At 39.3% G+C, this 65,586-nt stretch overlaps 12 protein-coding genes across 21 annotated transcripts; 7 read left to right on the top strand and 5 right to left on the bottom strand.

Moving 5' to 3' along the window:
- The first annotated feature begins 12,458 nt into the window (after nt 1–12,458).
- LOC124349307 (FUN14 domain-containing protein 1A-like) lies at nt 12,459–14,013 on the top strand. 3 transcript variants are annotated; one of them, XM_046799790.1, is made up of 4 exons: nt 12,459–12,608; nt 12,786–12,997; nt 13,055–13,253; nt 13,712–14,013. In XM_046799790.1, exons 2-4 carry the CDS (start codon nt 12,822–12,824, stop codon nt 13,892–13,894), a joined length of 558 nt encoding a protein of 185 aa, XP_046655746.1. In that variant the 5' UTR covers nt 12,459–12,608; nt 12,786–12,821; the 3' UTR covers nt 13,895–14,013. The 3 variants fall into 3 exon arrangements, with proteins under 3 accessions (XP_046655746.1, XP_046655748.1, XP_046655747.1); XM_046799792.1 differs by lacking the exon at nt 13,712–14,013 and adding an exon at nt 13,348–13,643; XM_046799791.1 differs by having other exon boundaries at nt 12,504–12,660.
- Nucleotides 13,932–19,814, bottom strand: LOC124349286 (transcriptional coactivator YAP1-A-like). Of its 3 annotated transcripts, none has more exons than XM_046799766.1 (8): nt 19,173–19,814; nt 16,670–16,806; nt 16,451–16,609; nt 16,257–16,358; nt 16,075–16,175; nt 15,598–15,997; nt 15,346–15,464; nt 13,932–15,286 (listed from the first exon to the last, which is right to left on the bottom strand). In XM_046799766.1, the coding sequence occupies exons 1-8, from the start codon at nt 19,634–19,636 to the stop codon at nt 15,203–15,205; spliced, it is 1,566 nt and encodes a 521-aa protein (XP_046655722.1). In that variant the 5' UTR covers nt 19,637–19,814; the 3' UTR covers nt 13,932–15,202. The 3 variants fall into 3 exon arrangements, with proteins under 3 accessions (XP_046655722.1, XP_046655721.1, XP_046655723.1); XM_046799765.1 differs by having other exon boundaries at nt 16,060–16,175; nt 19,173–19,813; XM_046799767.1 differs by lacking the exon at nt 19,173–19,814 and adding an exon at nt 18,657–18,884 and having other exon boundaries at nt 16,060–16,175.
- Nucleotides 19,815–20,596: 782 nt separating this feature from the next.
- LOC124349293 (nucleolar protein dao-5-like) lies at nt 20,597–22,922 on the bottom strand. Its single transcript, XM_046799772.1, has 10 exons — nt 22,751–22,922; nt 22,521–22,611; nt 22,220–22,374; nt 21,983–22,161; nt 21,768–21,872; nt 21,583–21,693; nt 21,404–21,517; nt 20,996–21,337; nt 20,875–20,929; nt 20,597–20,803 (listed from the first exon to the last, which is right to left on the bottom strand). The coding sequence occupies exons 1-10, from the start codon at nt 22,797–22,799 to the stop codon at nt 20,742–20,744; spliced, it is 1,263 nt and encodes a 420-aa protein (XP_046655728.1). The 5' UTR covers nt 22,800–22,922; the 3' UTR covers nt 20,597–20,741.
- Nucleotides 22,923–23,461: 539 nt separating this feature from the next.
- On the top strand, nt 23,462–24,324 carry LOC124349309 (chromatin complexes subunit BAP18-like). Its single transcript, XM_046799795.1, has 4 exons — nt 23,462–23,658; nt 23,724–23,784; nt 23,848–23,949; nt 24,013–24,324. The coding sequence occupies exons 1-4, from the start codon at nt 23,610–23,612 to the stop codon at nt 24,284–24,286; spliced, it is 486 nt and encodes a 161-aa protein (XP_046655751.1). The 5' UTR covers nt 23,462–23,609; the 3' UTR covers nt 24,287–24,324.
- LOC124349285 (H/ACA ribonucleoprotein complex subunit 4-like) lies at nt 24,314–27,236 on the bottom strand. Of its 2 annotated transcripts, none has more exons than XM_046799762.1 (11): nt 27,148–27,236; nt 26,812–26,951; nt 26,326–26,542; nt 26,154–26,269; nt 25,716–25,965; nt 25,492–25,652; nt 25,186–25,425; nt 25,016–25,119; nt 24,811–24,955; nt 24,614–24,751; nt 24,314–24,439 (listed from the first exon to the last, which is right to left on the bottom strand). In XM_046799762.1, the coding sequence occupies exons 1-11, from the start codon at nt 27,158–27,160 to the stop codon at nt 24,383–24,385; spliced, it is 1,581 nt and encodes a 526-aa protein (XP_046655718.1). In that variant the 5' UTR covers nt 27,161–27,236; the 3' UTR covers nt 24,314–24,382. The 2 variants fall into 2 exon arrangements, with proteins under 2 accessions (XP_046655718.1, XP_046655720.1); XM_046799764.1 differs by having other exon boundaries at nt 26,812–26,948; nt 27,148–27,228.
- A 270-nt stretch (nt 27,237–27,506) lies between these two features.
- On the top strand, nt 27,507–28,902 carry LOC124349303 (eukaryotic translation initiation factor 4E type 2-like). 2 transcript variants are annotated; one of them, XM_046799785.1, is made up of 7 exons: nt 27,507–27,718; nt 27,783–27,858; nt 27,987–28,039; nt 28,106–28,310; nt 28,375–28,527; nt 28,585–28,721; nt 28,810–28,902. In XM_046799785.1, the coding sequence occupies exons 1-7, from the start codon at nt 27,690–27,692 to the stop codon at nt 28,850–28,852; spliced, it is 696 nt and encodes a 231-aa protein (XP_046655741.1). In that variant the 5' UTR covers nt 27,507–27,689; the 3' UTR covers nt 28,853–28,902. The 2 variants fall into 2 exon arrangements, with proteins under 2 accessions (XP_046655741.1, XP_046655742.1); XM_046799786.1 differs by having other exon boundaries at nt 27,509–27,718; nt 28,002–28,039.
- Nucleotides 28,903–29,140: 238 nt separating this feature from the next.
- On the bottom strand, nt 29,141–33,980 carry LOC124349284 (probable sodium/potassium/calcium exchanger CG1090). Its single transcript, XM_046799761.1, has 11 exons — nt 33,607–33,980; nt 32,199–32,379; nt 31,828–32,082; nt 31,661–31,761; nt 31,398–31,585; nt 31,001–31,230; nt 30,617–30,919; nt 30,441–30,542; nt 30,249–30,380; nt 30,034–30,174; nt 29,141–29,960 (listed from the first exon to the last, which is right to left on the bottom strand). Exons 1-11 carry the CDS (start codon nt 33,622–33,624, stop codon nt 29,902–29,904), a joined length of 1,710 nt encoding a protein of 569 aa, XP_046655717.1. The 5' UTR covers nt 33,625–33,980; the 3' UTR covers nt 29,141–29,901.
- Nucleotides 33,981–36,070: 2,090 nt separating this feature from the next.
- LOC124349271 (mediator of RNA polymerase II transcription subunit 12-like) lies at nt 36,071–44,965 on the bottom strand. 3 transcript variants are annotated; one of them, XM_046799741.1, is made up of 23 exons: nt 44,719–44,965; nt 44,458–44,565; nt 44,181–44,372; nt 43,958–44,117; nt 43,682–43,893; nt 43,461–43,625; nt 43,121–43,390; nt 42,914–43,030; nt 42,739–42,845; nt 42,369–42,672; nt 41,932–42,309; nt 41,681–41,800; nt 41,112–41,565; nt 40,784–41,046; nt 40,254–40,721; nt 39,761–40,181; nt 39,264–39,694; nt 38,760–39,146; nt 38,353–38,653; nt 37,931–38,283; nt 37,415–37,870; nt 36,582–37,353; nt 36,071–36,523 (listed from the first exon to the last, which is right to left on the bottom strand). In XM_046799741.1, the coding sequence occupies exons 1-23, from the start codon at nt 44,806–44,808 to the stop codon at nt 36,216–36,218; spliced, it is 6,837 nt and encodes a 2,278-aa protein (XP_046655697.1). In that variant the 5' UTR covers nt 44,809–44,965; the 3' UTR covers nt 36,071–36,215. The 3 variants fall into 3 exon arrangements, with proteins under 3 accessions (XP_046655697.1, XP_046655699.1, XP_046655698.1); XM_046799743.1 differs by having other exon boundaries at nt 36,071–36,520; XM_046799742.1 differs by having other exon boundaries at nt 42,739–42,842.
- Nucleotides 44,966–45,197: 232 nt separating this feature from the next.
- Nucleotides 45,198–45,883, top strand: LOC124349311 (chromatin accessibility complex protein 1-like). The gene is made up of 3 exons (XM_046799797.1): nt 45,198–45,447; nt 45,525–45,645; nt 45,706–45,883. The coding sequence occupies exons 1-3, from the start codon at nt 45,313–45,315 to the stop codon at nt 45,780–45,782; spliced, it is 333 nt and encodes a 110-aa protein (XP_046655753.1). The 5' UTR covers nt 45,198–45,312; the 3' UTR covers nt 45,783–45,883.
- Nucleotides 45,884–46,148: 265 nt separating this feature from the next.
- On the top strand, nt 46,149–47,496 carry LOC124349300 (metallo-beta-lactamase domain-containing protein 1-like). 2 transcript variants are annotated; one of them, XM_046799780.1, is made up of 5 exons: nt 46,149–46,328; nt 46,397–46,609; nt 46,706–46,819; nt 46,894–47,086; nt 47,239–47,496. In XM_046799780.1, exons 1-5 carry the CDS (start codon nt 46,190–46,192, stop codon nt 47,399–47,401), a joined length of 822 nt encoding a protein of 273 aa, XP_046655736.1. In that variant the 5' UTR covers nt 46,149–46,189; the 3' UTR covers nt 47,402–47,496. The 2 variants fall into 2 exon arrangements, with proteins under 2 accessions (XP_046655736.1, XP_046655737.1); XM_046799781.1 differs by lacking the exon at nt 47,239–47,496 and having other exon boundaries at nt 46,150–46,328; nt 46,894–47,133.
- A 166-nt stretch (nt 47,497–47,662) lies between these two features.
- LOC124349289 (ethanolamine-phosphate phospho-lyase-like) lies at nt 47,663–49,870 on the top strand. The gene is made up of 8 exons (XM_046799769.1): nt 47,663–47,872; nt 48,038–48,156; nt 48,226–48,460; nt 48,542–48,635; nt 48,718–48,926; nt 48,991–49,118; nt 49,181–49,278; nt 49,348–49,870. Exons 1-8 carry the CDS (start codon nt 47,811–47,813, stop codon nt 49,741–49,743), a joined length of 1,341 nt encoding a protein of 446 aa, XP_046655725.1. The 5' UTR covers nt 47,663–47,810; the 3' UTR covers nt 49,744–49,870.
- A 1,027-nt stretch (nt 49,871–50,897) lies between these two features.
- On the top strand, nt 50,898–57,064 carry LOC124349287 (beta-1,3-glucosyltransferase-like). Its single transcript, XM_046799768.1, has 11 exons — nt 50,898–50,997; nt 53,292–53,540; nt 53,684–53,915; nt 54,032–54,140; nt 54,471–54,607; nt 54,757–54,925; nt 55,015–55,150; nt 55,225–55,396; nt 55,488–55,600; nt 55,729–55,880; nt 55,960–57,064. Exons 2-11 carry the CDS (start codon nt 53,522–53,524, stop codon nt 56,266–56,268), a joined length of 1,548 nt encoding a protein of 515 aa, XP_046655724.1. The 5' UTR covers nt 50,898–50,997; nt 53,292–53,521; the 3' UTR covers nt 56,269–57,064.
- Nucleotides 57,065–65,586: the final 8,522 nt, after the last annotated feature.

Here is a 65,586-nt window from a genome sequence, read left to right as displayed (position 1 = left end):
CGTCGTCTTGTTCTGAACTGCCCGTTCTCGCCAAGGGCGCGAAGGGGCTCGACTACTTTAGAAAAAGGGGGGATGGAGAATTAGAACAGTGTTGACAAATTAGGGCAATAATTTTCGACATCGATTCAAGATTGCCGATTACCGCCAGACAGACAAGTTCAAACTTGCCTTTTTTCCTTTCGTTTTCGTCAGATCTTCATAGATGGCAGCACTATTTTTTTTTGTTTTTGCTTAGGACGTCTGGTGTTGCCTACCCCTCTCCCCCCTCGTCACATTAAAACCCCTCCAACCCCCCCCCCCCTACGACCGTGACGTATTTGAACGTCCCCATACATTTCTTGCACGTGACTCACTGTTACAGTCAAGTCACTGTCAAGTTACTAGAAAACAAAAAATTATTACTTGGATTACTTATTTTGCATTTTGAATTAATGTTTTTTTTTCATTAAATTATTTTTAAAATTTTAACAGTATCATTGAATTCTATAATTAGAAATGAAACGATTTCAATTTTGAATAGTTTTTAGCATGAATCTGTAGTTTCTTCTCGTCCGCGGTCCACCATTATTATTACTTGCTGCCAGTTTAGAGTGTTCGGATACCGACTAGTTAATTTTGATTAGTTAGCAGTGAAGATCGTATTAATAATTCCTGGAAGACCATGTCCTATTTTATCTTGATCAGTATCCCTTTTCAGTTTTCACAAATAGAAACCTTATTGTCTTCCTAAGATTCTTATGGAGTCAATCTAAAAAGACCACTCGGTGTCTGCCTTTGAGATTTGACGGCTCTTTAGTCAAATGCCTATATCTCCATGGTGAATTTTTAGAAGTTGGATTGATTGATCAATCCAGGGTAGAAAAACCATCAATCTTGGTAGAATGAAGGAAGCGGAATATCTATAAATATGCATTCAGGTATATAAACATCTCGCTCGTGGCGCAAAGCATCCATCGATTCACACAAACACTGCAGCTCACCTGTACAAAATAGAATTGACAGATTAGGTTTTTGAAAAATACTTGGAAGAATATAGGGTCTTACCTAGGTTCCACGTGTAACCAGGTCGTCAAACTGACCCTAAAAAAACACACGAGAAGAGAAGAGAGAGAAGAAGAAGACGATTCCTGGCAAAACCAAGGAATCGTGGAAGAGAAAAAGAAGACGATTCCCGGCAAAACCACGGAATCGTGGAAGAGAAAAAGAAGACGATTCCCGGCAAAACCATGGAATCGTGGAAGAGAAAAAGAAGACGATTCCCGGAAAAACCACGGAATCGTGGAAGAGGAAAAGAAGACGATTCCCGGCCAAACCACAGAATCGTCGAAGAAAAAAAGAAGTCGATTCCCAGCAAAACCACGGAATCGTGGAAGTGAAAAAAAGGATTGAAGAGTTTGGGTTGACAGAAGAGTGACAGAAGATTGACAGAAGATTGACAGAAGAGTTTCAGGTTTTGAATATCTCTCCTGATTTTGCCGACAACATCCTGAACGTCTGTTACTTGCGTTGTGTTGATCGTAGTTATTGAAATAAGGATTTTCGTTCCGTGTTGGTTGATTCCTAAATCTAGCCAATCACGATTTCTTTGAGTATTTATTTTCGTTGAGACTCGGGGCTTGAATAGATGTCACCTGCCGTTAAAGGTAGTATTTACAGACTCTAAAAGAAATAAACATGTTTATGGCTATATTAAATTAATAAATTGGGCTTATAACTTTCACCATCTCATCATAGCCTTCTTCTTCTACATCATGACTATCACCTGAAAGATGATAGGGCATGCGGGTTACCCAAGTTTGAGTTGCGGCGCTGGACAGGCTGACCTACAGGTCCTACAACCTACAGCGGCCGCTGCCGAAGTCATATAGCCTGCTTTCGAGATTCTGCAGTCGCTGCCATTTAAAAAAGTTTGTTTTTTTTTGTTTGTGTAAAAAGTTTTGGTTTGGTGGTGTGGATTTTCTGTTTTATCTCTTTTGTACTTTTTTATAAATTTTCTATTTGAAAGTATGGGATAATAAAATAAGGGGCTATCGTTTTTTGTTGCAGGGGGGCATTTGTTAGTATTAATTTTGGGGGCAACAGTCGAAGGGGCTATAATCAACCCCAAAGGAGGGCATTTGTTAAAGTGGACAACGCCCACCAACCCAGAGTCAACAATCTTACCTGAATGAGTTTCTGTAATTTAGAAATTATTATTTATCTGTTAAGGTATTAAACAAACGTATTTGTTACACTGGGGAATAGTCCGTGTCACAAGTTGACAGACTGTCAGTCTAAGGCTTGATAGACCTATTCGGTCTATTATCGTGGCTCTCACTGATTATATAATATAATCATATAATAAAATAATATGAAAGCCATTCAATCCATGGATAACAGTCTTCAGCTTTCCAACTAGAGCAATTCCAATCTGCGATTGCCCTGTAATTGCAATGATATGCTGTTCGTACCAAAGGTAAATAAAAAATCATGCTTATTGGCCAATATTGTTTCTGGAATAGGGCGATAAATGGGCGAAGACCAATGAACTGACAGTTAGTCAGATGTTGTAAAAAAACCGAGCCAATCACCATGTCACCCAACCACCGACCGCGGTGAGTTCAAGATTTATAATTTTTTTTTATAATTTTTTTTCTAAATCTTGTACGATTGATAATGATAGTGAGTTCCCCTGAAAAAAATGTGTTTGTTAACAATGTTTTATTGAATTGTTAAACAATCATACATACGTTTTTCTGCCCTTAAAGATATGGTTTAATTACAAAGTATACGATTAGCTTACTTAAGCGTAAAACAAGTGGAGAGAATAGCGAAAACAACTCAATTTGGAATCGAATCTTGTTCCTGTGGTATTGTAAGCAAAAAACGTGATCGCAGGAGACATAATTGAATATTAATTCATACCTGACTATTACGCTATGGCTAAGGAAGCAACTGCTTTAAACCTCTTAGAAATTCACATTATCGAATGTGGACATTCATAGACATTCAAAAGGTCCCATTAAAGTTATGGTCAGTATATAGTATTTATCGAAAATTTAGGATTTCATCAAATCTTAACAAATGAAAAGAATTTCCAATCAAAATAAATTCAAAATTCGAATATTCCAAAAAATTCCAGATGAAATAATGGAAAAGGAAAGTATGCTATCCTTTACAGAAAATTGAAGTTATTGACGAATATTATGGCCAAAATAACGGGAAAAATAACGAGAGTGAAAACTTTTGTTGTAAGAATATTCCTCACATTTCTGTGAAGAATAAGGAAGCATAATTACTCTTTGTCTAGGGTTTTTTCGACGTGGATTTCACGCTTTTTCTAATCAACTAGAGACAGAAATATAACAGATCAATCCAGCAATATAGGAATTGTGGAATAAGTGTGTATGAGCAATCGTCAGAGCCCTCGACTACAAAAATGTGACGAAAAACGGAATAGTATGCGTTGACAACTACAGGAGGCACTGCATATCATGTGGTTCATGCTCGAAATCAATCAAACGGTTGGCGGTATAGTGTGGGTAGACAGAGATTGTGCATCAAAGGAACAAGGTTTAAATCTCGTACAAGTCAAGGTAGAATGCTGACAGAAATTATTTTTGTCAACATGTTAGCAAGTCTTAAAATGGGTCCTTTCTTGATGGAAGTTGAGGATCAGTGGTAAATATTCGAGAAAATCATACGTTAGGATTAATGAAATTTTAATTTGTTTTCCATTGTATTGTTTTTTGTGCCAGTACGTCAGTCACTCATTCATGGAAGGGGGATTGTTGAATAAAAAAACATTATTTTTTCGTTTTATCAATTACTTTTCTGCTGCTAAGTTGCTGGATGCGGTTGAGACAGCTGGACGCGTAGAGACGAACTTGAAGGACTCCATCGGTAGTCTTCAAATACTTGAACGCTGGAACAGACAGACCAGAAATGTCAAAAGCGGCTTGGGCACGTTAAGGGAAATTTACTACCGTCCGGGCAGCACTTGACTACTAAAGGTGCCTGTCGACTCAGTTCTTCGGGCAGTGGACGCAAATCGAATTTGTTCAGGGAGAAACGATTGTCGTAGTTGAGATAGACATTGATAAGATTCCGAGAATCATTTCATCTACAGACTCTGAGAATCATTTCTTCAATAAATTTACGCCCTGATCGATAATTGAACAAATTATGTACGCTACCTAGTCTACCAAGCAAAGGATTTTCATCCTGACGGTTGGAGAAGACCTCACACACGTATGGAGTACGTGGAAACTGTAAAAAAAAGAATAGTTTTTGCCTTCCTATTTCTTGGACGGGAAGTTGTCCAAAAGAGGCAAAAGTATCCTTTTATCTTGTTATTCAGATGAACTACCGTAAACCAAAAACAAATGTAAAGAGAAATCTTGTTTTACATTTTCGCCATAAACCATGATAGTTTCTTAGAAGAGAATTTTGTCAGTAAATTATAGGAATCAATTTAAACTTTATTTTAGTTGCAATTTCGTTGATATTTCGGTCGTTTCTCCACAAGCACGTGTAAAATATGGAAGTGAAATCGGTCGGACAATAAATTAACAAAAATTCCTGTAAATACGACACATTTGTGTGTAGAAAAATGGAATTTGATTTAAAAAAATATTATTCAGCCAAAAATCCATACACGAACTGGTGTTCGACAAAAATACCAAATGATGCAACAATCAAAATCAATGGTGCTATAACAAACTTACCAGGTTTTACCAAATTACCTAAGTATCGCTAGGAATCCGGGTCGTCTCTATAGTCACTCATAGTGTACATAAGAGAAACATTTGGCTTTGGTCGTTTTAATACAAACGTCAGCAGAATTTTTTTGATATCGTAAATATAATCTTTCTCCATTTATGAAAGGACGGCAGAAAATACAAACATCACAAATTAAGAGACAACTCTGATCATAGATATAAATTTGAATTGCTAGACATTGGTGGCTTTATCTGCATAATCTTAACAAAAAGCGTAATTGCCATTATTGCAATGAAGCCAGATAATACGAACAACACAAATCAAGAAACATCAGCGAACATACTTATTTATTTAAACGTTTGATATTAATTGCTTTTTCAACATTAATTTGCATAATCATGAATGAAAGGTATAAATGAAAAATAAGGCCAACTAACATGAAACAAATGAGAGTCAGTCCCCATGGTGTGAAAAGGTTCCTCTGGTTAAATCAGCTATGGTTCTTGTTATGGCAGCTGCTGATTTTTGGAATGAACCGCATCCTAGCACTGTAACTGGCAAGTTTAATGGTACCTGTTGTGTTGTCTACATGAAAAAAGGTAAGAAAGTAAGAATATAATTAAAGAGGTAGAAAGATTGAATCAGAAGCCTATTACATCCTGTTCCATTTTGGAATTCAAGTCTGGGTGTTGTCTATATCCACCCAAAAGGTAAAAATAAGCATCGAAGCAGGATCAGGATATTATATTTAGTTATTTGATCTTTTTCCACTTTGGCATACATACTTAATAGAGTTTGTAGTTAATTCAAACTTCAAAGAACTGGTTGACATACTGTCTGCTTGATCAATTGAAAAAGGTAATAAAGTAATTGATAGTAGAAGTCTTAAAAAATTCCGTTTGAAACAAATTTGAAAGAATGTTTCATAGTTATGAATAAATTTCTCGAAAATGCAAAAGTAAGACCAATACTCAGGGATTCAACCTATGAAAGTAAAATTTTGTTCGGCGTGGTCTTTCTCCTTTACTGCAATGCAGACAGATAATACAAACAACACAAATCCAGAGACAAAAGTGAACATAAATACTAATTTCAATTGCTTAACATTGATGGCTTTATCTATATTAATGTTCATAATCACAACAGAAGGGGATATTAAAAAAATAAGGCCAATAAACATGATAGAATTGAGAGAAGGTCTCTATGATGTTGAGGTTCCTCTTGTGAAGTCAATGATGGATCTTGTCAAGGCATCTTCTAATTTTTTTTATCTCTAGCGAGGTAACTTGTAAGTTCAATGATATTTCGTCAAGTTATATACACGAAAAAGGTGAAAAAAGCTATAATATAATTAAAGAGATTGAAATATTCAATAATTGGTGGCTTATTACTGATTCACATCAGGACCACTTATTCTGGATATATTTACTGGCTTTACTGTGTTGGATGGTTTCAGACTTAACGCGATCATCAACGCCAAATCCCACTAAAAAGTAATGGAATCGGGATATTTATCTTTAATTACTTGAGACATTATCATTTTAGGGTCAGTAGTTTTTAGAGGATTATTCAATGAAGTGATTGACTCACTCGTACGTTTGCGGTCTGGGATCTACGGAAATAAGTGATTTTTTGGAAAAAAAATGCTGTTTACATTCCGATGACAACCGGATTGTAAAGATTCCTTTGTTGAAGTAAATGATATTTCTAGTCAAGACAACTCATGATTTTTTTAATGAACGGCACCCTATTAGACAATGTAACTGGTAAGTTCAATATGCTACTCTAAATCTCTCGCCACGACGGCGAGAGAAAATAACCTCACGTTGACAGCAACTCTATATGCCGTCACGAAACGAATTACGTTGGGAGATAAAAGCGAGATAAAAGCACATAATTACATGCTGTGCAATATTTTGACGAGGATGAAAGGTATCAACAATTCAGATTAATAGGGTTAGACACAGGAACTTTGGACTTTCATAAGCTGATATACAGTACCCACCAAACTATTAGGTACACCCCTCTTGTTTCAGTGCATTCTTATGGCACTACGTGTCTTAGAAAAAGGGCAAATACTACCCGAACGGCTATGGTTAGATTTGTTTTCTTTTTTCCTGAGTAGATCTAATGATGATCTACATTTTTTACACACACAAAATTGTTGTAGGATTAACCCCCATGGCGCTACGGTATCGTTCACTTTATACGGTACAGTATCGTCCAAAAAAATCCATGGTCTCTTTTTTATTTTTTAAAAATATTTCGAAATTTTTTTCTTAATAAAAAAAGAGGACTTTGTAAAACAATTAATTCTACACATAATATGAAGTCTTGAAAGTTAAAAACAAAAAATATACATTAAACTGGGCTTTTGAAAAAGAGGTGCGTTCGGATTTTTTTGGACGATACTGTACACCCGTTTTTCCCCATCGTGTTAAAAACGGCGTTTTCAAAAATTTACAAAAAATACTAAAATCAAGCTAAAATCTTTTTCTTTGTGCCAAAAGATGCAGAATTCTTCATTCTTTACAAATATACAGAATGATTTACAATAAAATCAACTCAGAGAATCCTTTCCTATACCCCAAAGTTTTCCACTTCAACATTTGTCGAAATTTCTAATGCCTATGGGGGCGACAGTGCAAATGTGTAGTAAAAAGTACAAATTTTTAAGTGGAAAACTTTAGGGTATAGGGAAGGGTTCTCTGAGTTGGTGTGCTTCTGGAGGCACTTGCTGAAGTGGCTTCGGGAAACAAGCAATTCTCGGTCCGATGGGTCTGGGTGTAAGTCAGCCGGGAGATGTCCTGGACGATGACGCGCCATTCAACGGCCGTGAACTTGACGCGCATGAGACGTGAGTAGGCCACCTCGCTGAGGCAGATGAAACCCTCACCACCGACCCAGTTACCCTGGTCGAACTGCTAGAAATTACTGTAGTGTACATATTCTTCCAAAAGTAATGTTGTTGTTTTTTGTTCTGTAGCAAGTTTTCGTTGTTTTAAAATCAATAACAAATTTTAAAATTTTAAAATAGTATCACTGGTATTAATTTGGTCGCGACTACTTATTGAAATTTTCTCTCCTCTCTTTCTCTTTCCTGCCATATGTCATGTAGTAATCCGTCTCTGACCAAAAATTCCTCCTCTTGCTCTATCTTCTTCCGTTTCTTTCTTCCGATGTCTCTTCTATTCTCTTGATCGTTCTCGATTCTGTGCATAATATCCTCGCAGTACTCGTCTCGTCTTTGCATGTGTCTAAAATACTTCTCTTGTGTTTGTGGGTGTTCCACCCCTTCCCCTTCTCTTACGTTATTTACCCAAAACTAGTCGGGACATCGCGTCCACGTTGGAGTGTCGTTTCCCATTTTTTTAGTAGATGTCAAAATCATAAGAGTTGATTTTCATTGACCACCTTATTAACTTCGGAGCGTTATCTTCCGCTGATTTCAACCATCTCAGGGCTTGGTGATCCGTAATAATTACTCTGAAATGTACGTTGTTTAGATAAGATTGAAAATGCTTAACCGCCCAAAAAATTGCTAACGTCTCTCTTACTGTTGTTGAATAATTTCTTTCTGCCTTATTTAATACTCGACTTGCGTAAGCTACGGGGTGTTTCCTACCCTCCTCATCCAGTTGACTTAGCACCGCTCCAATCGCCCTGTTGAATGCATATGTTGCTAAGATGAAATTCTCTATCGAAATCTGGGTATTTAAGGATAGGTTTTGTTCCTAATAATCGCTTTAATTTGTTAAAACTCTCTGTTTGTTCCTGTCCCCATTCGAATGGTTGTTTGTCGTGTGTTAGTTTTATCAGAGGGTGAGCCATCTCCGAATACCCTGGTATGAACTTTCTGTAATAACCAGTCATTCCTAGGAATGATTTGAGTGTCTTCTTGTCGGCTGGCTCTACAAACTGTAACACTTTGCTGATGTTGTCCTTTTCCGGCTCCAGTCCTGCCTCTGACACTACGCGACCCAGATACCGGAATTGTTTCCTCCGAATACTACATTTTTTTTGTTTTAATTTTAAATTGGCTTTTTTAAGTCGTTCGAAAACCTGTCTCAGATGAATCAGATGGTCCTCGAACGTCTCGCTATAAATAATTATGTCATCTAGATATACCAGGCAGTTCTTTTGTAGCAGTCTTCTCAGTGTTTGATCCATTATTCGTTGGAACGTGGATGGCGAATGCATAACCCAAATGGAAGGACTTTAAACTGAAATTGTCCTCTCGATGTTAAGAACGCTGTCTTGTCCCTGTCTTTTTTTTTTACCTCCACCTGCCAATATCCTGCTTTTAGATCCAATAATGTGAAGAATTTTCTTTCCATAATGCATCGAGTGTCTCGGAGATGTTCGGTATCGGGTATCTATCTTTCCTAGTCACTTTGTTCAACCTCCTGGAGTCTATCACCAATCTTTTTGTCCCATCTTTCTTGTCTATTAGGAGCAACGGCGCCGCCCAAGGTGAATTAGCTTCCTTTATAATGCCTTGCTCTATCATGACGTCCAGCTGTCTGTCCAACTCTCCCTGGCTCGCGTATGGAACTCGATATGTCCGTTTATACACTGGGTTTGCCCTTTCGGTATTGATCTCTTGTGATACGAGTCAAGTTCGCCCTAGATCGTTGTCTCCTTTTGAGAAGATCGTATCAAATTACTCACAAGTTCAGACACCGTTTTCTTTTTCCCTAGATCCTTTATTTCCTCTAGGTTACATAGCATTACTGCTGTAGCCTGCTCTTGATTCTTTTCCGCATTCTCCTTCACCCTTAAATTTTTTATCATTGCGCACGTCTCCCTCGTGCTCCTTGATTTGATTTCCTCTACTGCCCCCAATCTCCCTATTCTGATATTTGCTACCAACTTACACGGTTGGTCTGTGTCGTTCACCATGATTACTGGGAATTTCCGCCGATTTATTCTCTTGTTCAACAGCGCCGGTTCCACGTAACACCACTCTTCATCTTGCTCTAAGTTCTCTATTACTGTTTCCTTTCCTGCCTCGAATATCTCGTCCGTCCACGCGAATACTATCTTTCTGCTTTGTGGGGGAATCGTCGTATTGCACGCTAGTCGAACGTCACCTCCTTGAGGTGACTGCTCTTCTCTCCCTGCTATTAGCATGATATACTGCCCCCTACTATACCCTACCATTTCCCCGTTAATCGTAACTTCCCGTTGACCGAGGTCAACGATCGCCTTATTTTTCTCGAGAAAATCTGTCCATAATATGATGTCATATGGCATGCTTTTCACTACGTAATATTGGTGTCTAATTACTTGAGTTTTCCCTAATTGGATGTCTTCTTCGCTTCGTCCTAGTACTTCCAGCTCGCTACTGTCTACTCCTACTAATGACAGGCTCCCTTCTAACTTCTTCTCTCGTTCTCTCATCCACAACCTATCTGACATTAAAGTGGCTTCCGAACCCGAGTCTACTAATGCCTCCACATATTATTCTTGAAAAATATTCTTACAATTGGTAATTTCCTACATATTGCGTTATTTGGTATGCTATTGATCTGGAGAGGGCTGTTACCTATCTTCCCACTTTCCCGTAGGCCTCTGTCTATGGGTGCTCGGCGTTTTTTTTCCTCCCTTTCCGCTTGTATCTTTCTTAAATAACAATCGTCTTCCGAGTGTCCCATTCTTCCGCATTTTTCCCATCCGCACTTCACCTCCGGCTTCGGAGTTGTTCTCCCAAACTTCTTAACAAAACAAGACTCCTCTGTATTTCGACTATCCCCGCATGCCTTACATTTCAGTTTTCTTGTATTCGGGCATTCCCGCGCTCTGTGGCCTAGCTCCACGCATCCGAAACATTTCCAGTTCTCACCTTGTGTTGCATAATTTTTTTTTTACCTAGGTTTCTCTGCGTATGCTGCTAGTAGACTGTCTCCTTCCTCTTCTCCTGTATACTCTCTCTCTCTCCTCGTCAACAGTTCTAGTCTTGCGATCGCTTCTTCTATATGCTTTGGTATTTTTTCGTTATCTCCTCCCTCCAAGTTCTTCCCTTGTCGTCTACTCATCAATACATTTTCCTCTTCCCTTCTGGCCTCCGCAAATGCTTCGTCGAAATTCCCCGGATTCTTGCTGCACACCCAGCGTTGGATTTCCCCGTTCAATCCACTTAAAATTGCCTCAACACTGTCATCTGCACCGGTTTCACCTGCATGTAGTCTCCGTACAATCTCATTGCGAAAACTTTTAATATTTGTGCGTAGTCCACAACTAGTTCCCCTGGTGCCTGCTGACATTGCTGGAACTTGCTCTCTAACACTCCTTCATTCTCCCCCTGGAATCTTTGGAGGAACATTTCTTTGAAACCTTCAAAATCCTCCACGTTCTCCCCTTCCACTCTAAAAAAACTGCGCCGCCTTCCCCGCCAATCTGTAGTGAATTGTTTCCAACAGTTCCTCCTGCCCATCAAAAAATCTCTCGAAAATCAGACCAACTTTCCACAACCACTCCTCTACATCGTCCGTACCGTCTCCCGTGAAAACAGGCACCCTTTTTAAATTTTCAAAAGCATCTATTCTCCCCTCTTATTCGTGCTCTACCCTCCGTTCTGACCGCCTTTTTGCTTCGTCGCCCCCTTCTGTCCCGCTCCTGCCTCGTCCTCGTCCTCGCCCCCTCTCCTCGTTTGTTTTGTTTTCCCTACTACATTCTTCCCATTCGCCCATGATAGTATTGCCCCCACAGATAGAAACATTAATATCTTCTTTAGACATTTTCACTTACTAATTTTTTGCATAGACTGGTAGTTGAGACAGAGGATTTCTTTGTCTGTAGGTATTACACAGCTACGAGAATTCAATGATTTGGTCCTGAATGGAAAAAAATGACGAACGTTTAAATGAATTCATCGCAAGTTAAAAATCAATGCAGCTGATGACAAAATTTACCTGCAACCTTCTTGCAATGCTGATTGCTTCTCGCAACAACTGCGGATACTCACGGAATTCGGTTTTCGGTTCGACGTTCTGGCCAGCAACGCATATATTTCGTCAGCCGCTACTGTGTCATTCAACAAACACGAAATTAAAAAAAAAAAAAAAAAAAACAGCAGTTCAATAATTCTATAATGCTCGATTTGACTAAGGAGTCAACGTGAACTGATTTTAACAAGATCCGGTTGCTCTTTTTAGCACGTTCCAAATAACGACGTGCTGTCGTGCTGTCGAGATTCGGATTAAAAATTTATTTTTCTGAGTCCTATATTTTTAAATAAAATAATCTTACCACGCACGTCCTTTAAAATTTTTGATTTTGTAATATTTCGCTTAATTTAATTTTTTCGGATTCGAAATACAATATAAACTAATTTTAGAGCTGATTTTATACTAACAGTCTAAAGTCTGAGGAATCTTCCGCGGTGATTTTATATGAAATGGGTTCATTTCTAAAAAATCACCGTAGCAGACTTGGAGCAAACTTGGAGTAAATGCTCCTGGCCATCACGGTAAGACAAGCATCCAGTGACGACGAGACGACTGTTGCAAATACAAAACCTAGGCAGTACAACTGCAAGACAAAAATCCGGTTAATAATGTGCGATGATTATTATAGTCTCTGCAGTCTGCAGTGTGAGACATCGACATTGAGCTGGATTATTGTTATTACTGCCTTATTAAATTACCGTAGTGAGTTATATTGAACGTCATATGCTATTTGGATTTATTTTATGAATAAAAAATCACTACACCCCATACTTGACGTAGCTGAATTCTTCGTAGTTCTCCACACTGGTCCACAGGGGGCACTATGTCTAATTTGGAAAGAATCCAATCTATTCGTCTTTGAGTAGGCGATGCCCCAAGGCACTCGTCGTATAGTTACTACTTACTAGTTAGTATCGAATCTCGTCCTTAGTCTTTATATCGTATCGTATTTATCAGGTATTTATAAAAGTACTAAAAAAATAAACGTTAAAAATTTTATTCATCATAAGTAAGTAAATTTAGGAATTATAATAAATACTTCATAATACGATCGCAATTGTTTGCCAAAATATTGAATTCTACTTAATCACTTAATATAAATTATATTTTTTATTTGAAATGGACCCAAAATAGGCAGGATTAAAACAAAACACCAGTTACATTTCAAGAATGACATCAAGAGCAAAACCCTCCAAGAAAGAAACTTCAGGTGGCAATGAAGATTTTGAAGTTTTGGATGTAAGAGATATGGGAAAAGAGGCAGAAAGTTTGTTGCAATCTCTTCGCAAGTATGTTAGTGAAGGATCACATTCAAAACAACTAGCTATTGGTGGTGTCTCTGGATGGTATGTATTTGATCCTGTCTGAGTTACGCAGATTATATTTTTACAATATTATCACAGGGTCACTGGATACATGGCCATGAAAATAGGAAAGACTGTTGCAACTGCTGTAGGAGGTAGCCTGATTCTCCTTCAGATTGCTAACCACAAGGGTTACATTAACATCAACTGGTCCAAAGTTAATAAGGATTTAGAGGGTGCTACAAAAAAACTCGCACAACAGGGATCAGATCCTTCTATTCCCAAGATGCTTGACAAGGTATTATTTTTCATTTGTTGCTGCCTGCACCCTTCTTCTACATCTTGAATCATACAGCATGATAAGTCACACTTGTTTATATTATTGCAATTAGGTTCAGCATTTTGTTGTAGAAAATGGATACTTTTCCTGTGGTTTTTCTGGTGGCTTCCTCATAGGCCTAGCGTCTTAAATTCATTTAGTCACCCATTCAATTTAGTTAAGATATTTCATTGTGGTAAGCTAAGCTGTATGAAGAATGGAGGAATGTAAATATGAAGTAACAACTGAAGAATTTTTTTTTTTCATTTACTGGGTTGAGACCATGTACATAGCTATTTTCTGCTTGCTTTTATCATCACACTCGAAGACAAAACATTTTTTTAAAGAATAAATCCTCAGTGGAGAATTTTTTTTTTGTTTATTCTTTTCATATTTCACATAAGTTGATAGGCTGTGTCGTATTCATGATTTCATAGGCTGCCGACTATTTGGACGAACAAGCAGAAAAAGCTGGCCGAGTTCTCCGAAAGAGAACTGCAGGAACGCGCAGCTGGTACCATAAACTCATCGGCAAGAAAACATCGGATGGTTCCGAGGCCTTTTATATTGGTTTCATCGGAGGTTCTCTGGCTGGATTATTTATTGGAGTAATTTTTTAAGCGTTAATGATTGATGCATAGACCTTAAAGACTCCAGCACTTGTAGAAAGATGTATTCATGGACAAAAGTCAACAGACAAGAGAGAAATAAATCGCATAAGGCCATTCGGAGCAACATTTTAACAGTTTCTAATTGTAATAATTCTAGTACGACACTATTCTAATTGACACTTAAAAGGCCTTGGGGAAACTAGCATGTATCAAATAAATCGAAAAGTTCGCCCGTCACCAATACAATGAAGTTATACATAGTTAATAACGTTTCCTGTAACCCCCTCAACTTCACCTTGTTAAAACAAAACGATAAATCCGAGCTACCAGATAACGTCAAATCATAAATGAAGGCACTGAAATTTAAGACATTTCTTCAAGGCATATGTGTTACACACAATTTGGACCGTTTAAATTACTCGAGGTCCGTGAAAGCCAAGAGTGGTGGTGCAAAGTTAACTGTCTGCATAAAAAAAAATTTCATAATAATGGAGAACGAGCGAGAAGCGCAAGAAAAATCCAGTTTTAAGGCTAGTAATCATGGCCATACAGGGGGACGGGTCACCAAGACATTTTCAAATGATATATCTCCTGCTTCGTATTCGGTTTGCGAGTGGCTTGTCAAAAACATTTGGACAGGGTATGCAGAAAGAATCATTTGACGAGCACATTTACAGGTAATTCAAAGGCATTGAAAAGGAACACACAATTTTGACCGACACACGAGGGAATTCCCAGGCATCTTATTGCTTCACACGTTTTATAGGCACGTCAGTTTCTCTCAAGACGACGATACTGGAACGGGCGCGCGACCGGACCGGGATCTCATCTTTTTTTTTTACACCTAGAACCATCTTCCCTAGAACAAGAACCTACAGTCATAGTTGCATATATGTTTTAAAAAGTGATGGTTTCGGAATCAAACGAAACAAATATCGAAAATCTTGTTAGCTCCTCCTTCCGTTTCCCAACAATAACTCTTAATACGTAAATGATAAGCTAGTACGACAATGCATAATACGCATTGTGAGCTAATCTTCCTCTAAAACGTTTGCACTTTCAGAACCGAATTGTTTTTGATTAACTCTACCGCTAGTCGTTAGCTCTACATATTCAAAATAATTGCCAATTTCTGAATATTCGTTAAGATGAATCCCATACTAAAGGTTAAGGCCAAAATGTAAAAGTTAGTTGATCACGCCCAATGTCAAACCAATAGATGCGTAAACTTCAAGACGTGTTGAAGAAAACCATCGACGATATTGGCATTCCATAGAAGATATTTATAAATTTGGGATTCAACCAAGACGAGCTGTTTCAGAGCCAAGTAAGGACGTTGTCGACTTTGTTTGAATTCAAAAGAACGTCATTCAGGATGTCCGTCGATAACTCTTCTCCCAACTGTTCAAAAATAATTGTTGTTTTAAATCGAAATGACATTGTGAAATGTATGTTCTTACATCCAAAGTAGGTACGAGATCGTCAGTAGTGTCCATATGAGCAGGTAGATCGCCAGCCTCTAATCCTCCATTCATGTCGTTCATGTCGTTCATATCGACAGTGCCAACAGAAGCAGGACCTAAACAACGTAAACAATCCGTTACTAAAAATGTGAACTCAACGATGTGAAACAATGAATAATATAGGAAAAATTAAACTAAAAGAAAAAGTAAAAAATTTAAATTAAGACTAATTTAAAAAATCAAAATTACAATCAAGCGTAGTGTCCATTGTGTCATCCATAGAGGCGAGGAAATCCTCGGGTGTGTGAGGTAAGCTATAACTGCCACCCATACCCAAACCAGAGTCGGCCGACTCTTGACGAGCATGAAAGTCGGTAGCCAATGACGAAGGTGGAGCTGTCGAAGACTGAGGGATATTTGTGGCCGCTCCGTTTCCTGTTCCATTGACGCAAGTATGGGGAACGGCGACGGTAGCAGCAGCCGACGCTGCACTAAGAAAAGGATCCACCGTGTTGGAGCTAAGCTCGTTGGCCGCTGCACTGTTGCTACTCGATTGCGTATGAAGAGGATTCCGTCTCATGGCGAACTCCGGTTGCTGTTGGGAACCGGTGCTGTTTTCTTGCTGACGGACGCGAGTTTCTCGTTCCATCTGCAATGAATTCATCAATGGAAAACAAAGATCACACAACACCTTCACATGAACTAAAATACCATGGCTATAATTTCCTGTTGTCTCTGTCTTAAACGATCCTGCTCTTGCTGAAGTCTTTGCAATCGCAACTGTTGCTGGGCAGCCTGGGCAGGCGTCAAAGTTTGCTGTGAAGTTCCTATTAAATAAAAATAAAAACATCAAATTGAATGTTTACCGTCAGCACTTCTGAGATTTGTTTTCATCAAATAAGCCTCACCTGAAGCAGCTGGCTGCTGAGTAATCTGTTGTTGTTGCTGTAAGGCGGCGGCGCTCTGTGTTCCAGCGGCGTGTACCATGGGTGGTTTCTGCATGTGAATAGCTGATGATGGAACAAACAGAAACGAGACATTAGCGTGGCGAGCAAGTGGGGAAAAAAAATAAATACAAAATAATAAAAGAAGTTGTTATTACGAAGGCGAGGATCAAACCACGAAGTCTTTCTCGTGTGATGATCAATGAAATAGAGTTCTCCTTCCGGAGTAACAGCTTGTTCCCATCCATCCGGTAGAGGACCCAAAGCTTGGGTTAAAGCTTGCTGAGATGCCGCCAAGACAGCCGCTGCATTACTTCCTGTTAATTGAATGAAAGTTACATAACCGGAAAGCCAGGAATTTGTATTGTTTCACTTACCGGCAACTGGCGCCGTAACGGCACTGAGTAAAGGTGGAGCTACCATGTTTGGTGGAGGAGCCGGTGACAACGGCTGAATCTGTTGCTGCAGTAATTTTTTCCGTGGATCCTCCCATGTTGTTGTTTGAGTCAGGTGACTGTAAAGAAGAAAAAGAAAAAACACATCAGCAAGATGAAAATCGGTAGAATGTCTGACACGTAAATAACAAATTATTTGACAACGATAAACGGCAACGCTAAACACACGCGACTAGACACAATAGTCTAGGACAAACCTGACTGAAATTGTTCGGTACCATGTTGGAAAGACCTTGGATTTGTTTCACGCTAATAGAATCAGATAAAAGAGGGAGGGAGGGAAGGGGATAATGTAAGCAACAACACACTCGGTCACATGGCCTTGGGAAGTAAAGAAGAGTAAAACGGAGAATACGGAAAACGTACTAAGGTGGGCAGACCGTCCCCGATCCTAACGTCGTTCAAGCTTGTTTCCGCCTCTCATGGGCAAACGCACCTAAATTTGCACGGACAAGGTCGCTTGTCGAAACCGGTAGCATTGCACAAAATGACAACTAGTTCTAAATCCTGGCGCCCAGAAATGAACCAACACATTCATTTTAATGCGGATTCATATTTTTTTTACCTGGACGAGCTTCATTTGTACGATTAAAAAAGCTTAAATAAACAAAAGAAACTCGTATTCCAGTTAAAAATGTTGATATTTTTCGAAGAGAATACTTTTTTTCATGAGGGATTTGGAGTTTCTAAGGATGAATTGAGAAGCCGTGGGAATTCCATCCATAAAAGGTTGAGTCGAGGGGGAGAGAGAAACCTGCTCCGTGTGCAGATTCTCCTTCCCAAAAATGGCGAGTCCAACCAAAGGCGGATGATAGGCGGTTCGCGTTGGCTCGGATCGAATCAACGAGCTCATGAATTAAAGAACGAAGATGGGCTTCACAAAAGGCTAGCATGGAACCCAAAGGACAGAAAAGCAACCCTCACGGAGAAAAAGAAAAGAACAAAAAAATTGGTCAAACAAGTGGATAGATAACGTACATACGGAGGAGAAAGTAGAGGAGAAGATGGAAAGGTCAGCCCATAGCCACAGGTAAGAATGGATCCAGGAAGAAGAAAATAGTTGGATAAAAGCTCGGAGACAGAGAAAACGGCTCCTCTCTTTTGCTGAGGAACTCAATAGAGATGGCGGGAGGAGGGGGGACTCGTACCCAAGGTCACTATAAAAGAACAAGGTATTCAACAATAAGCAACCTAACCCACCAGCAGGAAACGTAGAGATCCCCCGTGCTTCGCTATGCATTCTCTCTCTCCTAAACACCACAGGCATTTGCCCCCGTCTCTTTCTTTACAGGTAAAAAAGAAGAAGAAGAAAAAAAAAATGGTAAAAGGTAGGAGGGCATTCCACAGACCTTTTTTCTTTTTACTTAAGGCCAGTATACATTCCATCGTGGTAAATTTGAGTTATTCAGTTGAGAAACTATGAGATCTCAACGGTTGTTCGACGAACCCTTAAAAATACGCGATTTGGTCAACCCCAACACACGTATCAGATGGCAGGAGAAAATATTCTAGTAGTCGGGCATGACTGTATGTAGTTATAATTTAATAAATAAGCAATCAGTTTTCGAGATGTGAGACGAATGAGGCGCCGTAAGTTGAGAAGGAGGGGTTGAAACGCAACAACCTCTAAAGAAAGCGTTTCTCGCTGTCGACAAGAGACTAAATCTTAAAATGGTTACCAGAGATGAAGTGGACCTAGCAACCATTCATTCAGAGCTAAACAAAACTTTTATCTTTCTCTACAAAAAAAATACATGCTACACACGAAAAAAGAGGTTTTTCTGACAGTAAAAACAAAATAGGATTCTGCGACTCACAATTTCGTCGTATTTTCTCCCAAGAAAAAAGGTGTGGTTGCAGAACCCAATTTTCTTATGTCAAAAACTCGTAAGTGTGAAAGCAGCTTTACCCTACTGAGGGATGGTTGCTCCATAAAGGCACGGCCCGGTTCTATTTTTGCAGTTGAGATAGCTGCTCCAAACTGCGTCTCGACAGCGGCAAACTCCGACCCCTCCTCACGCTCTCAACTGTCCCGTTCAACCTGCGCATTTTGCTCAAATCGGCCACCCCTCAAGACTTTTTATGTAGTTCCTATTGCTTCTCCTCGCACTCTGAATCCGCCACCGTTTAATAATAGAACGCCATGACTTTCGGGTCCACATATCGCAAGCAGAATTAGCTAACCTACCCCGGCGCCTGTCCTTCACTTACGCCATCACTCAATGAACGCTGGCTGAGTAGTGCTTTTGCAAGGTCGCTTTCATCGAGGCTATATATGCTATTATTCAATCGTGATGTACGACACAGTTTCAATTCGTGGGGACAGACGCAAAATATTTGCAACTTTACTATTTCACTAAACTTTGAGCTTGTAACTGAGGACTAGATCTAACTTAAGAGGTAAATAAATGAAAAAAAATATTACTTTAAAAAGTAGACTTGTCCTTGAGGTGTCTTGGCTTGTTCCCATCCTTCAGGAAGTGGGAAGTGATCGAGAGTTAAGTCACAACTCTGTTGCTTTAAGTGCTGATGTACTGGTCGTTGTTGACCAGCTGCCAAAGTCTGTTGGAGTGAGGCTGGAGAGCTGTGTGCTCTCGAATGGTGAATATTGGCTGATGGTGAAGGGTTCAAAGCAAAATGCCCAGAATCTGTGCTGTTTTCTCTGCTGTGTGAATTAGATGCCACAGAAGGAGACTTAGATCCAGTTGGAGGTGGTTTGAAGAAAGAATCTGGCAGATTTCGCAACCGAAATGGCAGCTGCAATGGTCTGTGGGCATCAGGCTTCAGTACGCTGTCAAACAAGGCTTGTAATTCGGAATCAGAATCGCCACGAATGTGTACGATTTGATTCCGTTCTTTGTGCTCTACCACTTCGGGATTTTTTGACATTTTAATGATACCAGAACTTTCAAGCAGTCGAGCAGATAGGATAGGTAAGGGAATTACAATATGCTAAACAAAGAAAGACAACAACTAAGATCATAAAAAATGAAAAAGGTTAACTCAATAATCAGCCGACACACCCTTCCACACAAAAGACAGTCTGGCGAGTAACTGATGCACCTCATCTATGCAACTAGGCAAAAGCCGGAAGGTGGCAGGCTGGCATATCCAATTTTTTCAATAACAAACTCGGACGCCATCTTCCGACTATAATTCATTTTACCTGATACTTTTTTTTTTTTCTACAATCATTTTACAATGATCTAGAGTGTTTAACTTTAAAATGCTTTTTTTTATACAAAAAGCTAATTTTCACAATTGAATGCAATACGAATGAAAAATTTCGGGAAATTATTATCGAATTACTAATAAATAGCGAAGCAATGAACTTTTTTCCCCTTTTTCTTCATTAAATAATTCAGCTGGAAGTTATCGCAGCAAACTGTTTGGTCATAGCAATAATCTTACACAATTTATGGTTTTCACGAATGACTCTTGTTTTCTTGTTAATTTGCAAACAAGACGTTTAAGGTTTGTATGTGTATTATGCTTTTGAATTTCTCAAATGGTCAAGGATTGAAAACATGCATAGGGATGGAAAAACACGAACCCCGATGTGAAATTGTTAAAGAACATGTAAGAGAAATACAATCAACCTGTCCAATCAATCTCTCCTTTAATTATTCCACAAAACTAAAAGCGAGAGAAGAGATAAACGAACTTGCATCTACCATCACGCACCATCAGAATCGTACGACAACTTCTTTTCAGATTTTTCAAAGCAAACATTTAAACCGAGAACTTCCAGTAAAATGAGTACAGCGATCAATGATACCATTCAACAACTGGCACCTTGCGGATGGACTCTACGCCAACTCCAAAACGGCGCGTAGGATAGTTTTTTTATATCCCGCAAAAAGGAAGAAAAATAAAATAAAATAAAATAGAAAAATTTCGCATTTGTTTTGCTATCAATATAGCTTAATTCATTCCGCAGTGTGCACGCCAGCTTTTGATCCCTTATCTTTAAAAGCTTACTTTCCCGATCAATTTAATCAATGAAATGAGCTTTGAGGTACTTCATCATGCCGAATGTACGAAATCTCTTAACGCCTGTAAATAGTAAAAAAAAAAAAAACTCGTTAGAAATCACATATTTGGAACTAGAACGGAAATGGCTTTACCAAAAACTTTCTGTAATTGTTCGTCACAAACCGCAAACTGTTTGTTCTTGGGATCCTAGACAAAATTTTGAATAAAACTTATCAGTTATTGGTTCAATGAATTATTTGACATGAAACTTACATATAGGTTTCTTTCCTTGATTATAGACCACATTTTTTTTACAACTTCCGGACGAGGCATGGACTCGGTTCCCATAATATCTGACAACTCAGGACTAAGTTTAACAGCTTTTACTCCTCCCTTTGGTGTTCTTGCTTTAGCAGTCGTAGAACCTTCTCCTTTCTTGGCTGGGGTTCCTCTTTTCTTTTTGGAGGCTTTTTTCCAGTCTTCATCGGAGTCATCGGGATCCGAACTATCAGCACGCTTCTTCTTACCGCCAACAGCCCCCCTTCCAGCACTTCGACCTCTTTTTTTCCCAGGAGACTTCTTTCCTGGACTGTACGACTCATCACTACCTCCATCCTATATTTTTACAAGAAATTTTAAAATTTTTCGTCAATTCATATTTGATTTTCCTCTCTAACTTACGCTACTTTCGGAGTTTTCTTCGTCAAACTCTTCGTATTCACTGCCAGACTCTTGTTGACGTTTCTTAGGCGTTACTTTTTTAGGAGCAGTATCACTTTCTTCGCTGTCCTCGTCCTGGATTAAAAATGGAGAAAAAAAATTTAAGAGATTAACTTCTTTCAAAATTCTTCTAATAATACCACTGGGACGGGTTTAGATTGAGGCTTTCTTCCACGGGGTGTTGGTGCTTTTTTGGGGGGTGGTGCTGGGGCAACGTCCGATCCCGATTCTTCCTCAGATTCTTCAGATTCCTATATCAAATTGAAAGTTTATGTTTTGATTTCTACGTAATCGAATAAATCAGGCAATTAAATAATTATCTTACCGCTGACTTCCCCTCCGAATCACTAGATTTGGTTTTGGTGATTGGGGCTTTGGATTTCTTTTCTTCAGCAATTGATCGAGCAGGTCGCGCTTTTATTTTTGCTTCCTAGAATATCACATAACAAAATTGGAAATTAGTTGCAGTTATTTAAAAAGAAAAATTTATATTCTTTTTTCAGGTTATCAGTTTCTAAAGAACATTTCTTCATCACTTACAGGGCTTTCCGATGGTGCTTTCCGGGCAGGCTGGCGCCTTTCTTGTTGTCTTGCTGGTCTTTTTTTAGGAGAAACTTCTTCTTTATCAGGTATGTACTCATCTTCATCTTCATCATCTTCCTCTTCTTCTTCATCATCATCTCCTTCACTTTCTGAGTTTTCATCCTCTTCATCCACAGCTTTTGAAAAACATGAAAATAAGAAAAATGAAAATATGTGCACAAATTAATTTCTTACATTGGTCCAGTTTTGCAGGTTTCTTCTTCTTTGCTGCAGGCTCTTTATTAGATTCCTCTTTGGCATCTTCTCGTTTACTTTTAGGGGATGTATCGTCTTCTATATGGGGTTTCTTTTCTACTGCCTCCATGACCATTTCATCAATTTCCTTTTTCCTGTGAAATCACAAAATTCATTTGTGGTAAAAAAAATGAATATTTTACTCATCTATAAATGTGCCTAATAAGACATACTAGTTTTAACATGAATATGTTTGAGTAATAAAATAAGGAAAAAGCAAGCATGCCTAATGTCTCCATACCTGTCACTGAGGTCGAATTTTAGTTTTTCCTCCAACTGTTGCCGAACTTTTTTAGAAGACAGTGTGTCTAAATCAGCCCCTTCAAGGATGCCTATAAAACACATGACATGATAAAACAAGAATACAAAACATTCAATAAATAGCGATGACGCTGATGCTAAGTCACCAGCGTGCCGGCTTTCAAAGATTTGAGGTCTTTTGATAAATAATATGAAAAAAAGGATAGTTACCATCAATTTCTTTTCTTAAGTCTTCTTTACTTATATCAGCCATGCTCATTAGAAAGCCTTAAGAGAAAACTAAACAAACTATGTAAAATTCACAGAGAGTCAAAGTCTCAACAGGAACTTTTGTTCGTACAGTGTAGGTACTCTAACATCCAAGCGTTACAACAATTGACCGGAGCGCTCTCATGCGGGGTTTTCTGAAACAGTTTTTTTTTTCTTTATGAAATTCCGAAATTTCAAATATTTTTCAAATAAACATGTAAATTTTTAGTTAAAATATTTTCGCGTTTTCTAGTTAACATAAAACAAGACAACATATGACGCATGACAAATTGACAACCGTTATGAGAATTGAGAACAATTATTTTTATTTAATTTTTACAAGTTGGTCCACAGATAAGGTTAGACTAGAAACTTGTCCTCAACGCCTCTGGACGTAAGTATCAGTACTAAATGTTCGAAATGACAAATCCAAAAAGCGCACTTCTTATCAATGAGTGTTCCGTCTCGTTTTCTTTGTTCTCAACTTGTTCACAGTTTCACACTTTCACACAAATGATCAATCATGGATTCATAAATGATTTTATAAATATTAAATGCGTGCTACAGTAAAATTTTTAAAATATTCCGATGGCTTGTGTGTTGAATTAAACTAAAAATATTATGCGTCAAAAATAAATTATCGATATATGTATTGATCGATACATATCATTTAGCTTAAGTGCTACGGGACGGGGTACTCTTCCCGCTTTATTTTTGTCAGACTTTCAGTATTGTGCATCCTTCAAATTATGTTTTTTTTTACCAAATAATTAACTTTGTGGTGAATTTCTGGGTTAGTTGTTTGTAAAAGTGCACAAGAATGAACTCTGCTAATAAGGTTGCCGATATATTTGGAGCTGCAGGATTAGGTAAAATACACATGGTGTATGTAGGTAATTGTTGAATGAGTGATTCCAGCCATCATTTTTCTTAGCTTTCAGTACGTTGGGGAAATTGACCATGCAGCTACATTCCTCAGAAAATGCCAATGCTGGGTAAATAATTTTAAGTAATTTACTTTTGTAACACTGTTGTATTTTTAATTTTTTCTTATACAGGTCAAAATGGAGTGAAGATGAAATTGAAATGTTGAGAAGTTCCATTAAGCGCTTTGGAGAAGATCTTGAAAAGATTTCTGAACATATTAAAGACAAGACGGTGTAAGTTGATTGCAAAAAGCACATGTCAGTGTTCAAATTTCAAATTTTATTTGCTTCTATTAGGACACAAATTCATGGTAGTTTGAAGAAAAAAACTTTTGAGGCAGCAGGTATTCCTTTGTCTAAAGTCATCAGCCAACCAGTTGTTCAACCAAGTCCACTCCAGAATATTAATTCAAGTCCTCAGCAAGCAGTTGTAGTTGTTCAACAACAGCCCCAAATGATTAATAACAAGTCGACAGCTGAAGTGACATTGAACATGTTAAATGCCTCTGAAAATGAAGTTGATGTTGAAGGGTTAAATTTTGAAGGAGCAAATGAAGTTGTCACATCTTAAAACTTTCTGATAAATTAATACACAGCATAAAAATGAAATGAATTGTATTTTCGAATTTTCTTGCAAACATAATATTACAAATTATTTCAATTATAATTAATCATCTTCCCGATCGACATCTTTCTTTTTCTTTTTTTTCTTGGCAGACTCCTCCTAAATAGAAATATGTTTACATTATTAATGAATACCAAATTACTCGGCGAATAATATTTGCAGTATGTTTTCATATAAGTAATTTTCGTCAGAAATATTCCGTTCACTACTTTCATTATAAAATAATCACGAAACCTTTGTTTAAAAAAAAATTAATTGACAAGTTTAATTTACCTTGTTTGTTGATGTGTCCATTGCAATTGAAAGGTCTTCATTTTCAGCTGTTTTATCTTTCTTCTTCTTTTTCTTCTCTTTGGTTTCAGGAACCGATTCTACGGTAGCATCAAGAATGCTTTCATTACCCTGCGGCTCCTGATAATCATGCATAAATGATCAAGACATCATTATTTCACAAGAGTATAAACACTTACCCGATCTTTGTCCTTTTTCTTCTTTTTCTTCTCCTTGGTTTCCGTCATGGATTCTGACAACGGATCAGCAACGGCGCCCGTTTCACTCAACTTTCTTTTTCGTGCCTCAGCATCTTCAGTTGGTTCAACCTTTTCTTTTTTAACGCTACAGAAAAATGTAATATTATTGAAAAATTTGATACAAATACTGCGTTGAATTACATACTTTAGGTCTACATAAGAAGTCAACCAATCTTTAGGTGTCTTGTCATTAGGTTTACCAAACTTATCCAAGAGTCCTTGTTTCACCATACCCTTCTTGACGGAAGCCTAAAATTAAACAAATACATACATATACATACAAGTAACGCCAATGTAAACTATATCAATTTTTACTTTAGGTCCAAGTCCCCATTTCCTGGGATAAGTGTCACGCTCCATGACAACACGTTTAATTTTGGCAACAATGCCATGATCACATGAAGCCATGGTTGTTGTCGTCATCAAAGCAATAGCGAGAGCCACTGCTTCACCTTTGGTTGTTACTATGACAATCTCTTCATTTAGTTCGATACCATTTTCGTACCGCAATACACCAGGCAACATGATTTTAGCTCCATAGCAAACGGCATTAACCTAATATATATTTATTTAACACATAATTATAAAGAAAGTTATAGATAAATATTAACACACACTTACAGCACTGTCTTTCATGATTATTCGCTTGTGAGACATCATCAATGCCTCTAATGGACGAATAACCCGCCGCAGATATGTTTCGTCCTTATGATTATCATGTAACCACTGCGCATCGATTACATCGTGCATAGTCATTAACCCTTCTTTTTCACTTTGGATACCTTATAAGAAAAAAAAATCTTTCATCTTAAGTTATACACACAAAAAGAAACTTCCTGGCTTACCAGAACGAACTCTTCTGAGTTCCGCCATCTGGGCTCCTACGCCTAGCACCAAACCGAGATGGACACAGTGGGTACGAACGTAAGTTCCGGCTTCACAGCTAACCCAATAGATACCCATTTGTCTCTCGGCATCGTACTCGTAAAATTTACTCTCGTAAATGGTTCGCACACGAAGTTGTCGCTTAACAGCCGAGATCAGTGGCGGACGCTGGAACAAAGCTCCAGTCAACTTCTCAAGAGCTCGGGGAATCTTAATAAATAAAAAATATATATACAAAATGAGTATTTATCAAGTTTCTAACTCATAAAATTAACAGAATTCAGTTAAATGCTTCATTATCTTTAATTATCTTCAGTCATTTCAGTCCACTACTTTCGATAAATTAATCATTAGCATCTTTAGCATAAAGCTTTCAACTAGAAGGGTCAAGAAACTACCTGATTATTATCTTCAACTGCAGAATGAAGCTTAAATATAGCAACGTACTCTTTGCCAGCTCCCTGCTGAGATTTGACCAGCCTTGTAGCACGATCAATGCAAACAATCAAACACCCTGTAAAATATTCAATTAGTAAAGTCCATGAGATTTTCCGAGTGCTATCTACATACCTGTAACTTTAGGGTCCAATGTTCCTGAATGACCCGTCTTTTCACATCTTAGAATCCTCTTAATCCAGGCAACTACTTCGTGAGAGCTGGGGTTAGATGGCTTGTCAAGATTAATAAAACCGCCATGAATATAATCTTTAATTGGCCTCTTCAATGGTGAACAACCACTTGGAAGAGGTGTATAATGATTTGTCCTTGTGTTCAACTTGTCAAAATTCTGAAAAAAAAGATGATTTAGAGACTGTTCACATTTCTTAATAAATAACAACGGAAATATTAATATCTATAAAGATCAAGTTTCCAACTAGGAAAATTTTAAGAATTTAGTTTTAAATGCTTCATTATCTTTGAGTGTCTTCAGTCTTTTCAGTCCACTACTTTCGATAAATTAATCATTAGCATTCTAAGCATAATGCTTGTATAGATAAGATACTAAAAGAATAATTTTGAGAACATCTACATGTAATTTAATATTTAACAACATACCTTTAGTAACAGTGGCCATTGTGAACAGTCCAATTTTGCTACTGGTTTTTCTGATGGCTCCAACACAAAGTCTGAATCTCCTTGAATATCTCCCAAGGACTTTCTTGACTTCTTTCCACTTTGTTTCTCTCCTAGGACTTCTGAAACACAGAAATGCTAACATTAACCGACACGTGTTACCAACATTAATCCGTGGAACATAGAATTAACCACATTAATGTGAATTTCGAATCATACGATTTCTGTAGCAAACTACAATGCACATTTTCTGTGTGAAAACACATAATCGATCCCCATAACTATCTTGTAAAATTTATATTATGTGATAGCGCTTACCAGATGAATGCATCGTGCTTCACACGTGGTTCGAAGTCCTGTCTTTGATCTAATGTGTTGAAAAACCTCTGCTACAAAAAAAGAAACCAATGAGCGGAAGTGTTGAGCGTTGCCATTTGATTTTTGATTCTTATTTTTTGGAAAAAAATTAATCACGAAGTCACTTTTTCTGCTATGACATGTATTTCCAATATTTTACTTGTTTTTAAAATCCAATGGTTCAAATTATCTCTTTATTACCATTACATTAGAAGTTACAATAACTATAACATCTTTCTCCCGTGGCGCTTTGGCTTTGGGAAGGGTACTCTAGTGTGTGGCGCCAAAACCTCTTGAAGGTCACCTGGTGGCAACTGGTGGCAATTTTTCGCTACTCTATAGTGTGGGTACTGTTTAGTGTTTTCACCATCTAAATTTTGTACAACATTTCTGGACATACTGCTTGTCTCTTTCTTTAGTCTTTCTACTACATGCTGCAAATTGGTGTATAAATTAAGTGAACAATTTGACTATAACACTCCGATTTCGTAAACTATTTACAAATGGCCCTTAATAACAATAAATTTGATGCGTAAGTTTTCAAATTTTATACATGGTTTAATAGAACTTGCGTTTACTTTGTTGCTTTTCGACAGGTTGAACAACAGCGAAGACAGTGATGACGACGAAACTTCATTCAGCGAAGAAAGAAAGAAAAAGGATTTAATTTTGGTGAGATATTAACTGCATAAGACAAAAAAAATTATTGTAATATCTATTAACTCTTTTTTAATGATGTGATAATTGCGATAGACAAATTTATGTGCTCACTTACCCATTGTTTCTTTACTAATTTAAAGGCTAATTTTTTTCAGCAACCTATTCAAGTTCCTCGAGAAGAACATCCACTCCAGTACACATGAAAATTATATTACTTTTATTAGTACATGTTAATTATAGAAATACCATTTGTTTTTAGATACACATACTGTTTGTGGTTTAGTCGGAGAGCTCCTGGAAAACATGCAGCACCCCAAAGCTTTGATCAGAATCTAAGAATGGTTGGACGTTTTGCTTCTGTAGAACAGTTTTGGTCATACTATTGCCATCTGGTCAGGCCTTGTGAACTCTCTGGTCACAGTGACTTTCATTTATTTAAAGATGGAATCAAACCAATGTGGGAGGTTGTATTATTAAATAATAATAAGGATGGTGAAGTGTTTATTAACCTACTCTTTTTCCCAACAGGATGATGCCAATCGTTGTGGTGGTAAATGGATTGTGCGTCTTCGAAAAGGTTTAGCCTCACGTTGTTGGGAGAACTTAATATTAGCTATGTTAGGCGAACAATTTATGGTAGGCGACGAAATATGTGGAGCTGTCGTCTCAATTCGATTTGCTGTAAGAAAAAATGTTTTTTGTGTTAAAAATCATATAATTTATATATATATATTTTAGGAGGATATTATTTCGGTATGGAATCGAATTGCAAGTGATCAGGCTACTACCAACCGAATTCGAGATACTCTTCGTCGAGTCTTAAACCTTCCACCGAACACAATACTTGAATACAAAAACCACACGGATTCTCTAAAGTACGGAATGGTGGTCTCGCCATTCAAATGAGAATTCATTATCTTTTTCTCTTTCTTTCCTCTACCTCTTCTCCCTTCAAATCTCCAGGGACAATTCCAGTTTTCGGAATACCGATGTCTTTGTCCGATAAAGACACAATATTTTACATCTCAAGCGGAATATAAATAAGTTGAAAGTTGACCTGGTCAAGGTGTTCATTACCGATACTGTTATTTCTAGCTTTATAAAAGTTTGATTCAAATGTGTTTAACATTCTTCGTTGAATAGTCTCTAAATACGAGTGGATTCAAAACTTTTATGGAAGAACCAACTTAAGCGTCAAATGTTGTAATGATTACTTATTCGCTTTACACTGTAAAGCATGGGAGTTTGTGGCGAAACTATTTGTTGTTAATTGATTATTCCTCAAAACCACACATCTGACAGACGGTTGATTTATTAGCTTGAGTTGCTACTAACACGGAGTAGTACATTCAGCCTAAAATTAAGAAATGCGCTAGATTTTTCAGGTGAGAAACATGCGTAATGTATGTGGAATAGGGTGATGAACGGTTATATTAAATGAGAAAAGTGGAAATGAAAAATCAACATCCATTGTAGCTCACCGCTCGACGAACGTCAAAATTTTGCTGGTGAATACTTCGATTCGGAATTGTAAGTAGTGATTTACGATAAACAAGGTTTCACGGTGAAATAGATTGCGAAATATAATACTGAAATTAACAAAAGAGGAAAATGGAAAGCAACCTTACTTATTTAACATCAACAAATTGGCACACGTCGAGACACCGAAATACGAATCAAATGTAAACAAACAAAAGGACGATGGCGGACCATCGCAAAATAATAAACAAAATTTTAAACCACACAATAAATGAACTATAATTTTATATTATTGTGAATGTAAACATCGTTGCAGTTGTATCTGTATAGATTAGTAGAATAAAAATTTTGAGCTCTACCAAGGACCATGTATGTGCGGCCGAGAGCTGCGGAGCCCGTTCAGGCTCCGGGAAACAGCTTGTAAGCTAGATAGTGCGAATTATATATCAGCTTCATTCCCTGTTGAATCCAGGTTACCATGAATTGATTCCCTATAAATACTGCATGACTGGAGTTGCCAAGAAGATGATATTTGTTAGTGTAAGATGGTCACCTAGAATGGATGCGCTCCATTTCTCAAAATTCGCTGTCACATTCCGGTGGGTTAAAGTAGCCAAAGATGTTCATCTCGTACACTAGAGTAAAATTTATGAAAAGGTTAATAATAAATTCAGCGTTAGTTAGAATAAAACCTAATTTTTAACGTACTAGAAGCGATGATCATGAAGAACAAATACCACCCCAGAAGGGCAACTCCGTATTTGCGATCCAGCTTCCAGCCATTCAGATGAGTGGCGCCCAACAAGAAAACAATGGTTGACAGCAATGATAGGGTTGAATATGTTAATCCTGCATTTTTAACAGAACAATACTTCATGGTTCCGTAAACGTGAGCAATGGCGAAAGTGTCGGTGGAACAGTACCTTTGCTGATGACTCGAACTACACTTCCCGGATCAACGACGGCCGTTTGAAGAAACCAAGGTAGCCCCAGACAAATGAGAATATCGAAAACGTTGCTGCCGATGGCGTTGGATGTAGCCATGTCACCGTAACCTAAAGACAACGAATGATTACTGTTTGTATCGAATTTTCATTTTTTTCAGTAATTTCCACCTTCTCTGGCAACAGCCAAACTGGTTAGAATGTCGGGAATACTGACACCAGCAGCCACAAACGTCAATCCCATCACAGTATCCGGAATTCCCATAGTGAAACCTGATCACAAATTTAGTAAAATAATGTACCGTCTAATAAATACAAACATATTCGAATGAGTAAATATTACTAACCAATAATAGTGATCATCCAGACCATGACGTAGGAAAAGATGGAAATCCAGAGCATGCTGATGAAAAAAGAAACAAGGAACCAACTGCCCCATTTCTCTAAACGGCAGTTGGGCATCGTGTAGTAAGCAGCAGCACGCAACGGCAGGCAGATGGCCCACGTGATCCGGTCTAGAAATTCTACTGGTGGTACCCACGGCGAAAATCGCTCTGCCTCCTCCTCTTTAATCTTGCTGATCGAAGGGCCGGAAGTGCCTCCAGCGTCACTGGGACCAACATTTCCGTCAATCGAAGATTTCACAGAATCTATTGAAGCATTTCCAGGAAAGAAAAATATAGAAAATCGTCTAAAACGGAACAAAGTTTCCTGGATGAGTGAGGCCTTACCGGGGGATCTTTCGTCGGAGTAGAGTTTCCCAGCGGGGCCACTAATGCCACCTGCCTCCGAGTCAAGATTCTTGTAGGGCATCAGCGACGCGTTTTCCCCACCGGGAAGTCTACGGGCGTAGTCGGGAATAGGAATAGGCAAAGTGTTTGCCCATCGCTCCAGTTGAGAGTTGTAGACCATCATTACACAATAGGCCACGTAGAGCATCAGGAAAATGGTCGACTCGTACCTTTGGATAGTCCAAAACGATTACGTTACCATTAAAACAAAATCGAATAGATTTTTTTGACTGCCAAGGTTTAATGGCGCACGTTAATGGTAAATGGTAACAAAACTTTCTTGATAAGACAATAAAGCTCCGAAATCGATATTTGGAATGTCGAATAATTCCATTACCATGTGACAACTTCATTGTAGATGGTGAAGAGAAGAGCAAATATGGCCACGAAATAAGCGATGCAGTCACGAACAAGCGGCCACCAATTCAGATAGATGACACCTCCGGAAAAGAGGGCGCACACGCTGATAACAAACATGATATTGAAGACGGCAGAGCCAATCACGCCACTGATACCTATGTCATCCTGTAACAAAATACATATATCAGTTACATTAATTTGACTCTGATGAAAGAACCCGAGAAATTGATTCGACACTACCTTGGCTATGAATACTCCAATCACTGCAGTTGCAAGTTCTGGAGCGGATGAACCAGCTGCCATAAAAGTAGCTCCCGCCACATCTTGAGACATGTGCAGGGCTGCCGGAAATCGGTTTCATTAGCTGATTATTGTCGGGAAATAAGAAAAACAAATTTACAACATACATTCCACCATCCTTTCGAGTGCAGGAACGAAGTAGTCATCGCAGACGATGGATAGACCCAGGAACATGTAAGCGGAAACGAGCAAGTGGACCACGAGACCACCCTTGACTCGGACATACTGCGGGATGCCTGGCCTTGGAAATTCTTCAATAGCCGGAGGAGTGCAGTTGATTCCGGCGAACGGATCTAAAATTGGCGTTGCAGTCGATGTTCGTTTTTCTTCGTTTGCCAACAAATGGCGTCTCCAAAGCCCAACTAAATTCGGACAGAAACCAAACCACAATTAATCAAACATTGTCCAGTGATGTAATTTTGAAATAATGCAAACAGATTTAAAGAGAAACTATTGGAAGTAAAGTAAAGCTACTCACCGCTTTCGATTGGGTCATCATTATCGACAAAAGTCGTGGGATTGAAGCCAGAACGAGGTAGATGTGATGTCACCAGGATCAGCGCAAGAACACTAAGTCCAACCAGATAAGCCCACATGCATCTCCGGCGGTTGGCACGCTTGCATCTCGCAAAAACTGGTCCGACACTCCTCGCCTCTGTCTGAGTTGAGACAAAATGAAGAATCAATACAATGTTATCAAATACTATTGCTGCCATTTTCAGATACAAGAACAGGTGGAGAAAATCAATTTCCAACGCAAGAAAATGTTGGCTTGTCGGCCAGTTAGTCGGATCGATTAAGATGGTGGCTCGTGATATTGACGTCTATCTAGATCCTAAGATCGCGCAGCACACGATAGGGACCTAATTTATTGTCTTTTATACACCAACATTCTTTTGCACTTCTTTCCTCGAACTCATTTTCATCAAAAGTAAGAAAGCCAGATATCTTTACTAAGATGCCCAACTATAAGACACTGTCTGTTCCATCCAGCTGTCAGATTGCCAAATGTTAGGAAGTTACACATGAAATCAGTGTCTCTTTTCTTCCTGTTCACCAGACAAAGGAGACCAACTGGAAAGATAATTGGGTTCGTTAAGGAATTATTATTATTAAAAAGAAACACATCTCTACGTTTGCCGAACGGCTTTGGCGAAAAATAATACTACTACACCCTAGCAACGTCTAGCCTTTCAAAACGAAATGAAACATAAAGCACTTGCGGTCGGCTCAAATCGCTTAAAAGACAATTTCTGGTCTGATTAAATAAGTTACGAACGCACAATTATGAGTTATAGGGGTGATGTAATACGTGGAAGGCATGCTATATATGACGACACGGTACAGAGCTATTAACGTTGATAAATGCTCGGTAGTAATGCACTCGCATGACTAAATCTCATTACTTGCAACCCGTCAACATGTATCACAACTAAAAAATTAAACGGTTTAGACAGACAGCAGCGAGGGATTCTACCAAAAACGATTTTATTACAGACAATTCCATTAAACGTAATCACCGTTACCAAAACGAATTTATTTTAAACGATTCCTTTTTTATTGGTTTCTGTAACTCACTTCCACAAAACCAAAGTGCATGCTGACCGGTGATCGCCGAAAGATGTTTGCCTACGTCAGAAATGTCGATTACTCGATAGAGCGATAGCAGATCAGAAAGGCGACAAGATGGCTGAATTTTGACCGCCTTTATTCGCTGATTAATACAATCCCCTGCGATTCCTATAGACTCCCTCTACAGACATTTCTATAATTAAGAAAATCACGTAATAAAAAAACGTTCGACGCTTTTTCTTACAATGACAATAAAATTGCTAAAATATTTGAGCTGAAATGAATTAACGAGAATCTGAAGAGTGAGCATTTACCGGTTGTTGGAATGACATTTAGATATTTCGAAAGCGTCGGGCTGATTCGTGTTGGTAGTTGTCGGTAGAGAATCCAATGACGTGGCGAGAACGGTGCTAGTTGGAAACGGAACTCTATCAACTCGACATAGCTTATTACGCAATATATGGGCTTGAATGAAAGTTGGAGAGTGCAGATGTCACTTGAAATTTGAAATTTGCCAGAGAAATGGAATATTATAAGCACACAGGCAAAAGATGGCAACTACCGTGGAATTCAAACACCCGACACACGTTGTCCAGTCGAGAAGACTAGACTTATTTCAGCCATAAAAGAAAGCCAACTCTTCCTCCTCCTCGAGGGTTAGAATAGGAGAAACGAATGTAAGGAGGGTGAGTGGATAGACTATAGGGGCGGGATTTTCTTTTGCTTCTGCGCACAAGTTGGCGCATTTCATGTATGCACGGACGTTGCCGACTGCATGCAAAGACTCTTGGCTTGGTATTTTATCGATCATTCGGCTGACTCTTCGCATGCCTTACGCATCTTGAAAGAAAAAAAAAACACATACAGAATTTGCATACTTTAGAGCTTTGTGGCACCCTTATCAATATCAATAAAGCCAGCAACGCTTCTTGGGCTTCTTGGCTTTTCAATGAATAAAATATTTTCGCCCGATTTAACGCCACCTTTTGATTAAAAATTCAATAAACTGCAAATGTGTACTACTAAAATTCGGAGGTGCGCTAGCTTTGATTTTTTGAGACAAATTCAGAGTCAGCAAGCAGTGTAGCTTTCATTTTAAAAATTCACTTGCTTTAAACTCGTTTCGGTGATAAACAAATTTCTGTCTCTATCATCAAAGAAAGCATTATAATTGATGTCTTTTGGTCTAGGCACAAATATTATATTTAAAGATTCCTTAAATTATTTATAGATCTTTTATCAGCGTTAACCTATTATTCGAGTCATGTATTGCTCTTATCACAGGACACTCGATCGATAAAGTGGTTTCCTTCTTGTCTGCCCACTACGCTAGACTCTCACTCAGGCTAGAGATATAGATGGAACGATTCCGTCGTTCTCGGAAGTTTGCTGTGTATATATTGCTGTCGACTACACATCTAGTTTACTTAATTATCATGAACCGTTCATCTTGTTAATATACGTGGAAACGTTCAGTCTCTCACTGACATTTCAGCATTTTTTCTTGAATGAAATTAACGCAATGCGGTCGAAAAATAGATATAGAAACTACAGTTTGATTCTTCTTAGAGAAATGCGTCACACCATTTTATTTTCTATTTTTATTACTAACCAATTTCCGTTAGTGCCAGTACATCAAGGGCATTATCGTTAACTTTTGACGTCGGAAAAGTGTCCTCTACACGTCTATATCTGCTGTATGTTTTAAGGTCATTAGAACAATCTAGAAATTCAAATGGATTGCTATGCGGCTATCAATTCCTATTATTACAGAGATAAAAACAACGTCGATTGCTCGTTTCCTTTCGCTGCGAGTTCCAATAAGTAATCTGGTTTAATGTTTGCTGCCAGAAAGAAAAAAACAACAATCGGAAGAGTCAAAACAAATAATCTTCCGACTTTTGGAGGGTAAACATGTAAATATTTAAAAAACTAACAGAACTAAATTTCGTTACGGGTATGCCAAACGACGAATACCTGGCTTGTTAAAGCATTGGGTCCTCAATCACGCTTCCTGCCCGATCGATAATATAAGGAAGAGCTTTCTTCATACCAAGAAAATACGCACGCACTGCTGTAGATAATTTATGTTATTTGGTCAAAGGAACAAGAATATGCGCCGCCTAAACCCAAAGTGTGTCTACATTTTCCAATGCAATCGCAACATTTTTATTTGATGTGCCGAAGAAAAGACGAGCCCATAGAAATGCCGTCGCCACACTATCTCTGGTTTCAAGTCCCATGTTTATTTTCCCTTTGTTCATAGAGTTCTGCGTCACGCGTCCTTGGATCAATATAATTTTCCACATTAGCCGACGAGCTTCATTTTTGGCAATCCACAGAAACAATAAAAATGAACATGATATGGAGCGTGATTGTCGAATATCGACCGCATTTCACATTCGTGCACTACAAAAGCGCTAGTTGTTTCGAAGAACACATTTAAAAAAAAAAAATGAAATCTTTTTAACTGAAATGAATTTTACCAAAGCCTTTTTTTTTCTTGTTGCTGTACACTCGCTAAATTTGATATAAGGATTGCGCAATGTAACTTCATACTGCAGCGGTATGGTTTTTCGGGATTAGTGTTACATTTGGGCTTCTTTCTGATCCTTACATACTTGGGAAAATAACTTTCAAGTACACTCCGCAAACGTCCATGTTGCTGCGCTATTTTCCGGAGATTATCTGTAGGCACCCTATTTGAACGTTGGTGACTCGACCTGGTGGCAACGTTGACGTTAAATTGCGAATTTGCATGAATATCTGCTGTGCGTGTAAATTAAACAAAATTTTTATTTAAGAAAGAGATACTTATCCGACGAGGATAACGTGTTGTTTATGCAATTACATGTGGAATATATTCAAATATATTCAAATAAATTCAATTTTAGACCTTTAATACTGGTCTTTTTTTTTTCATTTAAAAGGGCTGATGGTAATGCTGATTATGTTGTTGCTGCTGCCCCATGTTGTGCTGCATTTGTTGTTGCTGTTGTATAGCCACCATTTGTTGGTGTTGTAACCGAACAGCTTGCTGCTGATTAGGCATAGCTCCTCTAACGAATTGGTTCGGCTGTGCCGCGTTCATTTGCATACCGGCGCTCTGCATAAACGGCGGGCGCATGGGAGTAGCGTTCATTCCGCGCCCCTGGGGCTGTTGATGTTGCTGTTGCATGAGGATCATATTCCCTTGTGGCTGCGTTTGTTGCATGGGGAAATTTCCAGCTCCTGAAAAATACAATATTTCATAAAAACGAACCGAGAACACATTAAATATAGACGGAACCTTGAGGAAAATGCTGCCCCATCATTCCTTGCTGCTGTGGCTGTTGCTGTGCGGGTTGTGATTGGGCCTGCTGTTGTTGGGGATTGACGAGTTGTTGCATACCAGGTGTTCCGCTTTGGAACATGCCGAAATTCTGATTCATGGGTGTGTGTATGTTTGAAAATCCACCAGGAGCCATTTGCACTTGTTGTTGCTGTTGTTGTTGCTGCTGCTGCTGCTGTTGTTGTTGTTGTTGCTGCTGCTGCTGCTGCTGCTGCTGTTGTGGCTGTGCCTGTTGCGGTCCTTGCTGTCCAAAGACGTTACCTCCTGTGTGCTGCTGTCGCATTTGCTGACGCATGAACTGCTGCTGTCTCTGTTTGTCTACCATCGAAATGTTTGGAAATTGTTGTTGGTTTGCACCACCACCAGCCACTGCACCCGGTGCGACTCGAGGATTGTTGGGCATGGCTCCTCCTCCAGCTCCAGTTGGCGGAGCCGAGGGTACAGCAGTAGGATTGGCGACAGCAGGATTGGCCCCAGAGCCGGGTACGAACTGAGTACTTGTATGCCTCTGTCTAAGCATATTGCTCAACGCCTGGCGTGATTGGGTGCCCGGTCTTTCGCTTGGGAATCTCGGACCGATTGTTTGTTGCGGGAAAAATGCAGCCGGTGTTGGGACTGTTCCTTGTTGAGAGGCTGGTGGGGCCGGCGCTGTGTAATTATTCCACTGAGGAGGTGGTTGAGGTGGATACATTCCGGATGCAACTGGGCTCTGATAACCTCCTCCAACGGTCTGCATCAATTAAATATGTGAATGAAATCAACGTATGTAGAAATGAATAATATAAAAATACCGGTTGAGAAACTGTGGCAGCGGCGGCCGCGGCCGCTGCAGCAGCTGCAGCGCCTCTTCGACCCCGCGGTCGACGCTGGTTCGATTTCTGTCCACGTTTCGTTACTCCTCTAGGTGATTGATCAGAAGACGGTATCTCCATTTTGAAGCAAACTTCTTCTTTCGGGACAATCTTTTCCACTACAGGAGGTTCCAATTCTTCCGGCGGAAGGATTGGGTGTTCTAGATAGTATGATGCAGGTTTGTGCAAAGCATGTGTATGATGACGTAGCAGGCGTTGGACTTCTTGGTGCCGAAGTGGTTTCCGCTCGACACGAACAGCTCCAAACCAAGCCCAAGAGAGTGGAGCAGCTGTTTTGTGGCCTTCCAGTATTTCCCAGGGAGAAACTCGCTGTTTCTCATACAGTCGGTGTCCTTGTTTCTTGTCATTGCTATCAAATCCGCTAATTTTGTTTCCCTAAATGCATCACAATCATAATCATTAGCTGAATTTTATGCTTAAATTGGATATTTCTACCTTGGTATCGGTCAGAGTCCCATAAGGTTCACACGTCACAAATTCACTGGTTAGCTTCGGTAGGGGAAGAAGTTGTTTGATACATTGAATGGATGGAGATCCTTTGCGTTCAGCTAATTCTTTTTTCAATTTTTTAATCAGGATCGGGTAGTATTTACGGCTGTCTTCACCACGATCAGACTGGCCATCAGTCACTAGGGTAGAGTGCAGTAAGGTAGCCAACATATCTTGCAATGTCGTAAAGAGTTCGGTATTATTAGATGCATCCACTACTCCGTTAGTCACTAGCTGAGTCAACAGGATAGCCCAATCTATGGCTACCATTGGATTACGCAAAATAGAATCAAATAAACCTAGAAATAAATTTAAAAAAAAAAATGTACTTTTAGAATAAGAAACAATCCTTAGAAATGTAGTCTTACCGCCAACAAGGCTAAAACGGAGCTGCAATGCCTCCAGCATTGCCTGTCGCGCTCGGATGTCTTCACCCTGATAGAGGCGATCCTCTTTGGGCAAGAAATTGAAGTGCGACAATTGAGAATGAAGAGAAGAAAGAAACATCTCGCGTTGCTCGTCTTGTCCTTTAAGACACGTCATCACCAGAGATAACAAAGGTTCGTAAGACAGCAACGATTTGGAACGAAAAGCTAGTGTGGGGTTTGGAATGTTGCGCTCTTTATCTTTTCCCTTGGAAACTAGACCCCAATTGCAGCTTTCAAGTACCTGTAATTGCAGAAAGTTAGAGAATCCAAAAATGTAATTCAAAGTTTTCTGACAATTACAAGACACTTTATAAAGTCTCTTTATAGTGCAGAACAGAAATCCTTACTTGGCTTGCCACTTTGAGAATTCGCCCTTGAACAGTTCCTGGAAGCTTCGACACTAAAGGAGCAATCAACGAAATTGACAGACTCGGATGCGATTTGATGGCGGAACCGGAAACAGAAGAGGATGGGGTGGCAGCTGCCGCTTCGGTTCGCTTTTTCAGAGAACTGGATCCTCCGCTCTGATCTGGCTCCTCTTTTACACCTGGTGTTGTAGACAGTTCAAACACGTCAAGAACAGCGCGAGCGATAGCCTCCAATAATTGATTCATGTCAGTAGAGGATGCCCCTCCACTGCCTATTGAAGTTAATTGCTGGCAAAGTAGTTGCAGGTCCAACCAAGCAACTCGTAACCGCCATTGATCGAGACTCTCTAAAACACGGTTAACGACCTGTAAATATCAAAGAATAAAACTTTAAACATTTTTATACCTTAAATTTAATTTTTAGATTCCTAGATAATAAGTAAATTTCTCTATTTGATCAAAGATGGAATTTTTAAACATTACCTGTCGATAATCTTGGTGTTCGTTACTGATGTCCTCAACTACACTGGCACCGGAATCGGGACGGCTTATCATCTGGAGAAGACGCTGAGCTTGACGTAAGCTTAAGCAGCTATCGAGAAGGCCATCCAATTTCAGCAATTCTTCAGGATTTTGCAAACAACGTTGATGAACCCAAGGCTGAGAGCAAATTTGTCTCAAAACATATCTGGCGTAGGATGCCAATGGCACGTTCTCGGTAGCCCCACCAAAACTGTTACGACCGCCTCCGACTCCAATATTGCTCGAACCAAAGTCCAAGTCTAAGTCACCGCTCCAAGAGGTTCCCAAGATGTGGGAGATACTGACTTCGTTGGCCATCGAACTGTTACCTACCCCCAACCTATTACTGCTGTTGATGTTGCTTCCACTGCCTGTCAGCCGGCTACTTTTACCTTGGATAGATTTCAAACAGTTTATACAATAAATTCCTTTTAAATTAAACGTTTTGACTTATTTACCTTCGGGTGGAACGCGATCTGCCAGCACCAGGATTGCTTTGAGTACCGCTAAGACAGGACCAACAGAAATGCTATTGTGAGTAGCCGCTAGGAGATGGCGATCACACGCTAGTTTTACACCCAAAGAGGAAGGCGTGGTTTGTTGCAATGTGTGATGAGGGGAGGCATTCACACTGTGACTGCTATTGCTGTAACACGCAGGATGTGGAGCATCCGACGTCTTAAACAGCCGCAACACGAGGTGGCAAGTCAAACGCGCACCGGCTTCGGCTTCCGGATCGGTATCGGAACGGCCCCCTTCGTTCCATATTTTAACCAACGAAGGAACTCCAACATATAGCAAAAAATCCTGAAGCCCAAAGCAATGACGCGCTAAAAGTACCGAAAACAGGACAGCTAAATTGTGGTGGATGGAATTATCCTGTCACAAACAGAAAAAATCAACATTAATACGAAATACATAAACTTTTATTATTAAGTGTTGTAATCTTACCTGAACATCGACCTGTGTTGATACATCTATGTAAGCCGTGGCCGAATAGCAGAGAGATGTCAACACTCCTAACCACTCGGCGGACAGTGCCGAACATCCGGCGGTCAATTCGGCACAGAGAAGTGCAATATCATTTAGCTTATCATTGTCAGCTTCATTGCACACAGCTACTACAACGTTGAAGACGAAGCTATAACGCAATTGTGCAGAGTCCGACAGTTGACGCAAAATGTGGGGCTCGGGCTTTCGGCGTGGACTAGTTATGTAGTCCTGGAGAAAATCCCGGTTCAGTGGATGCACGGATTTCGGTAGTGATACGACAGGGGCAAATATGGTTTGTTTAATTTTAGGGTACGCGTTTGAGAAAGCAAACACTTCACTTCCGGTATTCATAGCCACACCACTACTGCCGCGACTAGAAGATGAGTTTGAACTCGTTAGAGATGAATCCAATTGACCGTTTTTGGCCTAATGACGACAACAGATTTATAGAATTCATTCACAACAAATGGTCCTTACTAAAAGGTTACCTTAAGGAATGAGCAGCAACTGTACAAGTCGTACAAATACGCTAAAATGCAGCGTTCCGCCGAACTGCAATCGGCAGGATTCGTAACGTGCTTGACAATCCGACATAGCGATTCAAACGCAGCAGCAGTCGATTCGGGTGAGAGTAGTAGACAGCAGTGAAAACGGCGAAGTACGCCAACGATATACAGTCCTACGTTGGTTAGGTAGTTACGACTAAGAACCGAGTTCCTTTGAGACAGCAGGAGCTCAACTTCAGGGAGTTCTAATGGATAAATAAATAGAACGTTTAGCTTTATCTTAATATCTTGGCAAACTCTGAGCTTTTACCTTTAAGGAGCTGTAGACATAGATCAATGAGTCCACTTATACTTAGCGAAACTTCGAAGAGATCGAAGAGAAAAGAAATGTGTTCCAAAATAGGCAAATACGCTGCTCCTCCAACGGTGAAGCTATTGATCATTTCCATACAAGTTGAGGCTGCTTGGGCAGCTACGGCATGACGATCAAAGTAAGATAACGATAGAAAGCGTTGCATGCTCAATTCAAAATTGAACTCGAGGCGCGACGAGTGTTTTCGGGATTTCGAAGAACCTACAAAGGCTCCGACTCCTCCAGCTAGATTTGTCCCTTCCGTTTGGACATCAATCGCTAGCTTCTTGTGAAAAAGGCGACACATTTCCTTTGAGACTTTTTTAACAGCATGGCGAGATTCTTCGCGTGCTTTTCCAACTCCGTACAGCAGAATGTGTCGTTGATTGCAGTCGTGGATTAAACTATCGTCCTAAGTAGAAAAGATAAGGCGACTTTAGGATACATAAATAATCAATAAGTAATCAATAATTTAAATATAGTTCGAATATTCGTACAAGTTCTTAGATCAATATTATGTATATTACCTGAGGCAAAGGAAAATGAGTGGTAAACAGGAGGTGTCTTGATTGACGTTTACCCTCTTTCTCTCCTCGACCAGATTCAAGTGTGTTATGACTTTCATCTTTGGGAGAATCAGGCGTGTCCTGAGTGAAAGTAATAAAAACAAACATCAAATAAAAACTCTGAAAAATACTTCTTTAAATATCATAGCTAGTAAATAATGCCGAAAGTGGAATTTGATTACACTAATATAAATACAAGAAAAAATACCAACCATGACAATTTGTTGTTCTTCTTTGATATGTTGCAACAACTTCCCAAGATCGTCGTCTATTTTACTGTCATCCATTTCACAGCGTAAATCATTCATACATTGAAATCCCGTTAAACTACTCATTCCACTGCTTGGAGTGCCAGCAAAATGACCCGAATTTGACGGAGCAACCGTTGCTCCACTATGGCCAGGTGTAACTGAGAGAAGATCACCTCGCGAAATGAGAGTACACATGTACATGTCATGAGAGAACACGTCATGCTTGATGAGTTCATAGTATAAATGAACCAAAGACGCAAAAACTGTTCGATTGTTGTGCCCGGAACTTGATTCATTGAGCACTGGTGCTTCGGAGTCAAGAAATTTCATTAAAAATCCCTAAGAAATCAACATTAATTTAAGAAACATTAAGAAAAAAAAATAACAATCAAGCAAACCTGATAAACGGGTTGGACGGCGGAAACGGCAGCCAAATTTTCGTCGGTATCATTGTCTTCGCCTCCAACAGCATCACTTTCTGTTAAAGCCACCAAATCCATTTGTCTCTTTTCTAGAAGCAGAGCAGCTGCAATCGCGCGGTGTTCTCCATATCGTTGATCACTAACTGCCCATTGACACAACAGGCGAACAAACGGTTCATCCTGTTTGGCGAATTGGCCAATTTGCTCTACAGTTGCAGGATCAACATTTCCTTTGATTCCCCCAATTGCCGGAAATATTTTGACGTACAGTGAATCGATACTGAAAGGAATATTGATTGAAAGATCACAAACAGGATGTAAAGGTAAGCCAATTAAGTGGTCTCACCTGTTGGTCAAGTCTACACGGTCGAAACTATGAAGATCCAATGCTTCGAGAGCCTGAAGCACTCGTGCTGTTATAATCCCAGTCTGTGGCTGATTTTGTTGTTTCTGCTATTGAATAAAATCATCTCATTAAAATTTTAAATGAAAATTATTTCAATGTCTAGAATTGGACTTACTTTAACACTACAATTGATTTCGGAGTGATAAACCAGTTTATCTAAAGGCCATCGTGATTCGGCAGCCTTACTACGCTGTTTGATGGCATTCTCAGCTTCTCGAAGCATCTGGCGGACCTAGAATAAAAGAATACAGTACGATTAAAGTTTGTCATGTTATAGTGACAAGAAAAATTTAATCCTAGAATTTAGGCCACAAGTCCTTACGTGATCGTTTGAAAAACGAGGAGCCATAGGTAATGCTGATGGAGGAATAGGCAAATGATCTAAAGGGGATCCAACCAAATGAGATGATATTTTTCCTTCTCCGGAATGGTTCCAAACTAATGCCGTCGGACAATGAAGAACGACTGCTTGAATGATGGCAGACATTTGAATAAGAACACTCCTATGCTGCCCACAATTTCCCACATCTAACGAAACTGATCCTTCGCTGATTTGATCGTTCGATAGAAGCGGTGAAATTCTTCTACACACCTGATTTAACGAAACCAATTACTTTACATTTATTTCAAGATTTGTATATAACTTGGCCATCCAACCTTACCTGAAAAACAAGCTTTCGACTCAGAATTTCACACTGTGTAAATTCATCTACATACTGCAAGATTAATGGAATAATAAACTTGAGAAGACCATCATCACAAGTTTTACATTTTTCAAGCATGTCCAACTGCCATTGTAAGAAATCTTGGCATTCAAGAAGTCCCTCCTGAAAGACAAATGAAATTACAAAAACGAAAAAATAAAATTTTATCTCCACAATACCTCAAACATGACTTTGCATAATTGCTGGCAATAATTAAATTGGCGAAGAGCAAGCTTCTGTTCATCACTCATCAAAGGGCTACCATTATGATATGCAGTAGCATTTGAAGCATATGCTGCAGAAGTTCCTCCACTATTTGTGGATTTTTGATAGAAATCTTGTAGTTTCACAATTTGTTCCTTTATGAACCGGACCAATGTACTTGTCCACTCTATACAACAAAAAAAATGATTATAATTTCAGATAAAATAAATTATTTAAATCTTGGAAACTACCTTGAGAGGAATCTGGAACTTGACGCTTTTTCATTTTGGCTTCAGAAATAGCCACTGAATACGCAGATGTCATCTTGATTAACCATATTGCTCTAGACATAGGAACCTGATATTCACTTAGTTGGATAAATATTTCTTCCTTCTTGTTGAATATTGGCACCTTGTGAAAGGAATCAAAAGTTGGTATTTTTATTTGTTTAAGATATTCTGAGTATAATATTACTCTTTTTCCTAGATTCATCAAAGGTTTGCTGCCTGCTAAGTCTTTGAACCAAGATTCAATGAATGCCTTGGACTTTGGAGTAACATTATGGAAATTTTCTTTGGGATTGATGAGTTGGCGTTTTCGGCCAGTATCAGGCAATGTGTTGATTTCTTGTTTTTTTGTAAGCACTCCATTAATAAAAGTTTGGACCTAACATTAGGAAAGAATAATAAAATGGTTGCCAGCCTAGAACAATCTATGAACATCATACTAATTACAGTAAATTGTAGTTTACCTTTGATAAAGAAAAGTTGTGATTTTTAGCAGATCCATACTCTTCAGACTGATTAAGATTGGGTGTATGAGAAAATCCTTGTTTCACATTGACAGGAGTCAGTTCATCCTAAAAAAAAATATTCCAAATGTTAATGAAAAGCAAAACATAAAGAATTATCCTTTTTTTTTAAATGAAACTGCATTTTGGCAACTAGCAGTTTCGTACTAGTACTTTTAAATCCGGCTCATAAAAAAGCTGCAGCTACATTCAAAATATTACCTCTTTTTGTTTGGGATCCTGTGGGTAAACATCGGGCGGTCCTAATCTCAATTTTTTAAGAGGACGATTTTCCATTGACAAACAAGCCATCACTAGCTCTAAAATCAATTTCCACGCAGAAGTGTATATTTGTTACGATACATCAATGTTTACACAACACAAGTACACAAGTAATCAAATACTTCTAAATTCTTATCAAGAGTTCCGATTTTCAGACCATGTTCAGACAGAAATATCAGTGTGATGGCTTTGCTACAACGTTGCATTTCTATAATTTGCTGTTACGGCAGCACAGATAAAGAATAATTGAAGATGAATGTATTTGAATTTTGGACTAATCGCAGTCTAGCAACTGAATTTATAAATAGTTATTAATACAATTCATATCATTTATATGAACAAATTAATAAAAAAAATGCTCCTTCGCCTCCTTGCATTTTCAATTTTCATTGATCACATCTTGGCAGTGCTGTTAAAAGTCAGCAGACTATATTTTGAACATTTCGATTTTGGCATTTTGTTAGAAATTGTTGTGGCGCGGAATTGTTGAATTAATTGAAGTGAAGGACTAAATCAAGTGAAATTAAATTAAGAATGTCTTCCTTTAAACCGAAATTAGGAGACGGCTCCATAATATTACCACAAGCACGGGTAAAAATGATTATGAAGAGTTCCCCAGATACTGAGAGCATATCCACTGACGCATTATACTTTGTAACAAAAGCAACGGTATTTTTAATTTGTTTCCAGATAATTTTTTCATCTTATTTTTATCATCTTCATCTAAAATGTTTCAATGTTTTAAGGAGTTTTTTGTAGAACATTTAGCCCAAGAGATTTATGAAAGTACCAACAAGTCAAATGAGCTTACTTACAAAGGTCTAGCTGACATTGTTCAAAAAAGTGATTCTATGCAGTTTCTCAAAGGTACTGGTTGCTAAATGGTATTAGTAAAATTTGAATAAATTATTATTGTTGTGTTTTCAGATATGGTTCCTAAGAAAATAACATACAAGGAATATCAAGAAATTCTGAAGGAAAAAGGAAATGGTGACTTGTTTTGAGTGTTTATTCAAATTCATTTCTGTCTCCAACATTACTTGCTCATATTTATAAGTGTTCCACTAAGGAAAGTTCAATTTCAAATACATTGATTGAACCCATTTTTCCTTTACAATTCACATCAGCTAAGATAGTTTGGTGGTTCAATAAACTGCAGTTAATGACTGTTGTAATTAATTAATTGCGGTTTTATATGACCATTTGTTAGCCTAAACTGGTGTGTCCGTATTTTTTTCCTCCTCAATTTAGCGCATGTGTTATTTTCAAACCACAGCTGCTGCAATAAGCAAAATGGCAAAGTTCAGCATATGTCACCCATAGATGGCGAAAAAAGCAGTAAAAAAAAAACAACATTTGATTTTGATTTTGATGTTTGACATTTGACAGTAGTAGTCTAATCTCTGTAAGGATGGCGAACTCCAAGGAGGACAACACCGTTATAGTATTACATACTGGATATTCTTCTACCATAATTGAGGAAAAAGACGAAAATCTTCCCTTCGTCCGTGCAAATTGCTCATGCGTATTGGTTACCGGCAGTAAAAATAGTAACAAACAGCACAATCCAAATATGTTCACAATAACGTGATAACAGTTAATAAATTTTTTTTTTCAGTAATTGTCGATACAATGACACCTTGGGATACCAATCTCATTTTACTATCTTTAGAGGCGAATGGGTTAACCCCTGATGACATCAACTATGTCATATCTACTCATGGTCATTCAGATCACACTGGCAACAACAATTTGTTTCTGAAAGCTAAACATATAGTTGGCTATTGCATTTCTGTTAAAGACAAATATTTTTTACATCCTTTTGATAAAGGTAAATTCTATGATTTCCTTTAGGAATTGTGCACTTTATTACTTAAGCTTCAAACAAACATAAATTTTTCTTACATACAAAATGTAAATGCTGTAGGTCTTCCATTTGAAATTGATGAGGGTATTACAGTAATACCTACACCCGGACACACAGCAGATGATGTCAGTGTTGTTATTAAAACTGAAGATATGGGTACAGTTGTCATTGCAGGTAAAATAAAAAATTGCTTGCTAGCTATATGTTATCAATAATGACATTTTATTTCAATTTTGTCTATGAATTAGGTGATATTTTTGAACGGGAAGAAGACATTGAACAACCTGAGATATGGAGAAGTTGCGGGAGTGTGAATCCTGAACAGCAAGAAAATTCGCGAGCTGTTATTGCAAATATTGCAGATTACATTGTCCCAGGCCATGGTCCAATTTTTAAAGTCACTGATGGAATGAAGAAAAAATTGTCACAAAATTTGAGCAGGTGTAACCAATGAATTGAAATCCCTATTAAAAGTGATTCTTAAACTATACAGAGGTAGCTTTTCCGGTTTGATTGTGATATTAATATCAGAATTTGGTAACCCTTTTCGACATACCAAGGCCTAAATCTTGTCTTGCATTTTCTATTTTAAGTGAACTTCATGTCTCTCGCTACTCTCTACTCGCAGAAGTCCGTAGAAGTAGGAGTTTAATTTATTGGCTCCGGTTCTTCGGGTGGAAAAAATACGGAAAAGGTAAATATTCAAATTCAAAAAATTTGAAAGATTCCAAAATATTCAAGATTGAAAGAATTTAAAACTTGAATTTGTCCAAACTAAAAACTGGATGACATTAGAATTAGGACATCTGATACGTAATGGCGTTTAATCCGACTTATATATTTCCCGCTACATTAATTCGTAATGGTTGTGTTGCTTCACGCAACCGCTAGAGCTCATACGTTGAACGTTGTTCATATTTGCTCTTCAGCCACTAACGTAGGCAGTGCCATATTTGAACAGACTCCTAGGGCGGGCCTGAATTATTCAAGCGGGTTTTTTTCCTTGTTTACATTCGCATTAATCCCAGCTGATATTCGTTTCACAAGTTTTTCTCAAGTATTTCACAATCGAGCAGCTGGTAGTTGAGTTAGAGGTTAGATCTAAATAACAAACTTCTTGATTATATTCTGAAGTTGAACTAGCTTCCTTGCAAATTTTTCTACAATGGACGCGAGCGAAAAATTATCTAAAAGTGAAACAATCCGACTTCGAGAGAAGTTCATCGCGTAATAAAATAACCCACATTCATTACACCATACTTTTTTATCTTTTATGCTGCCTAATTTGTTTACCAGTATTTTGTTTGTTTTTTGAAATTTCATGTGTTTCTTTTTGTTCACTGTAAATTATATATAGAGAACTGATTTTTTTTTAATTTTTTTACAATGTAGGCCATCATGCAAGTTATTTTTCAAAGCTGACCCACTTAAAATTATTTCAGCTAAAGGGCAATATATGTTCAATGAAAAAGGAGAGAAATATTTAGACTGCATCAACAATGTAACTCATGGTGAATATGAATATATTTTCACCTTTGGAAATAAAATTGTTATTATTAACAAGTGTTTAAATTTAATAGTTGGACATAGCCATCCCAAAATTGCTGAGGTGGCATATAATCAACTCAAAACATTGAACACCAATTCTAGGTTTCTGCATGATAATCTAGTCATTTATGCTGAGAGGTTGACAAGTTTATTACCTCCTCCGTTGAGTGTCTGTTTTTTTGTTAATTCTGGATCTGAAGCAAATGATCTAGCTCTAAGACTTGCCAGAACACATACAAAGCGTAAAGAAGCCATTGTGCTGGATCAGTATGTACTCTTGACTATTCAACCCATTCCTAGCATTTAGTCACCAATGCCTTACCAATATCTTTTTTTTATTATTGGCAGTGCTTACCATGGACATGTCATATCCTTGATTGATGTTAGTCCATATAAGTTTGCCCATACTGGAGGTGAAGGACAACCTGATTGGGTTCATGTTGTAAGTTGGTTATCAAATTATATTTCAGAAATGTTTCAGTTCTTCACTCATCTCTACTGTATGATTATTTTTTCTAATATAGGCACCAGTGCCAGATGTCTATGGTGGTAAATACAGAAATGATAAACATTCAGCTGAAGAACTTGTTCAGTTGTACTCAGATGATGTCCAAAAATTGGTTGATCTATCTGCTGCTAATGGTAAAGGAATAAGTTGCTTTATTGCTGAATCCCTGCAAAGTTGCGGAGGTCAAATCATTTTGCCCCCCGATTACCTACGACGAGTATACAAGTATGAAATAATTGTTTAAAACTTTTCAGCTATGTATCTATTTTGGGTCTTTATCTTTTGGTAGGAGCGTTAGGGATGCCGGAGGTGTCTGCATAGCCGATGAAGTTCAAGTTGGTTTCGGTAGAGTTGGATCCCATTGGTGGGCATTCCAATTGCAGGGAGAGGATGTTGTTCCGGATATTGTCACCATGGGTACTGTGTTAATTAAAAGCCTACGCCATTACAGACGGTTAACAACAGTGTATTTACTTCAGGCAAGCCCATGGGGAATGGACATCCGATAGCAGCTGTCATCACCACAAAGGAAATTGCGGACAGCTTTGCTGCCACTGGGATGGAGTACTTTAATACAGTTACGACAGCACGCATTTCGAACACCGATTTTTGTGAGCTAATTATTATCCTTTTTTTTCTTTTGTAGTATGGTGGAAATCCTGTGAGTTGCGCTATCGGCAATGCAGTTATAGACATAATCGAGGAAGAAAATCTACGCGAGAACGCGACTGCAGTTGGAACTCGCTTATTGGATGGCTTAAATAAATTGAAAGAGAAACATTCCATTATCGGTGATGTCAGAGGAGTTGGAATGTTCATTGGAATCGATCTGGTCAAGGATCGTACGAGTCGTGAGCCTGCCACGGCTGAGGCCCAGCACATTATAAGTCGATTGAAGCAAGAGTTTATTCTCTTCAGCGCTGATGGGCCGCATCGAAATGTCCTGAAGTTCAAACCCCCGATGGTTCTTTCTCTTGACGATGCTGATCACCTGTTGAGAACTCTAGACTCGATACTTGATGAAATCAGTGCTGCAAAATAACGAATACTTCAACCCAGATCATTATTAAAGAATTGTGCAATCTTGTTTGAAGCGGGCTATTATTTTTTTTATTTCTTACTAATTAAAATTTGTTATGTAGTGGTTAAAATATAAATATAGATTGGTTTATCGTTGTTTTTTTTCCTGATTTTGTAGAATTAATCCCCGTCATATTAGACGCATTTATTTTCAACAGCTGAATTTCAAAAATAAAAATCTTTGTAATCGTGATCCACATAAGTAAATGGAAAGGTAACCATGAAACGTAAACCATCCAAGCGAAATTCCCCAATTTTTCACATCAATTTGTTTCTCCAAACAGAGGATGTGTCGTCCCGATGTCACCTGTCAATAAAACAAATCGATTGCCTTGAGGGAATGGCCTTTTCCCATAAAAACACCGATAGCCTTTCTGTTTACAAAGTCACCGCTTTGGAACAAAACAACACTTCCTCCAAATATTCAAATAAACTGGGAAACCCAATTGCAACGACGTCAATGTCGCATTCCACAATTTAAAGAAATAAACCATTAACAAAACTTAATGTTTTGGGTAAATTCTAATTGGATATAGATTTTTTTTTAAATATTGGCTGCGTCATTTTTCTTCTTTGGGGATAAAAAGATCGATGTCCTTCTTGCGTACCTGAACTATAATACTGATTGGAGACATTCAACACCCCTTACAGATATTTTACATGCCATTTGCAACAGAGTTGAAATATATGAGCCTTTAAGAGACTTTGAAATGACTGCCTTTACTTTGTTTGGCATACCTGCTAGCTCTAAATAATTTATAGCGATTTTTTGTATTCAGAATTTCCACAGATTGCTCAAGCTAAAGCGGAACACTTTAACGATTATACATCTTTGTTTGCCAAGCCTTTAGTCCCTTTACCACATACGTGAAGGTATAAATCTCTAGTCTTAGTTGGTGCAGAGCGAAAGTAATATTCCCGAAAATTTGTGTTCTCATTTGAGTATTTATTCACCCTAAAAAGTAAAAACCCCAAAAGCGCACCGCAATCGGCAAAGCGCTTCAGTACGATTCTTACCTAGCGCCATTTAAGTACAGCGTCAATTCCTTGCACTTTACTCAAAATAAGTGTATCGTCTGCTGTTTCACTTTGACACACTTCTTGTTGATTGTTGACAAAACAGTCAAAACTATTTGTTTATCTTCAAATTTTACTGTCTACAGGTTTCCAACCAAAAAAGTTCAAATCTTTTTTCACTCGATTCCTGCTGAACCTGGTAAGACATTTGTAATGCAACTTTCATCAAATTAATTAGTCTGGTATTTATTAGTTTCCCATTTCTACATATTTCACTGTTAGTTCATTTACATAGTTCATTGTAGTTAGCTGACGTGTGCGTTGCTCAATGGATTTTAACCAGTGAAACTTTTTTTTATGGAATGTATGTGCAGTCAATAACTTTATTTGACTTGTGACATTTTTTGCATCCATTCGATAACAACACTCCTGTGTTTTTCATAATTCGACTACCATAATTTATATGTTGCCTGCAAACATCAGATTGAGCATTCCCTTTCGTTGTCACAACTTTCCTTTTTGGGGAGATCATTATTTTGCATGTTGCACAGCTGAAAACCAATGAGTTTATGACTAACCATATTTATTTCAGTGAATTATTGATCAAAAGTCCCCCCCCCCTCCCTTTTAATTTGAAAATGGTACACCCAACCATGGGTGTCCTAGTTCAAGTCCAAACTGAAGAACTCTGATGAGTCTCATACGATAGAACGAACATCTGCGGAGGGACTATAGAGACTAGGATGCCAACTAACCGTGTTTAACAATCAAACAAGAGAGTTTTACTTTGAAAAATCAGTTGACTGTGCATCAAGCCCTTATTAGAGAAAACTCGATCAATCTCCCTTCGAACAAAAAGTTTGAGATTCCTGTGAGCTGTTTCGAGCGCTGTTGAGAGACTCGGTTGAAATCCATCTCTGACAGCAGAGAGTTTAGAAAATGAAATGCTGAAGTTTACACCACTTGCCCGTTCAGGTGATGGTGCAAACGCCGTGGCAACACACAGTTATGTGCCAACCTTCGTGAACTGAGCTTTATTTATTTGTTCTGCACTTTCTCTGCATGACAAGGAAATTCGATACTTTTGACGATGTACAAAAGCGAAAGAAATCCACCGTCTATCTTCACAGTGGGTTCATTCCTTGAATCTCTTTTCTATTCCCTTAAATAACATTTCAAGGGTTTCATTTAAACAAAGTAGAGAGAATTGGGCAAGCTTTGCGTTTTCAAGAAGGAAGCAGTAAACATTTTTAATTCGGTCCGTTCGGATGCGTTTATCTCGGCCGTCGGCGAGAACATAAATAGTTGTTTTAGAGGCAACACTTGATTCAGAAAAATAGCCATATCCTTCTCACTCTGCGGAGGAGCAAAGAGGAACAGCCCATCAGGCGAAAGAAAAGAAGGCGTCCCCTCAGATATATGGTTAAAAGAAAGTGGCCATATAGAGTGACTATGTAGTTGGAGAAATGGGGAAGAAGAAAAAGAAAAAAGGATTCATCTGTCTTGTCATACAGTGGACATGAGCCGAGGCTGGCTTTAATGGCCGAGGCGGACTCGCAACTTGCTCAGTTGCTCTTGTGACAGAATGGAAAGCAAAGCGACCATATCCCGCATCTCCCGCGTCCATCCATCTTGCAGCGAGTTCGCGTGTCTGCTGCTCTGATGGAGTGGATGGTGGTCTTCCTGCGTCGTGGTCAAATCAATAAAAAAGAATCGGAGAAGAAGAAGAAGATGAAAGCGAAAAGAGCGCAACAGAATTGATGTAAGAGGAGAGAGAAGAGATTTGGTTGTTTTCCCGTTTCCTTCCGTCCTCTGATTCAGCCGTCCATCAGTAGACAATTGTCAACGGACCAACCGTCACTCGCTCCTTGGGGGTCAATCTTGACAAAAGACTAGCCAGGATTGTTGCTGAAATATTTAATCCCGCGGCAGAGCGGTATGGTACCGCAGCGCTTTCGTTTATTTATTTAGACTTTTTGTTAGTTTTTTAGTTTTCATCCGCCAGACAGGACGTACATGCATTTTATAGACAGGCAGCCCCAAAAGAGAGTGGGGTTCGAAAGAGAATGGACTTGTTCTCATTCAATTTGGCCGTTTTTTTTCTACAAGGCTCTCGGGGATGGCCGGTGTAACAAGACCATTTATTTCCGTCGCCAATTCCGCCGTTATCTCAAGAGGGAGAAAGCGAGCGAGAGGAGATAAAGTGCACCCGAGTTTGTTTTTCGACAGAAACACACACTATGAGGGCGCGCTCTCTCTGTGCGCCAGTTATATAATTGGTTTATTTAGATCCATGTTCTTCTGCTTTCGCCAAGTGTTTTTGACGTGTTTGTTTAGCCTCCGTCTATATAAGTAACGTTACATCCCCCCGTCTCTCGTCTCTGATGTGCGCCATGATTGATGGCGTCTTTTCTTTGATATCATTCAAGTTTGTTTTTTTGTTTTTATTTACTTTTGTTTGTTTTTTTTTCTTTTGTTTTGCACGATCCAAAGTTTTGCTCCGCACCGTTTTGCATCGTCTCTCCTTGCGCGTTATATCCTCCTCCCCTTCCTTGTGTGTACGTATATCTTTCCGCCCCTGGAGAGCGCATGTGCCTCATCCCTGCCGCAGTGTGTCTACATTAAATTTGGACTGCCGAGATGTGTGCCAGCGCTATCGCCTGTTAGTCCTGGTAGATGTTGGGCCGACAGTTGATCGGATTCCAGACGGGGCTGTATAAAAAATGATGGACACCTGGTTCGGTTAGTAAATATAGTGTCGCATAATCTACCACCCCCTATATGTATACATGTATGTGCATACTATCTTTTGTCGTTTCTATTCCCGTTTGGGTTTTCTCTAAATGTCTTGAAATGGAAATCTGTGTCGTTTTGATTTTCTTTAGGTGTCTTGTTATGTCTTTTGCTGGCGTCCGGGTCGGTGGCGGAGGCTGTCAGAGCCGATCAGATAGTGCTGGTGATATTGAGAGGAGTGACGGGACTGCCCGTGTCGGAATTGCGTCGTGAAATCACCCGCCAGTTTGATGACTCGGGCCCTGCTGTCGAGCCGTTTATTCACGTCATCCCCGGTGACTTGGACGTCAAAGGAGAGTGGACCCTTCTGCCTCTTTTTCCAAAGTAAAGACGAGCCACGTGTTAGTCTCTCACCAGTCTCAAGAAACATTTGCATTTTATCTCTTCTTACCTTCCTAAAAAAAAACAAATTCTGATTTAATTCTTTGTTCCCCATCCAGGATAGTGGAGGTGCATCCGAATGCGACTTGGTTAATTATCTTGCAGGAGTCTACCCGAATCAATTGGTCCGAATTGGTCGATTTGACGCAGGGCTTCGATCCCGACAAAGTAATTGGCTCTTGTGCGTGCACCGTTCGTGAATAACAAAAAAGAAAGAAATGAAGGCAATTACTGGTCCCGATCCATCGATCCATAAGTCTAATCTAGCGGAAATAACTCCCATTTCTTTTCTTTCTCCCTTGACTTATTATAAATTCAATAAATTGCCTTTTTTATTTCTTTTTTTTTCTTCCGTCACGTCGCCGGAATATGTCATTAGTTTACGCCCATCCGCTGAACCCCGGCGACGGATCGATTCCGCGTGCAGTTGTTTCCCCCCCGTTTTTATAATGAAATTCGGCTTAACAGTTTTTCTTATTCGATTTTGGCTTTGATCAGGAATGGTTCATCGGTCGCCAATTGTACGACAGGGAGCCGACAATCGTCCACCATTTTGCGTTTCATCACGATCCGTCAGCATTCAAATATCCGCTCGCTGAGGCCGGCATCATTCTCTCTTGGCCAACTGTCAAAAGGTATAGGATATTTCTTATTTTTAGAATGTGACTCAGTCAGGCTCAGCAAAGACGTCAAACTTTTTTTTTTTTTTAAATTTAATACCATCCGTCGATCCTTTTATATAACTCTTTTTTATTTTTTCTTAATTTCCCCCCTGGCGTTTCAGGGTTCAATCCAGGATAACTCGCCAACAGCTGCCGAGGGACTTCTCCATCGATGCTCAACACGAGCTGGCCGTCTACTTAATGGACGGTGTCAATATGACTCACTTGCCGGCCTTGTGCCTCCGCCCAGCTCCCAACTGTGCCACTTGGATTCAGCCCTTTGAGCCCTGCGTATAAAAAAAAGTTCACTTTTAAGACAATTTGAAATTGCCCGCCACTAACGGAATGGATTCGACCCCGAACTTTACTTACTTACTTAGGCGACGGACGTAGATTCTGGCGATTTGTTCTTCGCCGTCAAGACCTGGTCAAAGTTCCACACCGACCGGGTGCCCGTCGTGCAGAGAACCTGGGCCCGCCGTGCTCAACGACTCGTCTTCTACAGCGACGTCGCAGGTTGAATTAAAAACAAACTCCCGTGGAATTATTCACGACCTTAAAAGGAATGTTTGAATCACACGCACACACAGACGAGAGGATCCCGACCGTGTCGCTGGGCGTTCCCAACGCGGAGAGCGGCCACTGCTTGAAGACGTTGGCCATAATTGACCACCTGGATGAATGGATAGCCTCCACCTCGGCGGCAGGGCTGGATACCAGTCCCGGCTGGTATGTCATAGCCGATGATGATTCCATAATAGGGTAAGGTGGTCCAACTTTGTAAGAAAAAGGAAAATGGTTCCTGTTTTAATTTAGTCGATCCTTATCGCCTATTTGGCTCGTTCTTTCATAGGGTTCGAAAGTTGCAGGAATTCCTGAGCTGCCACGATCCGTCGCAGCCTCTCCTTATCGGCCAAAGGTACGGCTACGCCAGTGGCCATAATTACGGATACGATTACATCACGGGTAAGTGTGTCTAACCGTATAGGATATCAAAAAACCCGATAGCCGCTCCTTGCCAATGTGTAGTACTGGTGGTGGTGGTGGTGTAGTAGTAGGTAGTAGTTTATGACCCCATTTCATTCGGACTGCAGGTGGCGGTGGCATGGTGCTGAGTCGACCCGCCGTTCAGTTGATTGCCGGCCGATGCCGGTGTCCCGGACCCGATACTCCCGACGATATGTGGCTGGGCGCGTGCGGCGAATCCCTAGGGATTTCCATCGTGCACTTTCCCGGATTCCACCAGGTTTGAATTTCATTTAAGCCGTGCCCAGTTTTTTGGTTTTCTTCCTTCATTAAAAGGTTTTCTGGTGTTTTTGATCCAGGCCAGACCGGATGATTACCCGCCGGAATTACTGCAGACTCAATTTGTCGTCTCATTCCACAAGCACTGGATGATCGATCCGCTGCAAGTCTACGAAAAATGGTTCGCCGACGAGGACGATTGGTCGATCAAATCACCTGTGGACGAAGCCGGCAATCAGCAGACGGACTGTTCGGTGATGGATCCGTCACGGAACTGCCACCACGTGAAGCAACAGCCAGCAGCAGCAGCAGCAGCCGCAGCCGCAGCCCAACTCTTTCAAACCGCCAAGAATTCCGGTTTGAAGGAGAGAATACCTGACGAATTGTGACATATCTCTCTCTCTCGCTCTCCTTTTGATTTCGTGCAATAGCTTTTTTGGGTGGTGGTGGATGACGTCATTTTGTCTTTCACAGTGGTGCATCTCTTTCGACTTGACCTTGTGTATTTTCTGTTGCCAAAACTAAGCCAAAACTAATTCTTCAGATCAGAGAAAAGGTTTGGGTGGGATTTTGTTTTTCCAAAAACCAGCTAAGAGACTAAAAATGCTTTGAATGCCAATTGTGCTGGGGTTTTTTGCGGGTAAATAATATTCAAATTTGCCTTGTTGCGTCATACGAGAGAAATAATTAAAAAAAAAGCTCAGGTTGCAACTCGCTCGGGTAATGTGAATTGACTTTTGGGCTAATAGTTGGCCCGGCATCTTTAGCCGCGTGCCGGATCAAGTTTACCACATTAGAGCCTTTTTCTTTCTTTTCTTTTCTTTCAACATGTTGCTACTTCTGGTTTAGGTTCACTCTGCCCATGTTTTTATTTTATTTGTGTGTGTTTGTGTGTGTGTGCTTGTGCATGTCCTCGTCCTTTTAACTCTTTGAGAGAACATGAAAAGACTCCCTAAAACACTCCGACCTATTTTTATATGGTATATATACGCCAACGTTAAATTACACAACAACAACCACCGGTCGGTCGCAAGCTCTTACCTGAAATTTACCGAGACGGCCAGCAGCAGCAGCTACAGTTTTAACCATATCTTTATAAATTTTATTTTTCAGCTCTTGACTGCTCTTGCTTCATTTTACGCTAATAAAAAAACGAGTTAAAAATAAACGTGTTTCTTTTTTCTTCTTCCCAAGAAATTTAGCTCCTTTGATTTTTTATTATCATTTGATTTATTTCAATTCGGTTATTTATTGCTATTATTATTTGTTGTTGTTTTTTCTTTTCTTTTCGTGAATTTTGATTGCACGACATGTCCAGGAGCGTCCGGGAAAGCCAGAAAAAAACAAAAAAAAAAAAAAAACGAAAATTCACTCGGGTGAGAACAAGGAGAACGGACAGGGGTGAGACCACCTGGACGAAAAGAAGATGGGAGCCGCCAGTCACGATGACCGCATCGTTCCAGCAAAGCGCAGGCTCTCGCTCGAGCTAAAAAAGACGGCCAGCATAGTACATCCACACACAGAGAGAGAGAGAGAGCGAGAAAAACCAAAAATTTTCAAAAGAAGAAGAAGAAGAAGAAGAGATAAACGATTTGTATGGCGGTCACGAACGCGCCTGGCATCGTGGACGATCGTCCGATGTTTGGCCGGTCCTATTGGCTCCTCTCTCTTCGAGGTTAGGTTAAAACTCCTGATGAATCACGTTTCTCCAAAGTGGCTAAGCTGCGAACGTTTTTGTGCTGACCAGTCACCAGGCGCAGCACCTCGAACGAATAAGTTAGCCCATCAGCCAACGGAATAACCAACGTCTAATGAAATTGCACCGTGTGAGCGCAATAGCTCGTTACTCTTACTCGTCCCTCACTCCCGCTCGCTGCACGCGCTCCTTTGTACTGTAATTGTCCTTGGCGAAGTTATCATCGGACAGTATCGGGACCTCCACCCAACCAGCAATTATATTGACGTTATATAGCCATTCTTTTTTTCCTATTAATTATTTAAGGAAAAATGAAGATGGGCACGTATAGCCCATTTGTTCTTTTTTCTTTATTATTAATCAAGATGAACTTATTTTTGTACTGGATCCTCCTCATTGAACACGTTTGGTGAACGTCGAATGCGGCACGCTATTGTTTGCGTTCAGGTAAAAATAAAATAGTGACAAAGGAAGAAGGTCAAACGTCCTCTCCATCATCGATCGGCTATAAATGAGGTACACGCAAAAAGAGAGAACATTGATTGGTTGTAACAAATCATTATATACAGGGGGGGGGGATTAGGTAATCAGCGTTTAGTCAGAATTAAAAAGAGATTCGGCTGTTTATTATTTTATTTAAAAAAAAAAAAGAACCAAGTGATGGGGAAATCGGTGGATGTTTGTTGCTATAGGAGAGTCCTCGCTCGGTCATTGGTGCACACGGATATATTGCATCACACCGGAGGAGTCCCGGGGCTTAGCAACAGCCCGTCTAGAGAGAGCGGGAAGGAAAACCCAACAAAAATTAAAAGAGCTGAGCTCCAAAATAAAAAATAGGTTCTACTAACTATTTGTTATTTTGTTTCTTTTCTTCTTTTTTATCACAATCTTCTCTCGGCGGTGCAACCCCGGTCCACTTCCCCGGGCCTGTTGGACAGCTGCGGACGCTGTGGACCCGTAAAAATCTTTCGACGGGACCAGTTCTCGTCTCTCACGTGATCTTTATGGGGGGTCAATAAGTCTTCGTCTTTTTTCTTGCATCCAGTCCGACTCTCTTCTTCTATTTACTCTTCTACTTTTTTATTTATTTTTTTCTAGGGTCGCGCCGGAATATATATAGAGCCCCGGAGCGACCGACGGGAGAATACAAAACCCCAAAAATTCACGGTGGACCCTGGTTGATGGATGCCTGTTGGGTTCTCGAGTGACTGTTGATATACTGGCCAAGGCCAGCGTATATTGTACACACATAGGCCCGTGGAAGAAAAACAGAATAAAAACGAGGCCTCGTGTTGTCCAGTTTGGAGAAGCTGTCAGACGTCTATGGCCGTCACGGTATATACATATGAGTGGGGGGGGGGGAAAAAGAACTAGCCATCAATAGGTTATTACTGCATATAAGAAGAGGAAAGAAGAAAAAAAAAGGGTCGTGAGTCGATTGCCACCTCTCCAAGTAAGGGTGTTGCCTTAATGGCATGCACGCTATACGGTATATGGAGATGCTGGACAGTTTGGCGGCTGGTGTGGGAACCCTGGAGCAGTTGGGCGCCAACCCGTCTGCCATCACGGACGAGCAGATGTTCCTCTCAGTCTCTCTTCTCGTGCATGGTATTTTTCTTCTACTTTTCTCTTCTTCCCCCCATGCTGTAAATGGGCATGGCTTATAGAGAGACAGAGATGAGGGTTTCTTATATATTTTTTATTTTTTCAAACGGAAAAAGAAAGAGGATTTTCCTCCGGGATTCACGTCAAACAGTCTACGACGAAATGAGAAAAGCTGACGTCAGTGTCTGTGATCTAGAAATACATCTGATTTATATGCAACATTTGGTTAGTTTTTTTTTCCTCTTTTTATTTGATTCTTTGATTTTTTTTTTCCTCAACATTTTTATCACTTTTTTTTTCTGTCTGAATTTTGTTTTTTTTATTGAACGAATAACCCTTTTTTTTATTATTATTATTTACAACCGAATCGAATTGCGCTGACACCGGGTCTGCAATTCCCCCCACCACCGACCGGAACACACACACATCTGTTAACACCTTGTGACTTTTTGATTCGTCTGGTATAGTATATAATAGACGTAAAAACCATTCGCAATATAATATTATATTTCTTTTTCCTTCTTCTTTTTTTTCTCAAATGTGCAGGTAACCTTTTATCGGGTTCGGTTTTTATTTTTTCGTTTTCATTTTTCAATGGTTACGAGAGATAAGATCATCACGCAACTGAAACTTTCGTGTGTTGGATAAAAGAAAAGAAGGCAGCACAGCTTTCGATGCGAGTACCTACACAGCACATCGAAGAGCTCTCAGTTTATATTTTTGTTATCCACAATAACGATCGATCAGCTTTCGCGAAAAAATCAAAATAAAAAAAAAAACATCACGCACGAAATTCCGGGAGCGAGATGATCATTCCAGACATGCAATTTCGAACCGAATCCCGCCGCGCGCCATTCCCTTATATTTTCCCACCCAATATCATTTTTGACATTCTTGAAAAAATCGACGAAGCTGCTCCTGCTGCTCTATAGACGCGTTCAAAATGTGAGGAAATATGTGTGAGGCGATAGGTCGTGACCAGCGCAATAACGTATACGCGGCATTGATTGATTCAACTAGAGAAAAATACATCTGTGTTGTACATGTAAAGCTATTTATGCGAAATCAGTCGTATGAATAAACGCCAGCGTCAAACGTGTTTATACACTCGGTGTAATAACCGCGCGCATAGTTACACACAACTCTCTGTTTGTATATAAGGAATATCATACATAACCAGTTATATTTTATTTGGGTTTTTTTTTTTGTTACATTTTTTTCCTCATTTCGGGTGAAAAATTCCGATCGGAATCGCGCGCCCAGAAATAGTTTTCCTTTTTCCTTCACGATTTTATTTATCTCCAATCAGTGCGTTTAATTGCATTTGTTTGGTTCTCATTTTTTCCACTCGGTCGAATTTTTTTGAGGTGGAATTTTTTTGTATCTAACGTTTTGTTTTTACTTTATATTTACCGAGGGAAATCTGCTGGACGTTTTTCGGGGAAAGCCGAGCGCGCGCAATACAATTTCACAGTCGGAAAGTGGAAAGTGGTTGTTCAATTGTTCTTTCTCCTCATTTATTATTTTATTTTTTTTCCGCTGTTGATATATACTTCGGCTCGCTTATTTTACCCTTTCAAATTGATGGGAATATGTTTGGGGGGAATTTTCTCTGATGGAAAAAAAAATATAGATAAAATGGCCAGCTGTATATAATCATCGGTCCGCGATGAGAAAGAGAAAAACGGGTCGTCGCTCGTGATATTCAGTTTGGTTTTTTTGTTTTACTACACCGCAATTGGGGAAAAAAGAGACGTCCATATTTTCGAGGCCAGACACGATCATCCTCACGGGCAAAACCTATTGAATCCCGGCCGATATTATTTTCCAGTTGAGTCAACGTCTGCTGGCCCGTCTTTATTTTGCAGTAGCCAAATATCGTTTGAAAGGAAAAATATTGGGACACAGTGGAGAGGATGCCAAGTAAGGTATAACATCAGGTAAATGATCTCGCTGCTGCCCTGTGAAATTTGTAAGCACTTTTGTCCAGGGCAGGAGAGTCTTGACATCGCGGCTGACGTGCCGTGCCAAAAAACATTTCGACGGAATGAGTCAACATCAATCGGCTGCTGCTGCTGCTGCCATGTCGTTACGTCTGTTAGTTACATCCCAAAAAGTTTCGCTTTGTGCCAATAACATCGGCAGCATCAGCCCGCTTGAGATGATGGCCATCGATTATTTATATAATGGCCCATGTTATACGTACTAGAAGCGCCCCAAGTACGGGCTATACTATACACGACAAGAGATTTATATTTCCCGCCGTGCATTTTCGAATACCTTGTATGTTACTCTTCGTGTCGAAAATACTGTTGGGTGGGTTATTATTTTCTCGCTCTTTTTTCTTTCTTTCTGATATGTCGAGGATATCGTCGTATCGTCGTCGAGAGCTAACTGCGCATTTTGAATGGATCGCTGCCCAGTCGATCGAGTTCATCCAGACGACCCCTTTTACCTTTTCTGATCTTTTTTTTTGGATGAAAAACAAGAAACAAAAAAGTTACAATAGATCATCCGGTAGAGAGAGAACAACGAAGATTTGTTTTTGTGTGTGTGTTAGCGGAGATGATGTATATCCAACGGCAGCCTAACATCTAAAGTCCTTTCAAAAAAACTGTGATGAAGCCCAGGGAATATGATAAATCACGATTCTCGTTTCCATCTTTCTCCTGATGGACCAAGCGCTCTTGTGCTGCTGCCCATATATACTCACCGACGAAGATGTGAACCAGCGACGATCGAATGAATCGGAAATTTTTAAAAAATAATAAATAAAAAGACTATATAGATAAAAAATGTGAAAATAGAGGGCAGTTGTGTATCATCATCATCATCAGTCTGTAGAATTTCCTTTTTCTGGGGTTCGACCTTTTTCTATCTCTTCCTATATCCTTATTTTATATATTTTATATAGACTCCGGGCTATGGTGTATTGCATATAGTTCATTCTTCCATCTGGAACCTTGGAGGTTTTGATGGTATGGCCAACGACGGACAAGACAATCATAGCGGCTGGAGTCAAAAGATATGAGGGGGGAACCCACCTGGATCAAAAAACCTTATGCATATATAGCGGCATGTGTGTATATCTCCTCTCTCTCTGGACGCGTCCTCGTAATCACAGTCGAACGATAATGATGATGATGAGAGATGGCTACGAGCATTCTTTCTTCTGTATAGATCGTTCTCCGTTTTCTTATGGAAGATGGGAGCCATTTTGATTTTTGGATATTATTTATTCGTTTTTTTTTTTTTGTGGTTGAAGAGGGGGGAGCCCCTGAACTTTTTATTTTTTGAAGGTGAACAATATCCGTAGGGACTTCCTTCTCCAAACTATAATGATATAGGTATATAACAACATTGGAATTGGATGTACGTAGACATTTTATGCCCTGCGGTCTCGTGCAGATTTTTTCGCGGAAGATTGTCTTGTTTTTCCTTCGTTTCTATCTGTCTCTGTCCGGCTGGCTCATCATCAAATGTATCTACATGTGGCCGTTCCCTTTTTTTTTTTTAAATAAAAATTTATAAATTTTCTCGTCGCTGTATGGAATATATAGATTGAATAATCAAATTTCGGGGTCCACCATTGAATGAAAGGGCAAAGAATTCGAGTCCAGAACTCCAGGTAATATATGTAATAATAATCTTTTCGTTATTTTATTCGAGTGTGACGCAGCAGGTATAACGGACCCCAACCGAAGGGGGGATGGAGGGAGAGAGAGAGAGAGAAATTCCTGTCTTAAAAAGAAGTTCGGCATCCAGCTAGAAAAATAAGAAAAAAGTTACGCAAGTGAAAACGTTCCACAAAAAAAAATGATACAGGTGATGGCCATTGAAGGATTTTGTCTTTTTCTTGTGTGTGTTGATTGTTGCGCGATATTTTTCGCTTCTTTGCGCCAATGGGGGGAAGATGTATATATAATATTACCGAAATTTCGGGTGAATGCGTATCTTTCCCCGAAGGCGGCAGCAGCGAACGCGGGAGAGAAAAAACGTGAAAAGGCGACGCTATAAAAGGGATTCTTATTCTTTCTTTCTTTCTCTCGAACGTTTGGCCAGCACAGCATCAGAGAGAGAAAGAGAGAGAGTTCGGAGCGATATAACTTCTTTGACGGTTAAACGTACTTGATGGCGGAAGGCGGAGGCTCTCCTCCTCCTTCCTCTCTTAGTAATATTTAACGTATTTCTCTCTTCTTCTTTTGAACCAAACGCCGGTCATAAATGGCACATGCTCCCGGCCTTTTCTTTCTTTCAAATTTTGGTTTTTTCATTTTTATTTTTCGCGTCATTCTTACTACTGCTGCGAGTGCTGGGCCTTTGATTTCTTCGGAAATCTCTACGTGATGGACGTCACGTTGGCCGATCGGTGAACCTTTTTTCCATGGACGCGGCGTCGATATAGGAGAAATGTGAGAGGTCAAGCAATGTCGCAAACGGATCGGAATTTCGTTAATGTAACGATACGACCATGACACGTGAAATATCGATCAAGAAGATAGATAGATCAAAGCAGCCAAAAAGAATAATATAAGGAGAAGGGATCGGCAGCAGCCCAAAAAGAAATAAGAAACAAAAAAAAAAACAAAAAAACAATCTGCATATCGTAATATTTTGTTGGTTTTTTTTGTCTCTCTCTTTTCTTTCCTTATTCTGCTTTCATCATCAAAGGAGAACACAGAGAGCGAGAGAGAGAGAATAAGAAAAAAAGAGAAAACATTAAACAAACATTTTTTTTTTCTTTCTGTCTTGTAGTATAAAGCAAACAAACTCTTTGGCTAAAATGGCTATGTGTGTTTGCTTTTGCTTGGCTTGGCTTGGCCCGGGGAATTTAAACAGTTGGTTGAAGAGAAGACCCACCAGAAAGAGAGAACCTTGAAATATATATATACATGTGCTCCGTCTCGAATCTCGATGAATATTTCATCTTACATCAACTTCCTACGTGTATAATATATATTTCTGCTATGGCAGACGAGCTGTCCAGCCCAGCAAAGTATACTGTATACATGTATTTTTCTTTTGTCTTCTTATTTCTTCATTCTTTCTTTTTTTTCTTATTATTTCCTCCGGTCCTTTTAATTCCTCTTTCGAAGGAAAAATAATCTCCCGGGGGACAGACAAACGAACGTGTGCGGTTGCTGGAACACGACCAAAGATAAAGAAACGCCAAGTCAAAAAAAAAAAGAGTGAACAAATTAGCAAAAGAGGAAAATTGAAACGAAAAACAACTGCGGAGAGATCAAAAGAGAAGATGGAAAAACCTTGTTTTTTTTTCGAGCTGCTATTGTGTTGGAATGACGCGTGAAGGAAATAAGAATCTGGAGCAGCAGATGACATCATCGTTTGTTATATATTCTCTTCGCAACGCAATTAAAAACAACCAAAGAAATGTGTACAAACACCCCTGTGCGCTTGTATCTCGTTATAAATGAAGTGGAAAAATTTTAAAAAAGGACGAAGGAGAGAAATTATAGAACGGGTCACGGCGACCGGTTCTTATATATATTTCGACCAAAAAGGTGAAGCCAACACAAAGCAAAACAACTCAAAAATAAAATAAACGATCCGACCTGGAGGTGTTTGCCCAGGTGCCAATTGCTCTCGAACTTGGGAATGTAGAAGCAAGGTCGTCATCACCACATTGGCGCATATAAGTCGTTCGTCCCCCACCCGATTTCTATCCAAAAATAAAAACAAGGAAAATATAAAAGACACTTGATACATAAAATATACACCCCGGTGCATTGTTCAGCGGTGATGCCATCGCGCCTTATATATTCAAATAAAAAAAACACATGCGCACCTTTATCTCTTTTATTTTCTAAAAATATATCTTTAATAATCCCCGTCAGTCCTCTATGTATCGATATTATAAATTTAAAAAAATCCTTGATCGTTCGATTCGACTCGGAAGAAATCAAAAAAGATCTGGGCGCCGTTTTTGATTGCCTCGTCCATCTGATGATGAGCTGCTGCCCGTGATGCGCCATTGTGTTCTCGTTATCTATTTTGATTGGCACCCCCAAACTTTTTTTTTGCTAGACGTGCTGTGAAAAGTTGTCACGCCGCACAGATGATCGTTTCTCTCTCTTCAACTCTTTTCTATTTTTTTAAATTATTTATTTTTTCTCTCTTTTCTCTATAGTCCTTTCCGGTGCTGTTGAACGGCCGTCGTGCGTGCCTCTTGGGCCAAATCGGGGCCTAAGGTGTGGCATATGGGGGGGAGCCTGTACACAGATGAATGAAAGAGGCGAAGGAACGAACAAAAACCTTAAGGCCATCTTGTCTAAAAGAAATAATATTTTTATTTTTTTTTAAAGAAATAGGAGAGAGAAAATCACTTGTTGTAACACAGCCAACCGTTCCCCCCCCCCGCGAGAGCTGGAGCTGTGCCCTGTGCTGT

Source organism: Daphnia pulicaria, chromosome 7 (genome assembly GCF_021234035.1).
Source record: "Daphnia pulicaria isolate SC F1-1A chromosome 7, SC_F0-13Bv2, whole genome shotgun sequence".
NCBI classification, from domain to species: domain Eukaryota; kingdom Metazoa; phylum Arthropoda; class Branchiopoda; order Diplostraca; family Daphniidae; genus Daphnia; species Daphnia pulicaria.
This window is presented reverse-complemented; position numbering and strand designations above follow the sequence as displayed.

Coding starts and splice junctions, on each gene's coding strand:
- LOC124349285 (XM_046799762.1), bottom strand. Junction 26,543..26,811: donor AATGGCCACTGTTACTAAAG/GTATGTTGTTAA, acceptor CTTTTTTTTCAG/AATTTTGACAAGTTGAACAC. Junction 25,966..26,153: donor CAGTTGAAGATAATAATCAG/GTAGTTTCTTGA, acceptor TTATTTATTAAG/ATTCCCCGAGCTCTTGAGAA.
- LOC124349309 (XM_046799795.1), top strand. CDS start 23,610: ATGAACTCTGCTAATAAGGTTGCCGATATATTTGGAGCTGCAGGATTA. Junction 23,659..23,723: donor ATTTGGAGCTGCAGGATTAG/GTAAAATACACA, acceptor CATTTTTCTTAG/CTTTCAGTACGTTGGGGAAA. Junction 23,950..24,012: donor CATATTAAAGACAAGACGGT/GTAAGTTGATTG, acceptor TGCTTCTATTAG/GACACAAATTCATGGTAGTT.
- LOC124349287 (XM_046799768.1), top strand. Junction 55,151..55,224: donor CTTCTACAGCGACGTCGCAG/GTTGAATTAAAA, acceptor ACGCACACACAG/ACGAGAGGATCCCGACCGTG. Junction 55,397..55,487: donor GATGATGATTCCATAATAGG/GTAAGGTGGTCC, acceptor GTTCTTTCATAG/GGTTCGAAAGTTGCAGGAAT.
- LOC124349311 (XM_046799797.1), top strand. CDS start 45,313: ATGTCTTCCTTTAAACCGAAATTAGGAGACGGCTCCATAATATTACCA. Junction 45,448..45,524: donor ACTTTGTAACAAAAGCAACG/GTATTTTTAATT, acceptor CAATGTTTTAAG/GAGTTTTTTGTAGAACATTT. Junction 45,646..45,705: donor TTCTATGCAGTTTCTCAAAG/GTACTGGTTGCT, acceptor TTGTGTTTTCAG/ATATGGTTCCTAAGAAAATA.
- LOC124349307 (XM_046799790.1), top strand. CDS start 12,822: ATGACATCAAGAGCAAAACCCTCCAAGAAAGAAACTTCAGGTGGCAAT. Junction 12,998..13,054: donor ATTGGTGGTGTCTCTGGATG/GTATGTATTTGA, acceptor ATATTATCACAG/GGTCACTGGATACATGGCCA. Junction 13,254..13,711: donor TTCCCAAGATGCTTGACAAG/GTATTATTTTTC, acceptor ATGATTTCATAG/GCTGCCGACTATTTGGACGA.
- LOC124349271 (XM_046799741.1), bottom strand. CDS start 44,808: ATGGCTTGTTTGTCAATGGAAAATCGTCCTCTTAAAAAATTGAGATTA. Junction 39,695..39,760: donor AGATCGCGTTCCACCCGAAG/GTAAATAAGTCA, acceptor AATCTATCCAAG/GTAAAAGTAGCCGGCTGACA. Junction 37,871..37,930: donor GGACTCTGACCGATACCAAG/GTAGAAATATCC, acceptor TGATGCATTTAG/GGAAACAAAATTAGCGGATT.
- LOC124349284 (XM_046799761.1), bottom strand. Junction 32,083..32,198: donor TGATGACCCAATCGAAAGCG/GTGAGTAGCTTT, acceptor GTCCGAATTTAG/TTGGGCTTTGGAGACGCCAT. Junction 30,381..30,440: donor TTTGGCTGTTGCCAGAGAAG/GTGGAAATTACT, acceptor CGTTGTCTTTAG/GTTACGGTGACATGGCTACA.
- LOC124349289 (XM_046799769.1), top strand. CDS start 47,811: ATGGACGCGAGCGAAAAATTATCTAAAAGTGAAACAATCCGACTTCGA. Junction 48,157..48,225: donor CATCAACAATGTAACTCATG/GTGAATATGAAT, acceptor TAAATTTAATAG/TTGGACATAGCCATCCCAAA. Junction 48,461..48,541: donor GAAGCCATTGTGCTGGATCA/GTATGTACTCTT, acceptor TATTATTGGCAG/TGCTTACCATGGACATGTCA.
- LOC124349300 (XM_046799780.1), top strand. CDS start 46,190: ATGGCGAACTCCAAGGAGGACAACACCGTTATAGTATTACATACTGGA. Junction 46,329..46,396: donor GGTTACCGGCAGTAAAAATA/GTAACAAACAGC, acceptor TTTTTTTTTCAG/TAATTGTCGATACAATGACA. Junction 46,820..46,893: donor GGGTACAGTTGTCATTGCAG/GTAAAATAAAAA, acceptor TCTATGAATTAG/GTGATATTTTTGAACGGGAA.
- LOC124349286 (XM_046799765.1), bottom strand. CDS start 19,636: ATGTCAAAAAATCCCGAAGTGGTAGAGCACAAAGAACGGAATCAAATC. Junction 16,610..16,669: donor CGTTACGGCGCCAGTTGCCG/GTAAGTGAAACA, acceptor TTCAATTAACAG/GAAGTAATGCAGCGGCTGTC. Junction 16,359..16,450: donor GTGGTTTGATCCTCGCCTTC/GTAATAACAACT, acceptor TTCCATCATCAG/CTATTCACATGCAGAAACCA.
- LOC124349303 (XM_046799785.1), top strand. CDS start 27,690: ATGGCCCTTAATAACAATAAATTTGATGC. Junction 28,311..28,374: donor GAATCAAACCAATGTGGGAG/GTTGTATTATTA, acceptor TTTTCCCAACAG/GATGATGCCAATCGTTGTGG. Junction 28,722..28,809: donor AACCACACGGATTCTCTAAA/GTACGGAATGGT, acceptor TCAAATCTCCAG/GGACAATTCCAGTTTTCGGA.
- LOC124349293 (XM_046799772.1), bottom strand. CDS start 22,799: ATGAGCATGGCTGATATAAGTAAAGAAGACTTAAGAAAAGAAATTGAT. Junction 21,873..21,982: donor AAGCACCATCGGAAAGCCCT/GTAAGTGATGAA, acceptor GTGATATTCTAG/GAAGCAAAAATAAAAGCGCG. Junction 20,930..20,995: donor TCAAGGAAAGAAACCTATAT/GTAAGTTTCATG, acceptor AATTTTGTCTAG/GATCCCAAGAACAAACAGTT.